General features: G+C 61.1%; 8 protein-coding genes across 22 annotated transcripts in view; 3 read left to right on the top strand and 5 right to left on the bottom strand.

Annotated features, from left to right (window-relative positions):
- The window catches only part of GABPB2 (GA binding protein transcription factor subunit beta 2), a 15443-nt gene extending 9775 nt beyond the window's left edge, over window positions 1-5668 (bottom strand). For both annotated transcript variants that reach the window (XR_012997146.1, XM_076359928.1), the window contains exons 1-6: window positions 5624-5668; window positions 3630-3692; window positions 3225-3364; window positions 1976-2143; window positions 1629-1823; window positions 1091-1241 (exon numbers count right to left, since the gene is read on the bottom strand). Coding sequence is in view for 1 of the 2 variants with exons in the window: in XM_076359928.1 (XP_076216043.1) it covers window positions 1091-1241; window positions 1629-1823; window positions 1976-2143; window positions 3225-3332 (622 nt within the window). In the remaining variant the exon portion in view is untranslated. The remainder of the gene's footprint in view (window positions 1-1090; window positions 1242-1628; window positions 1824-1975; window positions 2144-3224; window positions 3365-3629; window positions 3693-5623) is intronic.
- Window positions 5669-7998: 2330 nt separating this feature from the next.
- MLLT11 (MLLT11 transcription factor 7 cofactor) lies at window positions 7999-10344 on the bottom strand. Of its 3 annotated transcripts, none has more exons than XM_076359938.1 (3): window positions 10082-10344; window positions 9513-9563; window positions 7999-8474 (listed from the first exon to the last, which is right to left on the bottom strand). In XM_076359938.1, exons 1-3 carry the CDS (start codon window positions 10222-10224, stop codon window positions 8198-8200), a joined length of 471 nt encoding a protein of 156 aa, XP_076216053.1. In that variant the 5' UTR covers window positions 10225-10344; the 3' UTR covers window positions 7999-8197. The 3 variants fall into 3 exon arrangements, with proteins under 3 accessions (XP_076216053.1, XP_076216052.1, XP_076216054.1); XM_076359937.1 differs by having other exon boundaries at window positions 9513-9566; window positions 10082-10338; XM_076359939.1 differs by lacking the exon at window positions 9513-9563 and having other exon boundaries at window positions 10082-10338.
- Window positions 10345-13793: 3449 nt separating this feature from the next.
- Window positions 13794-19227, top strand: CDC42SE1 (CDC42 small effector 1). 3 transcript variants are annotated; one of them, XM_076359883.1, is made up of 5 exons: window positions 13794-13905; window positions 17190-17385; window positions 17477-17587; window positions 18008-18082; window positions 18220-19227. In XM_076359883.1, the coding sequence occupies exons 2-4, from the start codon at window positions 17332-17334 to the stop codon at window positions 18077-18079; spliced, it is 237 nt and encodes a 78-aa protein (XP_076215998.1). In that variant the 5' UTR covers window positions 13794-13905; window positions 17190-17331; the 3' UTR covers window positions 18080-18082; window positions 18220-19227. The 3 variants fall into 3 exon arrangements, with proteins under 3 accessions (XP_076215998.1, XP_076215999.1, XP_076216000.1); XM_076359884.1 differs by lacking the exon at window positions 13794-13905 and adding an exon at window positions 14909-15024; XM_076359885.1 differs by lacking the exon at window positions 13794-13905 and adding an exon at window positions 16034-16152.
- Window positions 19228-19271: 44 nt separating this feature from the next.
- Window positions 19272-21346, bottom strand: BNIPL (BCL2 interacting protein like). Its single transcript, XM_076359882.1, has 9 exons — window positions 21216-21346; window positions 20887-20966; window positions 20635-20804; window positions 20421-20555; window positions 20207-20309; window positions 19989-20120; window positions 19804-19890; window positions 19555-19653; window positions 19272-19474 (listed from the first exon to the last, which is right to left on the bottom strand). Exons 2-9 carry the CDS (start codon window positions 20955-20957, stop codon window positions 19432-19434), a joined length of 840 nt encoding a protein of 279 aa, XP_076215997.1. The 5' UTR covers window positions 20958-20966; window positions 21216-21346; the 3' UTR covers window positions 19272-19431.
- Window positions 21347-21596: 250 nt separating this feature from the next.
- PRUNE1 (prune exopolyphosphatase 1) lies at window positions 21597-25931 on the bottom strand. 3 transcript variants are annotated; one of them, XM_076360088.1, is made up of 8 exons: window positions 25858-25931; window positions 23882-23986; window positions 23598-23803; window positions 23186-23370; window positions 22950-23108; window positions 22732-22826; window positions 22490-22648; window positions 21597-22345 (listed from the first exon to the last, which is right to left on the bottom strand). In XM_076360088.1, the coding sequence occupies exons 1-8, from the start codon at window positions 25894-25896 to the stop codon at window positions 22025-22027; spliced, it is 1269 nt and encodes a 422-aa protein (XP_076216203.1). In that variant the 5' UTR covers window positions 25897-25931; the 3' UTR covers window positions 21597-22024. The 3 variants fall into 3 exon arrangements, with proteins under 3 accessions (XP_076216203.1, XP_076216204.1, XP_076216205.1); XM_076360089.1 differs by having other exon boundaries at window positions 25889-25903; XM_076360090.1 differs by lacking the exon at window positions 25858-25931 and adding an exon at window positions 24128-24167.
- Window positions 25932-27007: 1076 nt separating this feature from the next.
- MINDY1 (MINDY lysine 48 deubiquitinase 1) lies at window positions 27008-33390 on the top strand. 4 transcript variants are annotated; one of them, XM_076359933.1, is made up of 12 exons: window positions 27008-27612; window positions 29619-29726; window positions 29958-30058; window positions 30135-30582; window positions 30692-30749; window positions 30849-30913; window positions 31072-31230; window positions 31787-31889; window positions 31985-32127; window positions 32225-32416; window positions 32545-32706; window positions 32884-33390. In XM_076359933.1, exons 4-12 carry the CDS (start codon window positions 30184-30186, stop codon window positions 32962-32964), a joined length of 1362 nt encoding a protein of 453 aa, XP_076216048.1. In that variant the 5' UTR covers window positions 27008-27612; window positions 29619-29726; window positions 29958-30058; window positions 30135-30183; the 3' UTR covers window positions 32965-33390. The 4 variants fall into 4 exon arrangements, with proteins under 4 accessions (XP_076216048.1, XP_076216046.1, XP_076216047.1 ...); XM_076359931.1 differs by having other exon boundaries at window positions 29972-30582; XM_076359932.1 differs by having other exon boundaries at window positions 29958-30582; window positions 32572-32706.
- A 1257-nt stretch (window positions 33391-34647) lies between these two features.
- On the top strand, window positions 34648-41064 carry CERS2 (ceramide synthase 2). 2 transcript variants are annotated; one of them, XM_076360034.1, is made up of 11 exons: window positions 34648-34683; window positions 36783-36956; window positions 37583-37700; window positions 37807-37925; window positions 38110-38167; window positions 38266-38316; window positions 38601-38693; window positions 38908-39036; window positions 39124-39230; window positions 39343-39496; window positions 39841-41064. In XM_076360034.1, the coding sequence occupies exons 2-11, from the start codon at window positions 36784-36786 to the stop codon at window positions 39973-39975; spliced, it is 1137 nt and encodes a 378-aa protein (XP_076216149.1). In that variant the 5' UTR covers window positions 34648-34683; window position 36783; the 3' UTR covers window positions 39976-41064. The 2 variants fall into 2 exon arrangements, with proteins under 2 accessions (XP_076216149.1, XP_076216150.1); XM_076360035.1 differs by lacking the exon at window positions 34648-34683 and adding an exon at window positions 36469-36563.
- Window positions 41065-42292: 1228 nt separating this feature from the next.
- SETDB1 (SET domain bifurcated histone lysine methyltransferase 1) lies at window positions 42293-61326 on the bottom strand. Of its 4 annotated transcripts, XR_012997128.1 has the most exons (23): window positions 61284-61326; window positions 59313-59535; window positions 58801-58973; window positions 58258-58295; window positions 58043-58142; window positions 57447-57614; window positions 56952-57153; window positions 55551-55624; window positions 54984-55174; window positions 53967-54096; window positions 53440-53578; window positions 50731-50889; window positions 49404-50006; window positions 49023-49139; window positions 48542-48711; window positions 47009-47625; window positions 46326-46354; window positions 45906-46038; window positions 44993-45158; window positions 44297-44508; window positions 43726-43814; window positions 42949-43132; window positions 42293-42627 (listed from the first exon to the last, which is right to left on the bottom strand). XR_012997128.1 is itself a non-coding variant. In XM_076359793.1 (22 exons), exons 2-22 carry the CDS (start codon window positions 59522-59524, stop codon window positions 43015-43017), a joined length of 3840 nt encoding a protein of 1279 aa, XP_076215908.1. In that variant the 5' UTR covers window positions 59525-59535; window positions 61284-61326; the 3' UTR covers window positions 42293-43014. The 4 variants fall into 4 exon arrangements, 3 of the variants coding, with proteins under 3 accessions (XP_076215908.1, XP_076215909.1, XP_076215910.1); XM_076359793.1 differs by having other exon boundaries at window positions 42293-43132; XM_076359794.1 differs by lacking the exons at window positions 42293-42627; window positions 42949-43132; window positions 43726-43814; ... (1 more) ...; window positions 44993-45158; window positions 45906-46038 and having other exon boundaries at window positions 46325-46354; window positions 46952-47625.
- Window positions 61327-63398: the final 2072 nt, after the last annotated feature.

The following is a 63398-nucleotide window of genomic DNA, read 5'->3' as shown; positions in this document are numbered from 1 at the left end:
GCATCTCCCGGGGTACAAAAATCCCAAGTTTTATGCCCCTTTGAGTTTCTGGAATATCCTTGACCGAAGACATTGTGCACCAGTCACACTGCAGTTTCCTCACAGGTGGAACAGGAACATTTTCGGTCATTCTTCCCCTTCTAAATTAGGATTTGTCAGTGCCTCAAAGCTGCGAGCAGCCCCAAAAGCTTTGAGAGCAAGTCTGGAGCGTTGCTGAAGTCGCTGTGGCCAGGCACAGGCAGAGAGGTCTGGGTGGGACCGCAGAACATCAGTATCGGGGATTTTAAAAGCACTCTCTAGCTAATAAGCAAACATTCACGCATGTGAACAGTCCCACTAACCAAAGAATTACTCACATGCAGAAGTGTTTGCAGGATGAGGCCAAATAGCTTCACAACACTTGCATTTAGTAGCCTCCTTGAGACTGAAAAGAAACAATGGTTTGGATTTCCCAAATACAGAAAATTCACTTTAAGAGTTATTATGAAAATTGGAATTACACAAAAAGAATTCGCACTCAGCCTTAAGTTAAAAGTGTTTTCCCCACCAAAATAAGGCTCACAGAACAATGAGGAACCTAATTATTTCCATCTAACATGTGGGACAGAAGAAATAAGGACTAAGCTACATACCCAACAGACCTGCTTATTCTGCAGTTTCCTTACTCAACATTTATATATAGCAAAACATTAATTCAACGCTTGAAGCCAGTAAAGAACAAAGCAAACCATTCCCCAACCGCTCTGCAGTGCTCAGGATTTGGCACAGGCAATAATTCTCATTAGTCCTCTGCTGCAATCAGCCAAATCCATTTTCTCAAGCTCTGTTGCTTGTAACAGACCCGGAGCAGACCCACAGCCGAGCTCAGCAGAGCTTTGCCACTTCCAGCAGAACCACCTTTATTTACATCAGCTAGAAATCTGCTCTGTTACCTTCGACGGCAAAAATATTCTGGGGCAGGAAGCAGTAGTTGGGTGTGTTTGGCTGTATTTCATTTTTCCTCTACTAAATGACCATCTGCCCCCTACTGGTAAGCAGTCTTAGGAACTTTTTTCAAGACACTCCCACTCAAGGTCACATAAAACCCTACCTGAGGTTGTTTTGGCATTTGCTGAAGAGACGAGACTAGCGAGATTGAGAACTTCCCCTGGTGCAAGAATAAATGGCGAGGTGAGAGTCACAGTGTTGGTGATGGGATCCGTTCTCTCTGGATGAGTGTTCACCTGGTTCTGCATTGCTTCCTAGGAAAGAGAGTGGGGTCAGGCATACATTCGTCACGCTTTCTGTGGTATTCAGCATCCTTGAAACATTTGAGAGGCAGATTATTTCTCTCTGCAGCACGTCAGGGACACCAGTGCAAAAGCTGTGACAAAACTGCCACCTCAGCTTGGCAACTTACGCTACAACCGCGCAAGATGCATGGCAATAAAACCCCATCACCCACTGAGTCCTAGCAGGCACACACCGGTCGATCTAGAAATAATACAAACCTCATGCACCTCCGTATTTCTAGTTCTCTCTGCGAACAGAAAACGGCCCCAACAGACACGACAGGATCCCTCTCACTCTAGCGCAGATACAGCTGTGGGTCAGAGAATGACCAACAAGCTTCTCCTTCCTCAACCTACCTGTAGCATTACCAGAGTCTCTGGATTGTTCTTGTCCAAAGCAATATCAAAAGCTGATTTATCAAACTTGCTGAAAGCATGGACATCAGCTCCGTATTTGATGAGCAGCTCTACAACGTCCCGGTGGTTGTGCTCTGTCGCCCAGTGCAAAGCGGTCATTTTCAGCATGTCCTTGGCATTTACATCAGCCCCGTTCTGAAAGAAATAAGCGGTACCTGTCTGGACGCTGCCTTCTCTCAATGTCTTAAAGGCGGTGCCTGCGCTAGCATTTAAACAGGGACATCAACACTTAACTCCAAGGACCATTTAGACCAGCCTTAAAGTGATACCTAATCTACTGTACTTACCCTAATTAGCAGTTCTACAATATGAGTGTGTCCGTCAGCCGCAGCCATGTGTAGTGGCGTCCGGTCCACTTTTGTTCGGGCATCTCTGCTAACGCCAGCTCGAAGCAGCACTTCTGCTGTCGAATAGTGGCCGTACTGGGCAGCGAGGTGAAGAGGCGACGTCCCAAGCTGCGTGTTAATTTAGAAGAGCTGCTGTCAGTTCACAGCAAGAGAGGACAGGCACAGTAATCGCCATGTGTATGTCCGGCAGTAATTGGAATGACAAAGCTTCTGGAAGAAATTAATTTAACCTTTTTTTTCCTCCACTCAGAAAAAGGGGGCTGCACAACCAATAATTTTCCTGATAAACATTAAACTTTTTAGGGATCTTTATGTTATCTGATAACTTGAAGATCAAATATGCTTTACTTTCTCCACTGTGCCACTAATTTATCCCCTGAGCACCACTCTGCTTCTTGTCCAAACCACAGTGGAACAGCTCTGCCATTTCCATATCATGACAGATCATTTCACCGCTGTTTAGAAAAGGGCAGTATTACAATATGACTAAGCTCTGCTCCTCTCGATACGGTTAATTCCTCCATCTCACAAAACTATGAATGAACAGACTGGTAAGTCAGGAAATGAAGACAATTGGTGATGGAAAATGGCTACCGATGGCTTGTTCATTATACTCTGGTTCCCTGTTTATCCAACTGTTATTCTTCAGTTTCATTAAAGCTTTTATTTCCTTTCCAACCCAGGATGGGCTGGTTTATTTTCAGGGTTTTGGTTTTTTAAGGGAAAAAAAAAAAAACCACAAAGATGAGTTTCTTGATTGAGAGAGTTTAAACAATTAAATGAAGCATTCTTGAAAGAACTTCCTATCGCTGAGAGATTTAACAGTTCTTCCAATTTGACTTGACTCACCATTTATCTCAGCTGTTGAGAACTGCACTTCTTAAAGCATCGAACCCTATATACGTTGCTGTCCGGGACAGCACGGTACTTATGATTGTGCTCTCGTGCATTAAGCAGAGATCAATCTTTACACAAATATCAATTCCATCTTTGCCTGAGGAAGGTCTTGGTTTTTAAAGTGCTTCATCTGGAATCTGCTGCGCCACAGAAATCCAGAGATGCATTTTCTGCCAATCCACACTCTGGTTTTACTGCTCCAATTTCCGTTTGTATCCTTCAGGTCCAGCCCTAAAGAACACACACGCAACCTGTTTCACACAGAAAACCAACGCCTATTCCTCCGACGTACCCAGTCAGTGGTGAAGGGAGCACCGCTTGCCATCAGCTTTCGCACTTCGTCATCTTCGCCTTTGCGAGCTGCTTCTAGCAACCTCTTCCCTAGGTCCACTAAGGACATCTTTATACATGGGAACAAGTATTTGCCGAAAGCTGCTTTAAAAGGTGGGAGCAAGAAATGGAAAACAAACAAAAAGCAGTGAGGCAGAGACATTTTAAAAGCGCTGTACAACTACGGCCCATCTGGAGACACTGTCTTCCCATACAGAACTAGGCCCAACACGACCAATAAAGAGGCATAAATATTCATCGTATTTTTCAGTCCCGTGCCCTGAAACATCAAGAGAAGGCAGCACACAGGGTCAGCAACCAGGTCAGACACCACAAGCCACCAGAGCTCCTGCAAAATCCTGCTTACCTCAACAGCGCTTTGCACGGACACAAAGACTTGCCCATGTGGATTCAGTTCCAACAGCAGAACCTATAAAAGCAACGGCAAAGCTGTTCGCGCTCCTTGCACAACATCATTTTGATTTTTAAAGCGCTTTAAGAACATGATTTAATCTCCGAGACACTCCCTCTGACCCCAGCACTAGCAGCTAAGCATGGGGGAACTATCCCTGTTCTCTGCTGGTAGAGGATAAAACAAACCTTGGTAGGTTTTATCCTCCAGTGACTTGTTCAAGGTCATAAAAGGAGCAAAACCCAAAAGCTGTGCTCAACGTACCAGACAACAGTGTCTCTATTCCAAGCTACATAAAGCATAGCATAATTATGGCAATAGTGAACTACAGCATTTTTCTCAACGATAGGGTTACACTGGTATGCCAGTCTTATCAAAGACTGACTTTAAAGTCTATCCATTAACCCATGTACAACGTTCAGCAAGCGGCTACAAACGAATGTCTGTGCAAAGAGGCACCGTGCCACCCAGCATAACAGCGATTCCAACAGCACCGAGGCTCTCGACTGATTTTTTCCTTCAATTTCTTCCATTACAGATCTATGAAATAGTTGGAAAGCTCTCTTTCTTTCTTTCTTTCTTATTCTTTCAAGAGAAACATCCCACCCTGTCCTCAGTGACCAATAGAACCAGCTATCAGTAAAGCCAAACAGCAAACCTCACCCCTAAATCTCATCAGGATACACTGCCCACATCACCTCCCTCCGCAAACGCATCTCACTTTATAAGACTATTTTGAACTTGTAGCTTTTTCCAGGCGTGCAGTTATTACGTGCAACACCTGAGGCTTGGAAGTCAAGAGCCCAGAGCAGCTACTCAGAGTTTACCCTGCAATCAGGACCTTTGATGCATTTACGATGCATGTGTTTGACTACCACAACCCCTCTGCCTTTTAGGACTTTCCAGTTTGGGTTTTTTTTTTTTCCCCCTTTTGCATTTCTTGTGGGACAGACAGTATTTTTTAAATGTTCCTTCTCGTCGCCCACGCTGAAAACACTTGCATGTTTTCCGGGCATGAGTAGTTGCACTGAATTCTGCGTTCACAAAGTTAACCATCAGCTTACGTATTTGTGAGACCGGAGTTTACCACTCCGGGTGTGTTTGGAAAAAAAAGGAGAAGCTGGATCATTACTAAAACAGATCAGTTTCTCTTCTCATATTAAACTGAACCTTTGTCACTTATTAATTATTTGGAGGCCTCTCCTTGCACTCCTACTCTCTTCCCAGCTGGATGCTTTCAGGGAGGATTTAAGTCTGAGGCTCCCTCTCTCTTTTTTAAGTTATTTACAGTATTCGCAGCTTGGACTACTGTTGACAAAGTCCTCCACCTCCCCTTCGCTGCATTTCAGAAGAAAAAGGAACGAGCACGCTTCTCAAGAACCCTCCACCTCCCTCTGAACAGCCAGTGTGGGGTTAGCTCTGCAGACCTGCCTCAAGACCCCCCCCAAAACTCCCGAGCCCCCCCTCCTTGGACAGGAGGGCCCTTTCCCTTGCCCCGGTCGAGGACCCCCCCGGCTCTCCCCGAGAGGGGTCCGTCCTCTCAGCACTCCCCCGGGGCAGGGACCCTCCTTCCCGCGCCAGGACACCCCTCAGGGTCCCTCCTGCTCCCCCCCGTGCCGCCCCCATACGGACACCCCGACGGGACCCCCAAAACACCCCCCCGCGGGGGGGGACGGGACACCCCGTTCCCATCCCCTCCAAACCGGCCCCCGCCACTGCTCCCTCACAGGGGTCCCCCCTCCTCAGACCCCCAAGACCGCCCCTCACAGCGGCTCCCTCCAACCCCCTCCCTCACAGGGGGTCCCCCTTCACCCCCCCCAACCCCTTCCCTCACGGGGGGGTCTCCCTTTCACCCCGCCAACCCCCTCCCTCATGAGGGGGGATCCCCCTCGCCTCCCCCCCCTCCTCTCATGGGGTTCCCCCCCCCGCCACCCCTCAGCCCCACTCACGCGGCGGCTCGGGCCCCCCCCCAGGCACGCGGCTGTTCCCGGCGCGCGGCACCGCCCCCCTCGCTCCCCCCTCACCCCCCCCCTCGGGGCTGTTCCCGCCCCTCCCGCCGCGGCCACACAAAATGGCCGACCCGGAAGCGAGGCTGGGAGGTGGCGGCGGAAGGATATCTCGAGCGGCAGCAAAAGAGTCCGTCGCCGTCGGCGGAGGAAGGGCAGATCGGACGTCCCCTCGCTCTGTCGCAGAGGGCACGGGGCGGGCTTAGCGGATTCCTCCTTCTTTTCCCCGGCCGCCTCCCCGTCCAGAGGCCTGGGGGAGGGCGGCGAGAACGGGGGAGCTCTAAAAGGGGAGTATTTTCTCTAGCGGAAGGATAGCAGGAAGAAGCGACCGGTGGCGCTAACCGCGGAAGAGGATGATGCGCCCCTGTAGTTAGTTCCGGCAGAGGCGTTTAGGCGCCAAGTATAAAAGGGCGGCGGCGGTGGCGCCTCCCTGAGGCGGCGGGGCTGGTCCTCACGCCTCGCAGAGCCCTCGGCCCTTCGATAGATCTGTGTCTATAAATAGATTTGTGTATGTAAGTAGTTTGTGTGTCTCTTGTCTCCTCTGAGTGCCTTCCTGTCTAGGATTGTCCCCCCTCGGGGTGCTGAAGCCCCCCTCTCTGTGGTGCGTTACCCCCTCAGGTGCCTCTGACACACTCCAAGTGCTCGTTTTGGAGTAAATGTGAAACCCTGGGGCCTCCTTCTTCTCTGGGTTTCCTCTGGGACGTTTTCCTGTGGGGTTTGGAAAAGCTGAAGTTTAAATAATATCCTTAACGTTCTTAAAATAATCCCTTAGGCTTAGTTTCTCCACACTTAAATCCTCCACGGCCTTTGCAAATACACATGGGTATGTGTTCTCGTGTCAGTTCTCAGCTCACCATAAAAAGATTTAAAACAATTTAATGGCAAATTACGGAAAGAACTTGATGCCGGTCTACATGAATTTTTTTAAGTGTCCACAGGAATGTGAATGTTTTTAAATCATTTTATTTAAAGTTTCATAATAAATACTTCTGCGGGTTTTCCCAGCTGGGAACACAGAAATCAAACAGCTCTGCATAGGAGAGTTTACATTTTTCACCTCTGGTTTAACATGGGTGGTTCAAAGTCAGCAGGCTGGGTCATTTCTGGAGGTTACAGGAGAGCTGTGCTCCATTTTCATAATAGAGTGCAGATTTTTCCAATATTTGCCTATTTTGGGGCACCTTTTAGGTGCTGCCTCAGCCTTCCCCCAGCCACGTACCCCCTCAACTCTTAGGACAGTTTTGGGATGCTCCACATCACAACTTCACCCCAATTAAACCCCCAAAAAGCACATTCAAGAAGACAAACCAGTCGCATTCACTCTCCCAGAAAACAGTCTTGGAAAAAAAAAAACCTGTTTAAAAGCCAAAAATTATTCAGGGTGGGTTCCCCCCCCCCCTCCATTTTGGGATGATGCTCAGAAATAAACCTCAGCCCACGGAGACCACAGGTGAAAACCCCCGAGGAAAATGCAAGGCTTCCACTTGAGTGAATGCAGCATTTTTTCATTGTTATTTTTAAAGGGGTTGATTAATTGGGTGGGGAACCAGAAGCGTTTTCATTTCGGGGTAAGATCAAACTAAATTCTCTGTCTTATCTTTCAGCTCAGCCCCTGTTACCCATCTGGACCCCACGATGCACCTGGCCTCTGTCCCAGTAGGGAGTCACACCTGGGATAAAGTACGCGGGGGATAAAAAAGGGAGAAAAATCAAATTTCAGGCAGTGAACATCCAGCCTTGACCCCACCAAGCAAGGTCAGAGCATTTCCATGTGTATTTACCCTCCTGGCCATCATTTCTCCTGCTTGGGCTCAAGCCACAAGGCTCAAAGAGATTATTTATTTCAAGAAAGAGGTTTTTGCCTGTGTTCCGAGCACATCCCTGCCTCTTTCACCTTGATTATCCCGAAGGGAAGGTTAAGGAGCGAAGCGGCTTTTGGAGAAACTGGGCCAGGGGAGCGCAGAGGGTCTCTGCATCCCTGGGAGAGGAGCGGGGACGATGCTTTCTGCAAAACGAAGAGGATTCCCATCAGTCCTGCGCTGCTCCCTTTGCACAAATGAGCTTCTTAAAAAAGCACATGAGAAATGAGCTCAAACACTCGTCCCAGAGCACGGGGACACCCACGGTCACACAGCCGCAGGGTGCGGGGTGGTGGCAGAAACCTCCCAGCACCTCCCGCACCCGCTGGCATGTGGATGTGGGGCAATGGGGTGGCTGTTTCTGCCCCCTCCCCTTGTATTTGCCCCCTGTGCTGTTACCCCCTCCTTGCACCGTCATGGGGTTTCCAGCGCTACTGCAAGAAAGGAAGAAAAGAGGGAGAAGGTGGAGAGAGGTTGAAGTTTTGTGGGGAGCCCACCACCATCAGGGCTGGGGTGAACTGCTGAGTTAATTAACAATGTCAAAAACTGCCCGGAAGCAAAAAAAAACCAACCTCCAAAACAACAACAAAACCAAATCCTTGCATGCCTAGCAGAGAGGGAGAGGGCAGGGGGGGTGAGGAGGGCAGAAAGGAGGGCTTCAAATTAGATCGAAATCTAACGAGCTAATGCTGGCGATAGGAGCTCTCCAGAAATTAAAGCTGTTGAACTGCAGCAGACCGTCCTCTTCGTCGGAGATGTCCTGGCTGACCTGATCCCGCTCGCTGGCGAGCTTGCCCAGCCCTCCTTTGGGTTTGTAGAGGGCCACGTCGCTGAGCCCCAGCCCCTCCAGCTCCGCCACGTCCAGCCGCGGGATCGGCATCCTCCAGTAGATGAAGGAATCGTACTGGCTGCTGATGGTGTCCAGCATGTTCGGGCTGTGAAGGCGAAGGGGGCAAGGGGAGAGAAGAGGAGGCGAAAAGCTCTACCAAAGGTACAGGAGGACAGCTTCCCCAAAGCGGCCGAAACTCTCAGGTGTTGCCATACTGACCAAATCCCCCCCCGCCAAAAAATCGATGGGGCAGGAGAGTGTGGTGTCATGGAGGTTTGACTCTAGGCTGGGTCTAAATGCAGACTTGAGCCCTGCCACTGGTCTTATCCATGGCCTTGGTCACGGCCCTTCTCTGAGTCGTAATTTGGAGGGGACTCGTTGCCCTGTGCCTCAGTTTCCCCATCTGCACAAAGGGGAGCGTGGGAAGGAAGGCCAGGGTGGGGGCTAGCCCCTTCCCAACCGCATCTCCCAACATCCATCCTGGGCACTGCCGTGCCTGTGGGGTGGCATCAGCAGGGAGCAAAGACGGGCTGTCCCCCACATCCCGCTCTGCCAGGAGGGACAGAAAGCGGGATCCAAATGAACCCTTTTTCCACCAAACCGTGCAAGAGGGTCTTGTCCTTTCCCTGTGCCGAGCTCCCCACAGAGCGGGCAGCGAGGGGGGGTCCCTGTGCATCCCCCCACTGCCCGTAGAGCCCATGCCGTCCCTTCCCTCCCCGGCCCTCGTGGCATCACATCGCCCTGGGGGACCGTGACTGAACCCTCTAGAAAGGGCTGGAAGAAGCATTGCTGAGCGTTGCCATCGCACCCCACCCACCCCGCCAGTGCCGGCTGTGTGTCCGCCATCCCGCCGTGCCGTGCCGCAGAGCCCCTCCCGCAACCCCACCCGGATCCACGGAGAATTGGGAAAGAGCGGGCGGGGACGTGGTTCAGCTTTTTCTCCGGCACAGCATGGCCTGAGCTGAGTCACTGCCGCGCCGACTTGCTTTTCCCTGGCAGAATTATGTCATTCACTTCCGTGCATTTGGCAACGGAGGTGGGAAAAAAGAAATCGACTGGTTGACCCAAAATATCCTCCTTTTCCCGCTGATTCCCCCATTTTAAGCCCTGGGAACCCAAATCCTAAAGGATGATTCAGACATACCTTGAATCACGCCCTCCCTCGCTCCCCGTCCGTGCGATGTGGGGTGACCAGCTGCTAAATTTAAGATTCCCGATGTAACTCAGAGGCTATGAAAGGCTCCTGTGTCACCCCCCTGGGTAAACCGAGCCACAGAGCTTTGAAATAGCCTCCCCCCCGGGGATATATCCCTGGGTATCTTTCTGCGCAACAGTGGCGAATTATTTAACGGTGACGGATGTTGCGGACAATGGCTTTTAAAGCTTCTTCAAAGGGGGGGGGGGGAAGGGAGTTTAGTGACAAGAAATAAAAAATTCAAATATCCAGAAAAGGCAATCGATGCGGGGGAAAAAAAAACCTCCTGCGTTGCGTGTCACCCCCAGGGAAGAGCATCTCCCCTAGGATCAGTGTGGTCCGCTCGTCCCGTGGGGGCAAAAACACCTTTATCCGCTTAATCCCCGCTGGCTGTTGCTTACTTCCCCCCCAAAAAAAAATCCTGGGGTGCCAGTGCCCCCCTCCACCCAAATCTCTTCCCCAAAACAGCATCCTCTTGCCTTTCATCCCTCTCCACCCGCATCCTGCCCATCCCTTACCTGTCGAGGATGGATGGGCTCGATGCCGGCCGGGCTCTTTGTGCTGGGAAGCCGCGGGCGTCGCAGCGTCGCTTTTGTCTGCTGGCGCGTCTGGGTCTGCAATGCAGCCCCTCGAAGCCGCTCGACGAATTCCCCTTCGTCATGGGGGGGGGAGAGACGATGGGCAGATGAGTCAGCGGCTCCCACCCGCGCCGGGGAGGGGGTGGATGGCCGACGCGGACGCGCAGGAGGGGATCCTGCGCGCTGGACCCCTCGAGACGGGAATATATTAAACCTACAGAGGATGGGAGATTTCCCACAACGATTCCCGATTCACTCCTGCAGCCTCCAGCCCAGGATCTGGGGGGATAACGGACCGTTTTCAGCCTCCAAGGAGCTGGCAAAGGTTTCTTTTTACCTGCGTGTGAAGAAATGGGGTGCCACGGCACCCCCGAACCTTGGGCTGTAGGAGGGCACTTTGTGGGTCAAGCACAGGGAAGTTTGGTGCAAAAAAACCCCAATAAGGGTTTTTTTGCGGCGTTGCTGAGTCTGGAGGTGTTTGGTCCTGATGCCGCACGGCAAAAATATCTCGGCTTTGTGTCTGAAGCCTGACGTGGAGCTAGAAATAGGAGGGAGACACCCGAAGCCGGCATCACTGCCAGGGCTAGGAGAAGGGCTGCCTCAAAGCCAGGGGTGGGGGGCACCTCGCACAGCCCCACTGCCCCCCGCTCCCCGCCACGGCACCCCTGGGCCCCGATCCATGGCCACGGCCCCTGCACTGACGCGGTGTCGGAGGGACGGCGACCCTGGGAAGCGGGACAGCAAAGGAAACCCCAATGCAACCCCTCCGACCTGCGAATCTCCCTGCCCAGGCCACCGCTGAGCCCCAAAACACCCTTTTTTGGGGGGGACGACAGGCCGGATTCACGCACCTGAGAGGCTGAGAGCAGCCCTCACCCTCCTCCCCGCTGGGCTTTGCCCGGGATCAACATTCCTTTGGGGCTTTAGGTTTTTTTTTTTCTCCCTTTTCCTCCCTGTTCCCTGTGCGCGGCTCATTTCTGCCGGTGCCAAGCCCTTTCGCCAGCGCTCAGCTTTCAGCTGGGGCTATTTCTGCCGCCTCCTCCTCCTCCTCCTCTCCCCACCGCCGCCGTGAGCCAAGAGGATCCCATGTCCCCTGCTCCTAAATAGAGCCGGTCTCAGCTTGGCCCCGCCAGCACCCGGCGTGGGGAAAATGCCAACCAGGGGCCTGGCGGAGGATGCTGATGCCTCCAGGGGGTTGAGCTGCTGTGTTTTCGGGGTTCCCTGAGGCCATGGGGTGCAGCCTGGCCGGGCGACTCCGTCAGGAGCTGGATGTGACCCATCTGCCTGCCCGAGCCCTTCGCTTCGGGTTGTCACCTACTGAAAGGTGTGGCTCACGTGTGACAACCCAAACCTGCGACGTTCCTCCCCGAGAAGGGACCTGGAGCCAAACCCCACAGGCGAAGATGGGGGACGTGGCGATGCGGGGTCCCTCTGCGCCGCAGGGACCGAAATCTCTTCGCCGCAGTGGCTTTGGACCCGGCGGTGTTGGGAGGGCTGCCCAGACCCAGCAGACACGTTGTCGGGGGGAGGCTGTAGCAGGGGACAATGTCCTCTGGCAGCACAAGAAGCAAAAAAAAAAGGGCTCTTCAGCTGAAACGAGGTCTCAAACACTCGGGGTATTATCAGCTGGGGCCGCCCCGACGGCTCAGGACAGGCGCGGGACAGAGACCCGACTGAGTGGGGACAGTGCCGCCTTGTTCGGGATTTCTGGAGTGGGAGCGATGGGGTTGGTTGGGATTTGGGGGCTGACGCGAGAAGGGACACTCTGGGACTCACCCAGGGGTGTCCCCTGCGTGGGTCCCTCTGGGCGGGCTGGGGACCTGCAGGAGGGGACGCGCTGGAGGTCCCAGTCCAGCTTAGCTGGTGGCCGGAGCTGCGGGATTTTGCCGGCGGCTGTGGCAGTGGCAGGACCATGGCGGGCAGCAGTGGCGGTGGCAGGACCACCACGAGTGGCAGCGGTGGTGGCAGGACCATGGCGGGCGGCAGTGGCGGTGGCAGGACCACCGCGAGTGGCAGCAGTGGTGGCAGGACCATGGCGGGCGGCAGAGGCGGTGGCAGGACCACCGCGAGTGGCAGCAGTGGTGGCAGGACCACGGCGGGCGGCAGTGGCGGTGGCAGGACCACCGCGAGTGGCAGCAGTGGTGGCAGGACCATGGCGGGCGGCAGAGGCGGTGGCAGGACCACCGCGAGTGGCAGCAGTGGTGGCAGGACCACGGCGGGCGGCAGAGGCGGTGGCAGGACCACCGCGAGTGGCAGCGGTGGTGGCAGGACCACGGCGGGCGGCAGTGGCGGTGGCAGGACCACCGCGAGTGGCAGCGGTGGTGGCAGGACCACGGCGGGCGGCAGTGGCGGTGGCAGGACCACCGCGAGTGGCAGCGGTGGTGGCAGGACCACGGTGGGCGGCAGTGGCGGTGGCAGCAGCGCGGCAGGTGTTGTGCAAGCGGAAGGGCCCTGAACTGGAAGTGGTGCAACGCTGCTTGACGCCAGCTGTGGGGTGGTCTGGGGGTTTCCACCCTTTTGGTGCTTTGGTCCCCTGAGGGCTCTGGCACATCCATGGAAAAAGAGGGAATAAGGCTCAGGAGCAAACGGGAGCATAACTGAGCCCTGGTGGGGAACCCCAGTCTTGCTGGGGACCCCCAGCCCTACCAGGACGCCCAGCCTTGCCATGCCCCCCATAGCAACCCCCCCATAGCCCCGCCAGGGACCCCCAGCCATACTGGGATCCACAGAAACCCCAGCCCTGCCAGGGGCCCCTACCAAGCCCCCCCACATTGCTGAGTCCCTGGACCCCCAGCCCTGTTACCCCCAGCCCTATCAGGATCCCAGGCCCCGCTGGGACGCCCAAGCACTGCTTAGCCCCAGGGCCCCCAGTCCTTCTGGGACCCCCCAGCCGTACCGGGACCCCCAGGACCCCCAGCCCTACCGGGACCCCTCCAACCCTGCCCAGACCCCCCAGCCCCACCAGGACTCCCCATCCCTGCCAGGACCCCCCAGCCCTTCTGGGACCCCCAGCCCTTCTGGGACCCCGGGGACCCCCCGCCCTACCAGGACCCCCAGCCGTGCTGGGACCCCCAGCCCTACCGGGACCCCTCAGCCCTACTGGGACCCCAGCCCTTCTGGGACCCCAGGGACCCCCAGCTCTACCGGGACCCCTCAGCCCTACTGGGACCCCCAGCCCTTCTGGGACCCCAGGGACCCCCAGCTCTACCGGGACCCCCAGCCCTTCTGGGACCCCGGGGACCCCCAGCCCTACCAGGACCCCTAGCCCTTCTGGGGCCCCCAGGACCCCCAGCCCTGCCGGGACCCACCAGCCCTACTGGGACCCCCAGCCCTTCTGGGACCCCGGGGACCCCCAGCCCTACCGGGACCCCCCAGCCCTTCTGGGACCCCGGGGACCCCCAGCCCTGCCGGGACCCACCAGCCCTACTGGGACCCCCAGCCCTTCTGGGACCCCGGGGACCCCCAGCCCTACCGGGACCCCAGGACCCCCACCCCCTCCAGGACCCCCAGGGACCCCCGACCTTGCCGGCTCCCCCCCAGCCCGGCCCGACCCGGCCCCCCCCCGCCCGGCCGTGGCCCCTGCAATGCCGGCGGCGTCCAGGGTGGGAGCTGTGCTCCGGGCCGGGCCGGGCCGAGCCGAGCCGAGCCGAGCCGGGCGGCGGGGGAGCGCCGCGTCCCGCACCCGCCGGGCCACGCCTGGCCGCTGCGAGCTGGGCACCGGCACCGGGACCCGCACCGGGACCCCGCACCCGGAGCCGGGGCAGGTAATGGGGCCGCCACCGGGACCGGGACCGCCCCCCCCCCCCCCCGAGGGGTGCGACCCCGCGGAAGGGCCCCCGAAAGCGCCCTGGGAAGGCGGGGAGGCACCGGGCGGGGGGGGGGGCGGCGGGAGGACCCCCCTTGCAGCCCTCTGGTCGGACCGGGGAGTCCTGCCGGGACCCCCAACCCTGTTCGGACCCCCCAGCCCTGTTCGGACCCCCCAGCGCTACTAGGACGCCTGGGATCTCCAGCCCTGCCGGAACCCCCAACCCTACTGGGACCCCCCAGCCCTACCAGGACCCCCGGGGTCCCAAGCCCTGCCGGGATCCCCCAACCCTACCGGGACCCCCCACCAGGACCCCCTGGATCCCTGAGCCCTACCGGGGCCCCCCAGCCCTGCCGGGGCCCCTGGGGTCCCCAGCCCTTCTGGGACCTTCCACCCCTGCAGGGACCCCCCCAGCCTTAGATTGACCCCCGGGACCTCCAGCCCTTCTTGGACCCCCCAGCCCTACCGAGCCCCACGGGTCCCCCACCCTTGCCGGCACCTGGTGCCTCCAGGGTGGCAGCCGTGACCGTCCCACGCAAAGGGGGTTCTCCCCCTACTTTGCCGCCCCATCCCGGGGGTCCCAGGCCTGCAGCCTGGGGAGTCCTGGGCTCTCACCCGGCATGGCCCCGTTCCCCCATGCCACCCTTCCTTCTGAGCTTTGGGGGACCCCAGCGGGCACCCCTGGGATGGGTGACCCCAGAGCTGGGGGGGCCTGGAGCGGCCCCCCGGACGCCCTCGCTCCTCTCCCCAGTCCCCCGCTGGTGACGCAGAGCCGCCGAGCGGTGGTTTCCCAACAGGGAAGTCATTTTGTGTGTGCCGGCGCGGGCCGGGCCATAAGCTGCCCTCCGTGGGGCCACCGCGGGGCCAGGCCCCTCTGCCCAGGCGGGCTGAGACTGGACGTAACTCATTGCAGGGGTGGGCAAGCAGTGAGGGGGGTGCGTGAGATCCCCACGGTGGGGGGGGAACTGGGGCAGCTGCGGCCTCCGGGACCTGCTGCCGACAACCGCCCGGAGCCGGGAGAACGGCCGGATCTGGCCCCAGCCATCGCCCTTTGCTGGGCACGAGGACGTGAGGCCCGGTGGGTGCTGGGGGGTGGTTTTGGGGGGAGAAAGAAGGGGTCCGAGTGGGGGGGGGGGTCGCGGCGGCTTGAACCCCTCGGGGGTCACATGGGGATTTGCTGGAGGCTTGTACGAGGCTGAGCCCACTCCTGGGGCTTCCCGCGGAGGCTCTTCCAGCGCCCCAGGGACCGGTTGCGATGCCGAATTTGGGTGGTAGCCCCCACCAAGGCCTTTCCGCCGCACTGCCGGATCCGGCAGCGAGCTGGGGCATTATGGCGGGGGCCGGCTCCGGCAGCCTCATTTCCTAAGGAAATGGGGCTAGCAAGAAAAGGCAGCCCCCCCGCCCCGCTCCGTCCGTCCACAGCCCGGGGGAGAGGCCGAGTTTGCCTGGGGGGTGCTGGTGCGCGTGTCCAGCGTGGGCATGGCCCCGGTTTACGCCACCCGGGACGTGTCACAACCTGCCCGTTCTCAGCAGCCGTGCTCGCGGGGGGGCTGGGGGCCAGGGCCCAGGTGCCAGGGTGAAGGGCATGGGGGGCTCCGGGCGGGGGGGGGGCTCCCTTGGTCGTGCCTCAAGTTTCCCTGCTGGGACCCAGGGCCAGGCTGGCAGTGGCGGGGGAGCAGGCACAGACGGGCACCCACTCCCCCTTGGTGCCCTGACGCCAAGGGGATGGGCAGTGGGTGCTGTCCGGCTGTGGGGTCATCCCTGGGGGCAGCCGGGTCACCCTGGGGCCAGATCCTGCCCGCTGGCCCTGGCAAGTCTGCGGATGCGGACAGCGCTGAGGCGATGCAATCCCGCGGGGTCGGAGCATCCCTAGGCACCCAAGGAGGGGGTTAGCACCCCATTTTGGGGAGCTGCCGGCCCTGGCACCCAGCAGCCGCGGGCCCTGCTCCTCCCCGCTGCAGGCAGGAAGTGCCGGCCGGCTGCCGCGGACTTTGGACCCATCCGGCGTCGCCGGCGCAGGGGTAGAGGAAGGGACTTTTCCTGTTTGCCGGCGCGGTGGGGTCTGGCACCCATCTGCCGCCACGGCTGAGCTCCGGCAAAACTTGGCCTTGCCTTGGCGCGGCCGCTAGCTGCCCCCCACGCTGGCGTGGGGACTCTCCGGTGGCTGATACAGGGTTGTGCTCAGGCCACAGCCCTTCGTGGGTGGGTGAGTTTTGTGCGTGCCGCCGGGTGCTTTTGCAGCGAAAGAGTTGTCTCTCTTGGGGGGGGGGGGGCAGCACCCATTTTGGGGGTGAACCCCCCTTTCCACACCCCCCTTGGCTATCCCAGCCGGGGCCGTGGGGGTTTGGGGTAGAGTCCCACCGGCCAGGCAGAGCCCCCATTTATTTTTCCCCCATCTGCTTTTCGAGCTGGAGCGGAAGAGCTCAACCTCCGGCCCCTTTTCGGAAAGGCTGGGATATTTATAGCCACCTGGCTCAGGGAGTTGGGATTTGCCATGGCCGCCTCCATCCCCCCCATCCTGCCGCAGCATCCCTCAGCTGCGTCCTGCACCGGGGTGGGGGCCGGGGCCGGATCCTGCCCTGGCCATGGGTACAACTCTTCCGGGTGGCTGTGCGATACCTGGGGGTCCCCTGGGAATCTCTGTGCGATGCCCAGGGTCCCTCGGGGGTCTCTGATGCCCAGGTGTCCCCTGGGGGTCTCTGTGCGATGCCCGGGGTCCCTGGGGGGTCTCTGTTTGATGTCCAGGGTCTCTTGGGTTGTCTGTGTGATGTCCGGGGTCCCTTGGGGGTCTTTGTGTGATGCCCAGGTGTCCCCTGGGGGTCTCTGTGTGATGCCTGGGGTCTCTGATGCCCGGGGTCCCTCGGGGGTCTCTGTGTGATGCCTGGGGTCCCTGGGGGTCTCTGTGCGATGTTCAGGTGTTCCCTGGGGGTCTCAGGCTCCGTTTGGTTGATGGGAAGTGGATTTAGGATTGATTTGGGAGTCAGGACTGCAGGCATCACCCCCCTCCCTTCAAACCCGCAGCTGGCTGCTCCTCTCCGTGCTGTGCCTCAGTTTCCCCAATCTGATGCATCACCCGGGTGGCAGTGGGGGGGTAGCCCCAGGATGGGGAGTGGGGCTGATCCTGCACCCCAACATCCCCAATCCATCTGTCCCCTTCCCGCCATCGTCTGATATGTCCCTGCACCCAGGGACAAACCCTTCCTGACCGTGACGCACCCCTTCCCCGGCTCTGCCTCCCCCCAGGTGCATCCCCACCCAGCTCGGCCACCTCAACCAAGTCCCCCCACCCATCCCCATGGAGTGACCCTGCGTGAGGGTCTCTGCACCGGCGCGGCCCCCCCGGCAGCCAGCCCGGCAGGGAGGGAAGCTGGACGCCACCGCGAATATGAGCGACTTCTGGCACAAGCTGGGCTGCTGCGTCGTAGAGAAGCCACAGCCCGTGAGTAGCTTCAGCCTGGCCGGCTGGGGGAGGGTTTGGGGTCCTGGGGTTGTGCGCTCAGCGGGGCCTGACGGCCTTCATCCGCTTGCAGAAGAAGAGGAGGAGACGGATTGACCGCTCCATGATTGGGGAGCCCATGAACTTCGTCCACCTGACACACATCGGCTCTGGCGACATGGCCGCGGGCGAAGGCCTGCCCATGGTACCCTACCCAAACGCACGGGTGATGGGTGTCACTGTTGGGGTGGTGGGTCTCACAGTTGGGTGGTGGGTGTCACTGTTGGGGTGGTGGGTCTCACGGTTGGGTGGTGGGTGTCAATGTTGGGGTGGTGGGTCTCATGGTTGGGTGGTGGGTGTCAATGTTGGGGTGGTGGGTCTCATGGTTGGGTGATGGGCGTGACTGTTGGGGTGGTAGAGTCTCATGATTGGGTGGTGGATCTCATGGTTGGGTGGCGGGCATCACTGTTGGGGTGGTAGAGTCTCACGGTTGGGTGACCGGTCTCAGGGTGGGGTGAAGCGGCCTTACGTTTGGGTGACGGGTCTTATGCTTGGGCGATGGGGTGGCACAGTTGGGTGATGGGTCTCACAGCAGTGATGTCACATCTCTGCACCCTCCCCACAGACCGGTGCTGTCCAGGAGATGAGGTCCAAGGGCGGTCGGGAGCGACAGTGGAGCAGCTCCCGGGTCTTGTAGCGTGTGAGTACATGGCTGTGGGGGTGGCTGTGGCAGCCCTGAGCACCCGCTGTCCCCCTCCGAGGCACCACTGCTAATTCACACACCCAAACGAGCCACCGCTTGTGCGGTTCCGTAACCCGGCCTCTTGGACTTTGCAGATTCCCGGCTTTTTCAGCCCAAACTTGAACTGCCTGATCCCCCAACTGGAGGAGAAGCCAACCTCGAGCGCTTTAACCCCGCGGTAATTTATGCAGAGTGATCCTCGCCCGGCTCCCGGTGGCTTTTGGTCATCGTCCCCCTGGCAAATCCCTCCTTCCCAGAGGCATCGGGTCGGTGACGCGGAGAGGGAGCAGGGACGGCAGCCCCCACCTCGTGCCCGACCGGGATTTCAGCCAAAAGGACACAGCCACCTTCCCGAAGCACGCCAGGAGCTGCCGGGCACAGCCAAGATGTGCCAAATCCTCCCAGTTTTACCTTTTTCCATGCCGACATCTCCCATGGGCCCCTCTTGGTGCTGGGCTGCGGTGCCTCGGTTTCCCCGGGGGATCGCGGTGAGGCCAGTCCTGGTGCGGAGGCTGATTTGGTGCCCTCCCGGAAAGGCGTAGAAGAGCAAAACCGGGATTAAACCCCGACGCTTCAGTGTCCCACCGGCAGTGGCTCAGCGCCGTCACCATCAACACGCCCGCAGTGCCTCCAGCCAGCACTTCCACCGCCGGCAAACTGCCACCTTCCTTCTTTTTTAGGATATATATTTTTTTTTAAGCTCAAAAAAACAACTAGGCAGCCTCCGCCACCTCGGAGGCAGGACCGTGGTGGGGTCACCTCCGCCCGGGATCGCCACCAGGGTTTCACCAGCACCGGCCGAGGCAGGACGGGGCCTGACCTGAGGAGGGACTCGGGCTCCCGAATTTGGGCGCGGGTGTATATAGTTTAAGTAGCGCCGGGATTAAATATTAAATAGCACGTGCTGGGCATCACGGCTGGGCAGCAGAGGCTTTCCCCTTCGCCATGCTCCACGCCATGCCAGGACGCTCCTGTGCGGAGCTGGGCTTTTCTAGCCCCGTGGCGCGCTCGACGTTGGTAAGCAAGTGCCGATGCTTGATTCGGTTTTCCCTCTCCTGGGAAAAACAACCCACCCTTGAAATAAAACCCTTGTGCTGGCCCGAGGAGCGCGTCCGCAAGCTGCCCGGGGCTCCTCGCCTCCCTCCTCTGCTACCGGGGCTGCCAAATTTGCCAGGAAAAGCAAAGCCCCACACACATGCTGGGCACCGCACTCCCGTCCACATCCTTTATTCACCCGTGGGTGCTCGGGGACCACTTTGGGCCTGCCGAGAGCCCCTGATGCCACCACTTGTCCCTGTGTGTCCCCGTCACCGCGTCACGTCCCGGCTGCCATCCCAGCTTGGCTCCAGCCTGCGGGGAGAGAAAAGCATCCGTGGCCGGCAGCCCATGAACCGCCCCCCCCAACCCCCTGCCCTGCGGAGGGGACTCACCGCCGGACGGGCTCGGGGACGTGCGCCGGCTCCACAGGGACGAGCTGGGAGAGCTCCCGCAGGCTGGCGGCAAACCGGACCTTGCCGCTGAAGGTGGGGCTGGGGGAGATGGGGGGGGACTGAGACCCTCCAGCTCATTACACCCTTGTGCGACGGGGCTGGTTCACCAGGAGCCGGCACGGGAAGCCCCGGGGAGGAGGCGAACGTCCCCGTGCGAGGCCTCGCACGCGTGGGTGCGAGCAACCCTACCTGAGAAAGGGCCGGGAGAGCATCACGAGTGCCTTGATGTACCAGGTGGGGTGGACGATAATCACAGCCTGGAGACTCTTCCGGAGCCTGGGAAGGACCGGGATGCTCCAGGGCTCTCTGCCAGCCTGGCACGCTTGCTGCCACCCCCCCGCCGGCACGCTCACCGGGAGCCCTTGCGTGCTCACCACCGATCCATAGCCCGGTAGCACCGTTTCATCCAGCTGAAGGAGGGGATCTGCCCCCGCGCTGCTGCCCCGCTCAGGCACACCAGGACGTAGCGGTCGGCCACCATCCTCTCCAGGGTGCCCACGATGTACCTGGAGGGACGGCGCGGCCCGTCAGCTTGGGGAAACTGAGGCACAGGGTGCGTGGGAAGGATCCCGGCCCGCCCCGGGGTCCCCACCTGAGCAGGTTCTCCATCACGTAGCCATACCGGGGGATGCTGCTGTCCGGGAGGTGGCAGGCGGCAAAGAGCAGGATGGTGCCGAAGCCCTCGCCGTGGTACCCTGGCCGGAGCGGAGGGTGGCACAGCCAGCACCTATCGTCCCCCTCCCAGACCCAGCGGGCTCAGGGAGGGGACCCAGGAGTCCCACCCCGGGCACCTGGCCCCGCGTTACCCCCGTGGGAGAGGACCCGGCTGTAGGCCTCCACCGCGCTCAGATCCACGCTCTCCTCCGGCCGCTCGTCCTCCGTGTCCGGCACCCGCCGGCTGCCAGCCCCCTCGGCGAAGCCCCAGGTGTGCGGCAGCTCCTCTGCGGGCAGTCGGTTAGTGCGGCACTGGGGGGCAGGAACCTGGGGGTCCCCTGTGCCCCCACCCTGGCCGGGTCTCACCCTCCCACTCGAAGCCGTCGCTGCCCGAGGGCGTCTCCAGCGCGTCCAGGTCGAGGTCGATGCTGGCGTTGGGCGAGCGCTCAGCGCTCTCGGTCTGCTCCAGCGCCGGCAGCCGCCTCCGCATGCGCCGTGGGGCACCCCCAGCCCCCGGGCACTCCTCCGGCAGGGGCCTGGCGGGGACAGGGCGAGGGGGTCAGCAGGACCCCAGGGGGCGGAGTGGGTTTGGGGGTACCGCTCCCATTGCCCCCTTACCCGGGGAAGTCCTCGTCCTGCCACTCCTCATGCAGGTCCAGGCCGTCCCTGGTGGCTGTCACCGCAGCCATCCTCGTCACCTGCAGAGAGAGATGCCAGCCCCAGCTCGGGGACCAGCCCCCGCCCCCGGGCTCTCACATCCCCCAGCAGCTCCACACCAAACTGCCCCCATTTCCCACCTTTCCTGCCCCATTTCCAAACCGAAAGCAGATGCAAACGGGTGCGCCCGGCCACAAGGAGACGGCTCAAACGCTCCCCGGGGACCCCCATCGCAGCCCTGCTCAACCCTCTACGAGACCCCAGAGACTCCCGGCACTGGGGCCGCTCACCTCTCCGGGGAGCCTCTCTCGCCCTGTGGCTCCCCACCGGTGAAGGGCTTTGGTGACGGCACTGGTGGCTCATCCAAACTGGTTTGGCCGCATTCGCAGCCGGCAGAGGCCACAGCTCGTCACGGCACAACCGGTTTCCTCCCAGCGGGGCCGGATTTGGGGGTTCGGCCGCACTGAGTCCCCCCCTCCCCGTCCATGCTATTGGCCCCTGAAACCCTCCTCTGACCCGGGGGGGGGGTATTTGCAGGGGGGCTGCACCCCAGGAAAAGAGGGGGTTCGCCCCCCAGGATGCCTGTGGGGAGGGTGGGGGCCACGCTGGGCACCCCCGGGGTGAGCAGGGCAGCGCAGATCTGTCGCGGAAGAAAAGTCGAGAGCCAAAAGTGGAAGAAAAGAGGGAAATTTAATCCTCGGAGCACGTGGGTGACAGTCGTGGGCCAGCTGCGCATCCGGACCCACCAGCCGGGGTCCCCCGCAGCCCCCCCAAGGGAGGAAGAACGGCAAGAACTCGTCAACCCCCCCAAGTGCCTTCATTAAGTGGGTGCGTGTGCTGCCCCAGTCCCACTGCCCGCGGGGTCCCCGAAAACCCACCCTGGGGGACCAAACCCCAGTGGGGCCGTCGGGGCAGGGGGAGCCTGTCGGGGGGCAAATTGCAACGAGGACCTATCCCCGTCAGGGAGCCGAGCTCTAACGAAGGAAGGCGAGCTCTAACGAAGGCGGCTGCAACCCCCCAGCGCCTGGGCACCCCATCAGGACCTGCCCAGGGACCCCACCTCCTTGTATGGACCCCAAAAGCTGCCGGGCACCCGCTCTTATTTTGGGGAGCCGGGGGGCTGCCCAGCGGCGATGCGGCTGACCCGCTCCAGGACATCCTGGGGGCAGAGGGGGGGGACGGCCTGTGCCAGCGGGCATTCCTCCACCAGGCTGTTCATTGGGGTGGGCGGCAGGACCACCTCCTCCTCCGGCCCCCTGGCAGCGCTGGGCCCCCCCAGGGCTGCCCGCAGGACAGGCAGGACCTTCTTCCGCGATGCCAAAGCATTGCCCTGGGCGTAGGTGCTCACACAAGACCAGGGGCTCGGGAGAGGCTGGAGGTGCAGGGACGGCGCCGTCGCCTCCTCCAGCGCCTGGCACACCTGCAAGGGAGGGAGCGTGGCGGCTTGGGACCCCCCCAGCACCTCCAAAATCAGGGGCTTTCGGGGTGAGCCTGAGCGCCGCAGCTGAGAACTGCCCCAGACCCCCGTGCTGAGGTTTTGGGGTGCCCGGCCCCCTCCACTCACCGCACTCCGGAGGGTCTCGCACCGGCTGTAGACCGCGAGCTGCCGGGAGGGCTCATTGTGCTCATTAAAAGAGATCATCATGGCCACCAGCCCTGCGTAGCCCTGAGCTTGGCAGAAAGCATCCAGGTCCTGCAGCAAGCCGGGCCGGCGCAGGAAGGTCTGGACGGGGAGAGACGCTGGCGTCACCCCACTGTCCCCATAGTGCCACCCCTGCCTCAGTTTCCCCCCCAGCCGAGCCTCACCTCCAGGTCCACGTAGATAGCGCTGACGGCGAGGAGCAGCTCATCGCCAGAGAGGACTTTGAGGTCCTTCCGCAGCATCTGCTCCGTTGTCAGCCCTGGGAGACGAGAGGGGCCGAGCGTGAGCCCCGGGGACGCGTCCTTGTCCCCAAGGAGAGGGGTCTGTCCCAGGACCCGCTCCCAGCCAGACCCCCCGGATGCCACCGCCCCGGCATGCGGACCCGAGACGTCAAACTTGGCTGCTTGCAGGGCTTCAAAGATGGTGTCGCGGGCCGGCAGCTCGGGGAACCTCGCCTCGAGCAGGGAGACACACGCCACGTCCCTGGACGTCACCTTGCCGGCCGCCGGGCTCAGGTTCACGCAGTCCAGGAGGATGGTGCCTGGGGGGGATAACCGGGGGCCATCAGTCGTCACCGTCCCCCTCGGATGGGGCTCAGCGAGGGCCGCCCGTCCTCACCGTGCAACAGCGCGGCCGTGGGTCTGTCCAGCACGCCTGGGGGACCTTGGGCGATCCGCTCTGTCACCAGCGTGGCGCAGGAGCCCACCGGCTCTGCTGTCACCTGACAGCCGGGAGCTCGGTCCCGTTCCAATGGCCGGTGATCGAGGACCTCCACCACGGCCTCTTCCAGGGCTGCATCGGCGCTGGCGGGTGAGACGGGGAGGGTGAGACCCCCGGCACAGCCCTGCGGTGCAGCCGCGATGGGTCACCCCCAGCAGAGCCTGGAAACCCCCTTTGTTCCTCTCCTCCTACCCTAAAGACGCCCCAGAAAGGGAAAGGTTTTACCCACCCTGGGCCAAAATCAAGCAAGGAAAAAGCGAGGCTTCGCGTGGGTGGCCCGGGTTGTCCCCATGTTCCCCCCCCGGCTCACCCAGGCAGGACGTGGTGATCGACCAGCGTCAGGGAGAGCAGCCCGGCGCGGTGCAGCCCCCCCAGGTCGATCTCGTCCCGAAAGATGAGGGAGGCGGTGGGGATGCCCTGCTCCCCCAGCAGGAACGTTGTCTCCGTCCGGAGGGCGAATTCGGCGCGAGGGATGTTCAGCACCGGGATGAAGGCTGCTTTCGGAGCCGGGGAGGTCTGTGTCGGGGGCGGGTGACACCCGGTGAGGCGTCCCCCAAGCTACCGTTTGTCCCCAAGCCAGCGGGCGAGCCTCACCTTCGCCAAGAAATAAGCCAGGGCCAGGGCCGAGACGGTGGAGTCCAGGTCACAGGCCTCGTTGCCCATCACCACGTGGATCTCCTGGTGACGCCGGACATGCTCCTGCCGGGGCGGGAGGCGTCAGGCGCGGCAGCGACGCGTCCCCAATCCTCCAAAGCCCCCCGGGCCGGTCCCTTCTCCTTCGCCGCCCTCGAGGGGACACGCCAGTGTCCCCGGAGCCACTTCATCGTGGGTGGCACCCACCTCCCAGCTGCCGCCAGCAGCGGATGGGCTCCTGGCATCCCCGAAGCGCCGACCGGCCCGGCGCCCTTGGGACGAGACCTGGCCGGGATCCATTTCTGGCACAAAAGCCTCACGTTTTTGGGGCACGTGTGCGAAACCGGGCGCATCGGGGTCCCGGGGAGAACGGGAAAACCCAGCTCGGCCATGAGCGACCGCGGCAGCAGGGACGGGGACCTTCCCACCCCGGGGGACACCGTCGCAGCCCTGGGAGCCTTTAGTATTTTAACCCCAGACCAAAGTGGTTTTTCCAGAGCCGGTGAGTTTGGGGCTGGCTGCCCCCCAAAACGCAACGTTTCACCCCTTTTTTTTTCTCGCCTGCAGCAGCAAGGAAGAAATGTCACCCATGTCACCCCGCAAATCCCCCGTCCCCGGCTGCCGGCGCCCGTCCTGTCACGCTTGAGGGAGCCTCCCTGTCTCCAGGCCCTTTTTCGGTGACAATTATTTCATGCCATAACCCAGATTTGCTCATTTATTCAGTACAAGCCGAGGAAGTAAACAACCGAGAGCCGCCTGCGGCATTAACCCCATAGCAGGTCGGGGGACCTGCACCCACGTGCTGCGAGACCGGGGATGAGGCTGCAGCGGTGGGGTGGGGGGTGCTGGGGAGCCCCCGGCCGTGGAAATGGCTTGGGGTGTCCCCGGTGCGGCTGTGCCACCCCAGCCTGGGCTGTCGCGGGGCCGAGGGGCAGCCCCTCTCTCCAGGGGAGATGGGTGCGCCCTGCTCGGGGGCCTTGATCCTCTGTGCACCCCGCTCCCCCTGCACCCTGCTCCCCGCTGCACCCAGCTCCCCCGAGCACCTCGTTCCCCATGCACCCCGCTCCCCTGGGCACCCCAGTCCCCCTGCACCCCACTCCCCTGAGCACGCAGTCCCTGTGCACCCATCTCCCCCTGCACCCTGCTCCCTTGGGCACCCATCTCCACCTGCACCCCAGTTCCCTGGGCACCCATCTCCCCCTGCACCCCAGTTCCCTGGGCACCCTGCTCCCCCCTGCACCCCAATCTCCCGGGCACCCCGCTCCCCTGAGCACCCCTGCACCCAGTCCCCCTGCACCCTGCTCCCCCCTGCACCCCAATCCCCCATGCACCCTGCTCCCCTCATGCACCCTGCTCCCCTGGGCACCCCTGCACCCAGTCCCCCATGCACCCTGCTCCCCCCTGCACCCCAATCCCCCGGGGACCCCGCTCCCCCCTCCACCCCAATCCCCCGGGCACCCCGCTCCCCCCTGCACCCCCCTGCACCCCAATCCCCCGGGCACCCCGCTCCCCCCCTGCACCCACCCCGCTCCCCCCTCCACCCCAATCCCCCGGGCACCCCGCTCCCCCCTGCACCCCCCTGCACCCCAATCCCCCGGGCACCCCGCTCCCCCCATGCACCCCGCTCCCCCCTCCACCCCAATCCCCCGGGCACCCTGCTCCCCCCTGCACCCCAATCCCCCGGGCACCCCGCTCCCCCCCTGCACCCCCCCCGCTCCCCCCTCCACCCCAATCCCCCGGGCACCCTGCTCCCCCCTGCACCCCAATCCCCCGGGCACCCCGCTCCCCCCCTGCACCCCCCCCGCTCCCCCCTGCACCCCAATCCCCCGGGCACCCCGCTCCCCCCATGCACCCCGCTCCCCCCTGCACCCCCCTCCACCCCAATCCCCCAGGCACCCCGCTCCCCACCCCCCCCCCCCCCCCCCCGACCCCGCTACCTGCAGAGCCGCCCGGTTCCCCTCCACGAACCCTTCCATAACGGCGCCGGTCCGCGCCACGGCCCCGCCCCGCCCCTCCTCAGGCCTCGGGGCGTGGCCTCCCGCGCGGGCTGCCGGGAAGGGGGCGGGGGGGGGGGGCAGCGGAGGGGGGCGTGGCCCCCCTCCGCTGCCCCCCCCCCCGCCCCCTTCCCGGCAGCCCGCGCGGGCGGGGCCGAGGGAGGGGACGGTCCCAACACCCCCCGACACCCCAATACCCCTGACACCCCCAAACCCTCCTGACGCCCCTTAACCCCCCCCCCTCCGATAACCACCCCCACCCCCAGACCCCCCCCCTTGACACCCGGAAACTCTCCTGGCACCCCAAATCCCCCTCGAAACCTCAACACCCCCCCCGCCCCGACACCCCCAAACACTCCCAAGCGACACCCCCAAACCCTCTTGGCACCCCCCCAAACCCCCCTGACACTTTTAACCCCCCCGACACCCTTTAACCCCCAACACCCCCAAACCCCCCAACACCCCCAAATCCCCCTGACACCCCCAAATCCCCCTGACACCCCCAAACCCCCTGACACCCCTTAACCCCCAACACCCCCAAACCCTCCTGACACCTCAAACCCCCTGACACCCCCAAACCCCCCCGACACCCCAACCTCCCCTGGCACCCCAGACCCCCCCCGGCCGGGCCTGGCGCCCCAGGCACCCCCCAGACGGGCCGAGCCCCCCGCCGGCTGTATTACACCCCAGGATGGCGTCGCCCCATCCCGACCGGTAACCGGTGACCGGTGACCAGTGACCGGTGAGCAGGAACCGGTGACCGGTGGCCGGCAGACCACCGGTGGCCATCGCGCGAGCCGTAGGCCCGTCAGCGGGCGAAATCGGGGGGCGCCCACCGCCCCCCTCCTCCTGCCCAGCCCCAGCCCTCCAAATGGGGAAGAAACTGGAAAATCGGCGATTTTCGGTGCCGCCGCCGGCCGGGCCTCGCCCGGGGAAGCCGCCGGCTCGCCCCGACGCCTCGGCGTGGCGGAGGGAACCGGTGGCGGGGCGGCGTTGCAGGCAGCTGCCTTCTCTCTCCACCCCTCCTGCCCGTCCTCCTCCTCTTCCTCGCCCGGCTGTAAATCCGCCTTCCTGGCAGAGAGCCGGAGCGTGGGGCTCGGCGGCGGAGAGCAGGCCTCTGCCCGGCCGGGAGAGAGGGGAAAAGGAGGGGAAGGGGGGGGGGGAGAAGGGAAGGAGGAGGAAAAAGGCGGAAAAAAGGAGGAAGAGGGAGAGAAAGGGAGGAAAGAGGAGGAGGGACGGAGGAAAAAGGCGGAAAAAAGGAGGAAGAGGGAGAGAAAGGGAGGAAAGAGGAGGAGGGACGGAGGAAAAAGGAGGAAAAAAGGAGGAAAAATAGGGAAAAAGGAGGAAAAAGGAGGAATAAAGGAGGAAAAAAGGAAGGAGGAGGATAAAAGGAGGAAAAAAGAAGGAAAAAAGGAGGAAAAACAAGGAAAAAGGAGGAAAAAAGAAGGAAAAAAGGAGGAAAGAGGAGGAAAAAAGGAGGAAAAAGGAAAAAAAGAGGAAAAAGGAGGAAAAAGGAGGAAAAAAGGAGGAAAAAGGAGGAAAAAGCAGGAATAAAGAAGGAAAAAAGGAAGAAGGAGGAAAAAAGAAGGAAAAAGGAGGAAAAAAGGAGGAAAAATAAGGAAAAGGGAGGAAAAAAGGAGGAAAAAGGAGGAAAAGAAGGAGGGAGCAGGGGAACGACGGCAGCGAAACGGCTGCAAAGTAAGAGCGGGGCTGGGGGCACCGGGGGGCGCTCGGGGGGGCGGGGGGGGGGTGTTGGGTGGGTGATGACCCCCCCCCTGCCCCGGTGGTGCCGTGACGGGCGGGGGCCGGGGGGCGACACCGGGGTCGTGGGAGCGACGGCGGCATTTTGGGTTGTTTTGGGGCGCTTTGGGGGCAGCAGGGGTGGGTTGGGGGGGTCCCGGGGTGACCCCCAGCCCCGCCGCGGGCCCGGCTGCCGATGCTCGGCCTGTCCCCTGCTGCCAGGTGGGGAAACTGAGGCAGGGCGGCACCCGGAGCCCTCGCCGGCCCCGTCCTGCCCTGGCGCCCGCCGGCCAGGGCTGGACCAGCCACCCCCAGCCGGTTTTTCCGGCTCGCGGCGCCTCGCCGGACGCCGACCCGGCTTCTGGTGGGGCCGGTGCGGCGGGAGCGGCCGCCGCCGGTTCGGCTCGGCACCGGGCAGGTGGGCAGCGGGCTGGGGAGGCAGCGCCCGCTCCCCCGCAGCCACGCCGCCGGCCTCCAGCTGTTCTTCTGTCTTAAAGAATATTTTATTTTATTTTTATTTTATTTTATTTTATTTTATTTTATTTTGTTTTGTTTTATTTTATTTTATTTTATTTTGTTTTGTTTTATTTTGTTTTATTTTGTTTTGGTTTGTTTTGTTTTGGTTTGGTTTGGTTTGGTTTGGTTTGGTTTATTTATAAAGATATTTCTTTACTTCGTTATTTAGTTATTAAGACTATTTATTTATCTACTTACCTCTCTCTCGAGAATATTTGTTCAGTATTTGCTTGGTTAATAATACTATTTATTTATTTACCTATATAGCTATTTACCTATCGAGAATACTTACCTCCGTGCTATTTGCTGATAAAGACTGTTTACTTATTTATGTATTTATGGGTTTATTTATTAAGAACGTCGCTTTGTTCTCAAGCGACTTACCTACCTGTCTGTCAAGAATATTTGTTTCTTTACTAGTGCTATTTATTTATTTATCTGTATACCTGTTTCTCTCTCGAGAATGTTTCTTCGCCTATTGATTTCTCTACTTACCTCTGCACTGTTAGTTTATTTATTTATTAATGTCTTTCCTCCTCCGCTCCGGCCCTAAAAGAGACGGGAACAGCCCGGAGGGCACCGACCCCCTTGATTTTCTCCTTGGCTTTCGCCACCTCCCCCCAAAAAACCCCTTTTCCCCCCAATTTCCACCCTCCCCGGGCGTTTCCGTCACCATTTATCGCCGTCGTCGCCTGCATCCCTCTCCGAGCAGCCCCGGCTCCCTTGGGGGGGCTGCAAGAGGGTCCGGTGCCCCATTACGGCGCCGAGCGCAGCCGGGGCCGGGCGGGAGGAGGATTAGGGCTAAGGAGATCCCCGGTGAGCCGGCGTGGGTGGCCGTGCCGCGGCGGGGGGACCGGGGAGGGGCAGGGCAGAAAACCGAGTCGGAGCCGGAGCAGCCGCGCTCCTGCCTGCGCGGGGTGTTTAAGGGCCAAATTCGCCGAATCTCTTGAGCATCTCGAAGCCAAATTTCCCAAATCTCTCGACTATTTCAAAGCCAAATTTCCCAAATCTCTCGACTATTTCAAAGCCAAATTTCCCAAATCTCTCGACTATTTCAAAGCCAAATTTCCCAAATCTCTCGACTATTTCAAAGCCAAATTTCCCAAATCTCTCGACTATTTCAAAGCCAAATTTTCCAAATCTCTTGAATATTTCAAAGCCAAATTTCCCAAATCTCTTGAATATTTCAAAGCCAAATTTTCCAAATCTCTCGACTATTTCAAAGCCAAATTTCCCAAATCTCTTGAATATTTCAAAGCCAAATTTCCCAGATCTCTCGACTATTTCAAAGCCAAATTTCCCAAATCTCTTGAATATTTCAAAGCCAAATTCGCCAAATCTCTCGACTATTTCAAAGCCAAATTTCCCAAATCTCTCGACTGTTTCAAAGCCGAATTTCCCAAATCTCTCGACTGTTTCAAAGCCGAATTTCCCAAATCTCTCCGCAGGAGCATCTTGGCCGGGCCGAGTTTGCAGGAAAACCCCGGCGGCAGCGCAGGACTCCGACCTTTCCTCCAAGCCGCTTTGGCTCCATCGAACCCCTCGATTCCTCCCAGGTTGGTTTGGGATTTTCCCTCTTTCCTGGCAAACAGGAGGCAGCTGAAGTCCGCACGCATCCGTGGCATTAATTTATTTTACCGGCGGTTTAGAGGCGGGAGCAGCCAACGTCTTATTTTTCATTATTTAAATGAATGTAAAGGGATGGGGGAGAAAAAATCTAAGCTAAACGAGCCATACCTGGTAAAAAAATTGGACTAATATATATATTTTTTCTTGAAATACCCAAGTTTTGCCTTCTAAGGGAGAGGTTTGGGATGTGGCTGTTCCTGGAGGGACCCGGAGCGTTCCCAGGGGCCTGATCCGGACCCGCTCGAGGCAGGACGCCACGGTGAGGGTCTCCCGCTGCCGCCTGCTCCGATGGAGCAGCCGCCCGAGCGGGAAGGGACGATCCCGGCCCCTTCCAGCGGCGAAGGGACCCGCCAGCTCCCGGAGGAGGCCGTCGGTGGGGAAGAAATGCCGGCTGGCGGCCGGGAGAGCCCGGCACCGGACGGGCGAGCTGCCGTGCCGCGCGGCGGGGAGGTGGACGTGCCTTCCAGCCCCGGCGTGGGGCAGCCGGCCTGCGCCCCACATCTCCCCGCCGATGAACATCCGAGGGAAGATGCTCGGGAGGAGCAGCCCACGGAGGGTGGGGGGCCCCTGCCGGGTGCCCCCGTGCCCGGCCCGGGTGCCGGGGCGGGGGGGTTACCGGCTGAGCCCCCCCGAGCCCGGACCCCGAGTCGGGAAGCGGAGGCGGATTTTTATTGCGTGAAGTGGATCAGCTGGAAAGGCGAGCGGACGCCCGTCATCACGCAGAGCGAGAACGGGCCCTGCCCGCTCCTGGCCATCATGAACATCCTCTTCTTGCAGTGGAAGGCAAGCGGGGGGCGGGGGGGGCGGATTTGGGGGGGCTGGCGATGGGGGACTGGGCTCGTCTCCTCCCGGATCGCGAGGGGAAGGGGACCCAGCCTCTCGGTGCTTCCAGGTGAAGCTGCCCCCGCAGAAGGAGGTGATCACGGCCGAGGAGCTGATGGCGCATTTGGGTGAGCTCCCCGGGGACCCCCTCACCCCTGCCCCACTGCCGGGACGGTGGGGTGCCGTGGTTAACCGGCTCGCCGGGGGCTGATGGCGCTGCCTTGCAGGGGATTGCATCTTGTCCACCCAACCCCGGGAGCCGTCGGAGGGGCTGCAGCTCAACTTCCAGCAGGTGAGGAGCGAGGCCACGTGTCACCCAGCCCAAAAATTGATCCCCCCCCCCCCCCCGTCTCAGGGAGCACTGATAACCTTGGGCTGCAAGACGTGGGGTGCCAGCCCGCTTCCCGAGCAAGCCCCCTTGTTTCTTCCTCTCCCCCCCCCCCCCCCCAGAACATCAACGACACCATGACGGTCCTCCCCAAGCTCTCGACGGGGCTGGACGTCAACGTGCGGTTCACGGGCGTCTCGGACTTCGAGTACACGCCCGAGTGCATCGTCTTCGACCTCCTCAACGTCCCGCTCTACCACGGCTGGCTGGTGGACCCCCAGGTGAGCTGGCCCCACGGCTGTCCTGCCGCCCGGCCAGTGGCTTGCGTGGGTCCAGGGACCCAAGGGAATGATCTGAGGGCTGGTGAGACAGTGGAACAGGTTGCCCAGAGAAGCTGTGGATCCTTTGGGAGTGCTCGAGGTCAGGTTGGACAGGACCTTGAGCAACCTGATCTAGTGGAAGATGACCCACGGGAGGAGGTTGGACTGGATGGTCTTTGAAGGTCCCTTCCAACCCAAACCCTTCTGTGACACTATGGACGGGGCTTTGAGCAACCTGATCTAGCAGAAGATGTCCTTGCCCATGGCAAAGGGGGGGGTCTAGATGATCTTTGAAGGTCCCTTCCAACCCAAACCCTTCCATGACGGGTCCTTCCCCATGGTGGAAGCCACCAGCTCAGCTTCTTGGACCTCCCTGCGACGGAGCGGTGGTCCAGCTGGTTGGGGACGGTTCAAACTGAACCATCCTCGCCCTGCCCTGGGCTGCCGTGGGCGGGAGGGCAGGTCCCTGCAGACCCGGTGCTCGCCCCCCCCCCTCCGTCCCTTCCCCTCCCTGCAGAGCCCGGAGGTGGTGCAAGCCGTGGGCAAGCTGAGCTACAACCAGCTGGTGGAGAAGATCATCACCTGCAAACAGGCCAGCGACTCCAGCCTGGTGAGCGAAGGTAACGGCCCCCCGCCGCCCAGCCGCCCGCTCCCCGGGGTCCCCGGGGGGTGCTCGATGCCCTGGCCCCGCTCCCACCCCGCTCTCTCGCCCCAGGGCTGGTGGCGGAGCAGTTCCTGGAGTCCACGGCCTCCCAGTTGACCTACCACGGGCTGTGCGAGCTCACGGCCGCCGTCAGGGAGGGCGAGCTCAGCGTCTTCTTCCGCAACAACCACTTCAGCACCATGATAAAGCACAAGGTGGGGCTCCGGCCCCTGCCCCGGCTTCCTTCGAGCCGGTGGACACCCCCCCCCAACGCTGAGCCGAGGCCGACTGTCCCCTCTCCCCTCTCCCCAGGGCCACCTCTACCTGCTGGTGACGGACCAGGGCTTCCTGCAGGAGGAGCGGGTGGTCTGGGAGAGCCTCCACAACGTGGACGGGGACAGCTGCTTCTGCGACACCGATTTTCATCTCAGCCATGCTCCGGGCAAGGAGGGGGCCGCCGCGGCCCCCCCGGACCACCGGCTCCAGCAGAGACAAGTGGACCAGGTAGGGGACAACCGGTGGCGGCGGGGGACATCTGAGTCCCGTCCCAGCTCCGGGGGATGCTGCGGGGTTTGGGTCCGCTGTGCTGAGCCCCCCCGCCTCTTTTTCTACCTGCCCCCCCCCCCCCCCAGGATTACATGATCGCCCTGTCCCTGCAGCAGCAGCAGGGACAGGACCCCTCCGCGCTCAGTGACCTGGAGCTCGCTCGCCAGCTGCAGCAGGAAGAGTATCATCATCATCATCATCATCATCAGCAGCAGCAGCAGCAGCGGCAGCAGCAGGTCCCAGTGCAGGTAACCGGGTGCTCCCTCCCGGGACTGCAGCGTGGGGTGCGGGTGGTCCTCACCCCCTCGCTCCCCTGCTCTGCCTCACCGGCCGGTCCCGAGGGGGGTGGCAGTGTCCCCCCCTGGGATGATGGGGGGGGTCTCTGCGGGTCCTCCCGCTCCCCAGCCCCCTCCTTGTGCCTGCAGGGCCGCGCGCAGCCGGGCGGCCGGCCGGCCGGAGAGCGGAGGCAGCGGCAGAAGCCGGACTTGGACTGCACCCTCCTATAGCGCCCCGTGCCCGGCCCCCCGTGGGGGGCACCCGTGGGGGCCCTGCCCCACCGCCCGCCGTGGCCCCCCCGGCTCCCGGCCAGGCCGGGGTGTGTGGCGGGGTCCCTGCACCTGGAGCCCCCCGACTCCCCGCTCTCATCTGTCCTCCGGGGAGATCCCGCGGGGGTCCCTGGGGACAGGAGCGGGGGGGACGGCACACACGAGGGGGTCTCCTTCCTTACCCACCACCGGGACCACCCAAATCTTTCCAGTGGCCTTAACATGGGGGGGGGGTGTGTGTGTGTGTCCCACCCCTCAGTCCCTGCTCCGAGGCGCGGGGGGACACGCGTCTGGGGGACACCCACACACGCACCCCCGGGAGGGAGGGGCACCCCCGTGTCCGAAACGCGGCCTTAGCCCTTGGCAAATAAAGGACTTGTCCCCATGCACACGTGCCCGCCCGTCTGACACCAGTGGGGGCCTCCGCACCCCACGGCCACGGGGGCTCGGGGGGGTGCTGGGGTGAGGGGACCCTCCGCACCCCACGGCCACGGGGGCTCGGGGGGGTGCTGGGGTGAGGGGACCCTCCGCACCCCACGGCCACGCGGGGTTCGGGGGGGTGCTGGGGTGAGGGGACCCTCCGCACCCCACGGCCACGCGGGTTCGGGGGGGTGCTGGGGTGAGGGGACCCTCCGCACCCCACGGCCACGGGGGCTCGGGGGGGTGCTGGGGTGAGGGGACCCTCCGCACCCCACGGCCACGGGGGCTCGGGGGAGTGCTGGGGTGAGGGGACCCTCCGCACCCCACGGCCACGGGGGCTCGGGGGGGTGCTGGGGTGAGGGGACCCTCCGCACCCCACGGCCACGCGGGTTCGGGGGGGTGCTGGGGTGAGGGGACCCTCCGCACCCCACGGCCACGGGGGCTCGGGGGGGACATTGGGGTGAGGGGACCCTCTGCACCCCATGGACACGTGGGTTCGGGGGGGGCGCTGGGGTGAGGGGACCCTCCGCACCCCACGGCCACGCGGGTTCGGGGCCCCCCCGTGGGGTGCAGTGGCGCGGCGCGGCCGGCAGGGGGCTCCCCGCACCGGGACCGCCGCCAGCGGGGGGGGGGGGTCTATAGGGGGTGGGTATAGAGCGCATAGGGGGTGTGCAGGGGTGAGCATAGGGTGTGCGTAGGAGGGTCTATAGGGGGCGTATAGGGCGTGCAAAGGGGGGGTACGGGGGGGCCATGGGGGGTGTGTCGCGGTGTGTGTAGGGGCGAACAGGGGGTGCGCGGGGTCGAGCGTAGGGCACGCGGAGGAGCGTGTATAGGGGGCGTAGGGGGACGAGCGTAGGGCGCGCAGGGGGGTACGTGGGGGGGGGACACACATATAGGGCTGCAGGTATAGGGATGAGCAACGGGCGTACGCCGGGGCGCGTATAGGGGGCACAGCGGGTGTGCAGAGGCGGGCACAGGGCGCGTGCGGGGCGGGGGGGGGGGGGGCACACGGGGGGGCACGGGGTCCGCCCGCCGCTCCTCCTCCCCTCCCCTCCCCTCCCCTCCGCCGCTCCCGGTCCCGGCGATGGATTGCTCGCGCCTGGCGCCCCGCCCCTCGGCGGGCCCCGCTCCCCTCCGGGCCCTCGGCGTTGGCGGTGACGTCACTCCCGCCCGCTGCCTGGCGCGGGGCGCGCGCGGGGGGGGGGGGGGCGAGCGGCAGCGCGAGGCGGCGGCGGCGGCGGCTCCGGGCGGCGGCGGCGCGTGAGTGGGGCCGGGGGGGGGCGCGGGTGGAGGAGGGGGGGAACGGGGCCTCCGGTCTCCGCCGGCCCCGGCCCCGCTGCGGGAGGGTCGGGCCGGGGCGGCGGCTCGGGCCGGGTCTGGGCCGGGCCGCGGGGGGGAACGGGAGCGGCGGCGCGGGCTGGTTCCCGGTTCCCGGTTCCGGGCCTCCCTCCCTTCAGTCCTCCGGGCCTGCCCGTCGTGGTGGGCCCGGGCCTGCTGGGGGACGGGCGGGGCGAGGCCCGGTGGCGGGGGGTGTCCGCCCCGGAGACCGGCGGGGCCCCCCCCGGTGCTTCCCGGCCGCCGCCCGCGGGTGGTGTCGTCGTCCCCCCCCCCCCCCCGTGCCTGGGGTCCCCCCCCCCCCCGGCTCCTCCGGGCGGGGCGGGCCGGGGCCGGGGCCGGGGCCGGAGGGAGGCGGTGTCCCCCCGGCCCGCTGCGAGGCCCCGGGCCCGGCCTCCGTCCCCGCCGGGGCTGGAGTGCGGCCCCCGGGGGGGGCTCCTCCCTCCCCCGGGTCTCTCCAGCCGCCGGTGACCCGGTACCCCCCCACCGGGGGCGGGACACCCCGGGAGCCCCCGGTGCAGGGTCCCGGCCGGGATTCGGTGCCCAGGGATGCTCCCAGCCCCGGTTTTTCCTCCGTAACTTAGAAATTTCAGGGTTTTCTCACGTTCCAGCAGGATCGCTCCTAAAATCACCTCGGGGGGGGGGGGGGGGGGGGGCAGGGGGGTGTCTCGGCTGACGGTGCCGGCCCCCGCCCGGTTCCCGGTTCGGCCTCGTCTCCATCCCCGGGACATCAGCTGGGCCCCGGCGTCCCCGTTTCCCCGGGGGAGAAGATGCCGCCGGCCCTGACCCGGGCCTCACCCTGCGTCTTCCCACGCGCTGGCTGCCTGCCCTGCCTGCCCTGCCCGTTACCTGCCCGCGTCCCGTCTGCGGCACCGCCGGCCCCTCTCCCGGTTAAGTGGGAATCGGGGCGCGCTCCCGCCTTGGCTTGCGAAACCGGCCCCGGGAGGTTCCTCTTCCCCCGGCCCGGAGCGAAGCCGGCTCGTCCCTCGCCTAAATCCCTGCTCCGCGGTGGGGATTTTGCCTCCCGGGGGACAGGACACCCCCCCCCCCCCCTCCGACCCCCATCCCAGCTCCCCACAGAGCCCGGGCTTGGCTCCCCGGGGTGGGGGGGAGAAACCGGCTCGTGTCCGAGGCCCGGGAGGTGCCAGCGTGGAGGGGAAAGAAGAGCCGGGATGCGCTGACCCCACGGCCGGGGTCGGCTTCCCCGCGCCGCGGCGGTGACGGTGACAGCGCTGGGCTTCCTCTCCCTCCCCGTGCCCGGCGGGAGACGCACAGCGCCTTTTTAAGGCACAAAGGTGCTCATTGTGCCGCCAGCAAATCCCTAATCCTGCGCCGTGCGGCTGCCTGGCCGAGGGGCGGCGGTGGGCTCCGTGCCTCGGTTTCCCCCCCCCCTCCGGCGTCGGACTGTGTGCCCGGGATCAACCCTGGGATGCGGACACAGCGCTCGGGAGAGGAATGGTGCAGGGGGGGCTCCCACCCTCCTCTTCATCCCGCCGCCATCCCGGGGTTGTGCCCGTCCCCGGCTGATGCCACGCCACGCGATGCCGTCGGGGAACCAGGGCAGGGAAGTCCCGGAGACCGGGGGCCCGGTTCCTCCCTCCGGCTGGTGCCAAGGATCCGTCCCGCCGGTCAGAAGCGAGAGCCGGCCTCGGTTAATCATCACCCGCTGACCTCTCCGCCGCAGGGAGCGAAGTCCCTCTGCCGGAGCCGAGCGCCCGGCCGCTCCGTGGGGCCGGAGGGGGATTCCACCGGCCCGCGGACCCTCCCCCGCGTGTGGCTTGGCCGGGGGCTCGCCGGGAGCCGAGGTGGGGCTTGGGGCGCCGGGTCCAGCCGGGGCATTGCAGACCGCGCCGGTGGCACCGGCCGGAGGGAGATGTGACCGGCCGGAGGGAGATGTGACCGGCTGCGAGGAGGGTCCGGGGTGCGAGCAGCCGCCTCCGTGCAGGGCCTCCCCGCTCCTCGGGGGTGCGAGGTGCCCCCCTCACCTCCCCCTCCCTTCTCCTCCCCCCCGCCCCCCTCCCCAGCATGTTTCAGACCTTGTACAGCTATTTTTGGTGGGAACGGCTCTGGCTCCCGGCGAACGTCACCTGGGCCGACCTGGAGGACCGGGATGGGCGAGTCTACGCCAAAGCCTCCGATCTCTACATCACCCTGCCCTTGGCCTTCCTCTTCCTCATCGTCCGGCACCTCTTTGAGACGTGAGTCCCTTCCCTGGGGTGGGGGGGACACCCTGATCCCAGCTCTGGCTGCGCCCCGGGGGCTGCGCGTGGGGCTGGGGAGACGCTGTGATGAACCCCCGGACGTGTCACCCTGACCTCAGCCCGGCTGGGGGTGGCTGTAGCACCCCAGGGGTCCTGCCTACTGGGGTGCAGTTAGCCCCCCCCCCCCCCCAGCCCACATTTAGGGCCGGGGACCTGCCCCCGGCGGCCCCGCACAAACCTGGCTTTGTGCATCCTCCGCCGCCCTTATCGCGGCACGGTCGGCCGCAGGCCCTGGCGTTTGAGGAGTGATTTGTTGGGCAAACAATGGCGAGCCGAGGCCGGGAACAGACGGGGCTTTGTTGGGACGGCGGGAGAAGGGGGAGGCACCCTTCGGCGGGGTGGATACGGCCCTGCCACTTCGTGGGGGGCCGTTCCCCCAACCCGGGGGTGACAGAGGGACCTGGGGGATTCCCCTGTGGTAAAACCCACCTTGGAGAAGCAGTAGCGGGATGGGGAAACTGAGGCACCGAGTGGCTGTGGGTCCCTGGGTGGCTTTGATGGGGCCACGTCAGCCGGGTGATGCAGAAATGGGGACGTTTTATGTCCCCCTACTCCTTCCCCAGGTACGTGGCCACCCCCCTGGCCGGGCTACTCAACGTCAAGGAGAAGATCAGGTTAAAAGCCACCCCCAATGCCGTGCTGGAGAAGTTTTACGCTGCCACCACCAAACACCCCAAGCAGGTGAGGGGAAGAGGGGTCCCCAAAAGGGGCTCGACGTGGCTGGGGGAGGGCAAGCGGCAGAGCCGGGGCCCTGCGGCGTGGCGGTGATGTCCCTGTCGTCCCCCAGGCCGACGTGGAGATGCTCTCGAAGAAGAGCGGCTGCACGGTGCGGCAGGTGGAGCGCTGGTTTCGCCGCCGCCGCAACCAAGACCGGCCCAGCCTGCTCAAGAAGTTCAGGGAGGCCAGGTGAGACCCCGCACCCGGCATCACCGTCACCCTGTGGGCCACGTCCCTGCGGTGGATGGGGCTGTGGGGGCACCCGCTTGGCCGGGAGCCGCCCTGGGAGGGCGGAATATGGGGCCGGTGGGTCCGTCTGTCTCCCTCCCTCGCCCCGGTGCCCGTCTGAGGACCATCTGCTTCCTTTTTCCAGTTGGCGATTCACGTTTTACCTTATTGCTTTCATTGCTGGCATGGCTGTCATAGTGGATGTAAGTATTGGCCCCCGCCGCGCGTGCCCGGCCCGGTTGGCCCCCCCCCTGCCCCCTCTAACACCTCTCCGTCTCTCTCTCCTCCCCACATCCCGCAGAAACCCTGGTTCTACGACCTCCGGGAGGTGTGGAAGGGATACCCCATCCAGGTGAGCACCCGACCCCGTCCCATCGCCATCCTGCGGCCCGCCCTGCCCCCAGGAGCTGCCTGGGCGACGAGAGATGGGAACCGGAGCCCCCGGGGGTGTGGGAGGGCGTCTCTGGCACCCGTGTGGGTTTGGCTGATGCACGGAGAAGGGGTTTGCACGCCATGGGGCGCAGAAGGGTCCCCAGGACACCCATGGGTCTGGCTGGTGCCCACGGAAGGGGATCAAACCCCCTTGGAGGGTGCACGTAGAGGATCCCCCCCCCCAACCTGTCTCTTGGCTTTCAGAGCATGCTGCCTTCCCAGTACTGGTACTACACGATCGAGCTCTCCTTCTACTGGTCCCTGCTCTTCAGCATCGCCTCCGACGTCAAGCGCAAGGTGGGCTGCGACGGCGGGGCTCTCTGGGGACAGGGGTGGCCGACACGGGGACGTCTTGGCAGGGTTTTCTTCGCCCTCATGGTGGGCGTTAGGGACCAGCAGGCTGGGAGGATCCGGGGCCACGGAGGGGATCTTGGAGATGAGAGGGGTGGTGGGGCGCTGGGGGTTGGAGCCAGGCTGCCGTAACCCCCGGCTCCCCCTTTCCTGGGCGCAGGACTTCAAAGAGCAAATCATCCACCACGTCGCCACCATCATCCTCATCAGCTTCTCCTGGTTCGCCAACTACATCCGTGCAGGGACGCTCATCATGGCCCTGCACGACTCGTCGGACTACCTGCTGGAGGTACGTCCCCCTCCGCGCCGCCACGGACTTGGCCACGGCCACGGCCCGTGTCCCCTCCCCAACTCACCCCCCCCTCTGCCCCTGCAGTCCGCCAAGATGTTCAACTACGCCGGCTGGAGAAACACCTGCAACAACATCTTCATCGTCTTCGCCGCCGTCTTCATCGTCACCCGCCTGGTCATCCTGCCCTTTTGGTGAGCGCCGGTTGCTGGTTGAATGAGTGGGGAAACTGAGGCACGGGGCAGGGAGACCCGCTGGGGGTGGGATGCCAGTCCCTGCCTGTAAGAGAGCTGCTTCTCCCGGCAGGATCATGCACTGCACGCTGGTTTATCCGCTGGATCTCTACCCTGCCTTCTTCGGCTACTACTTCTTCAACTTCATGATGGTGGTGCTGCAGTCGCTGCACATCTTCTGGGCCTACCTCATCATCCGCATGGCCCAGAAGTTCATAACTGGAAAGGCAAGAGGGGGCCTGGGGTCGGCTCGGGGCTCCCAGCCCCGCAGGGAGACGCTGCTGCGGGGCGAAGGGGCTGTATCCGGACCGGACCCGGCCCATGTGGCTTGGGGTGGATGGAGGGGCGCGCGGGTCTGCCCCCGGGGAACGAGGTGGAGGTGGGGGGTTTGCAGGGGAGACCCCAAACCACGAAGCCGGACTGCACTCGGCTTCCCGAGTCCTGGAGAGCCCTTGGTGGGGAGGGATTGGGGTGGAGAGGAGACCGCGGTGGTTGCGATGGGGGAAACTGAGGCACGGCAGGAAAATGGTGCCGCTGAGCAAGCAAGCCCCCCTTCCCTCTCCCTGCACAGGTGGTGGAGGACGAGAGGAGCGACCGTGAAGAGACAGACAACTCGGAGGAGGAGGAGGAGGCGGCGGCAGCGAAGAACGGGCCCCTCTCCAACGGCCACCCCATCCTCAACAACAACCACCGCAAAACCGACTGAGCGCCCTCGCCCCGTCTCTGCGCTGGCGGGGGCGGCCGGGGGCCCCGCCGGAGGCCAAACCCGTGAGATGTCAAATCCCACCGATGCCACCCTCGCGTAGCGCCAAGGTCCCCGTCCCCTCCATCCTCTCCCCTCCCCGGTCCGGCAGAGCGAACCGGGACCCCGGAGAGCCCCTCTCGGCCCCCTCCGTCGCTTCCTCCGGAGAGGGGCCGCGGCTCTGGGGGCGGCAGCGGTCGCTGCTTCTCCACCTCACGCTCACTGTTGGTGCCCTTTCTTGCCTTTCACCTGCTGCCTTAATCCACCGCGGTGCCCCGGGACAGGCAGAGCGAGGACGGCTCCCGCCGGCATCCCTCCGGGACGGCTCCTTCCCCTCCCCGCAGCCCCCTCGGATCGGCTGTGGCCAGGGAGCTCGGCTCCAGCCCCTCGCCGCGCTCCAGCCCTGCGTTATTCCCCCTTTTCCCGACCAGCCCCTCGCCGGAGGGGAGCGCGTCCTGCGGCTGCCTCTTCAAACGCTGGGAAAAAGCCCCTTCCCCGAGCCGTGCCCGGCTTTGCCGCCGGTGGAAGAGCCGTCGCGGTCCCTGCTCCGCCGCCCTCGCCCTCGGAGGGCTGGGAGGGAGGAGCAGAGGGAGTCCTGGGTGTTTTAGTGGCTGAATGATGAGATGACACTATGGAAGTACTCGGGGGAAGGAAGCTGCGGGGTTTAGTCACTACTAGCGTCTCACGGAGGAGTTTAATCCCCTCATTTCTCTTCTGTAAATGGGTTTCGAGTCTCTCCCTCCCCGTGGCCTCTCCCGGTCCCTTCCCCAGCTGTAACAGGACAAATTTGCAACTGATTTTTTTTTTTTTTGGGGGGGGGGGTGTTTTTTTTTGGTTTCTATTTATTTGGAAGACAGAAGGAGCCGGGCTTGGCTCTGGCTTGGCTCTGTCTCCCGCATCCACCCGGGATGCGGCGAGACCTCCCAGCGCAGAGGGGTGGGGGAAAAGGACCATTAACCAACGTCAGACCAAAACGTGTTTTGTTGTTTTTTGTTTTTTAAAAAAATAAAAGGTTAAATATATTAAAAGTTAAAAACTAATAAACTTCGGTATAAAAAAAAAAAACCTAAAGGGTTTGGGCATCTTCTGTGGCTGGCACAGCAGCCCTGGCCGCGGTGGGGGTTTGGGGGGGGGGGTGAGCGCTTCGGCACAGCCCCCCCCTTCGGCTTTCATTTAGGCAGCGCTAAAAGCGGGCAGGTTTTGAGGATGTTGATATTTTCTATTTCTCCCCACCCCACCCCGAAAGCTCTCCGCGTCTTCAAAACCAGCCCGAGGAGCCCTGGCCCCGCTGCCAGAGGAGCGGCCGCCCTGCTGGGATGACAAAGCTGCTATTCAGGTGGACGCTGAGGATGGGAACGAGCGCGCGGAGGCCCTAGAAAGGTTTTTGTGTTCTGTGGTTTGGGTTTTTTTTTTTTAAAAAAAAAAGGTTTTTTAGCATGGAAAAAAACCTGCCTCCCTCGTGCGAGCGCAGCGTTGCGTGGGCTGGGCGCTGGTGTCAGTTTGGGGTGGGGGGGGCTGGAACCCGCTTTTTGCTGCTCCAGCTCTCCCCCAGACCGGGGTTTTGCTCTTCAGCCGGTGGGCGAGGCGAGACTTGATTCCAATTTGTCAAAAATCTGCCTCTTTTAGCCCGGGTTCGCGGTGGTTTTACCGAACCCTTTGGATGTGCAGGCACAAGCCCTGCCCACACGAAGAAGCCAAAACCCGGCACTTGAAATTCTGCGCCGCTGCCAGGGGCTGGAAGTTTTACTGGTGGAGCCGCCGTTGGGCTCCTGCCGCGTCCAGCAGCCGGACCGGGCTGGCAGGCGGCTGCTCCGCCCTCCCCGGCTGCCTGCACCAGCTCTGCCCTTCCCCGCGCCCGGCCGCAGGTGCCCAAATCAAGTTCGGGTTGCTTGAGTCAAGTTCAAGGCCAGCTCAGCCGCAACTTCAGTGCAGTATTTTAAGCCAAACTCCGTATTTTGAGCCTACGGTCAGATCCGGGGGGGGGGGGGAAGGGGAAGGCAACCGGCATCAAATCTGCTGCCTGGCAAGAGCAGTTCAAACAGCTTCCCTTTAGCTTTACCAAGTGGGGGTTTAACGAGTGTTTGTTCTGCTAGAAGGAAGGAAAGGTGAAAATGCCTGTGGGAGCTTGTTGCCTTCCCCGTGCAACATCTCGGCCTGTCCGGACCAGTCCGCCCCTGGCGAGCCCCGTGGAAACAAGGATGAAGGAAGCGGTTTAAATCCTGCTCTTTCAGGGTTTGGGGTTTGGTGGGTTTTTTTTTCCTGTGTCTAAAGTTCAGGGCAATTTTTTTTTTAATAGAAAAACATACTTTATTGCTTTTTAACAATGAAAAGATTCTTTACAACATATCACAGTTGAAGACAGATGCTTCCCCCCCCCCCCACTTAAATTCACGTCACCGCTATAAATCCAGATTGGTCCACTCTTACCAGGCTTATCTCCACCATCCTCGCTCCCTCCCAGTCCCGTCCCAAGGCTGCAGGGACATCGACGGCTCAGTCCCAACCGTCAAGCACTTCCCTGGAGTCTCGGTGAAGTGTTTCCCGCTGGAAAAGCGGCAGCACCACCAGCGTGAGCTGTAGCTGCCCAGGAATTTCTGTCTTAAATTTGGTGGAGAGCTGGAAGAGAGCAGGAACAGCCGCTTGTCAAGCGCTCAGGCAGGTAACGGCGTGGCTAAGGGCCTTTCCTGCGGCGCCGAGGGAGGGACCATCCTCTCAACGGGGCGACTGTAGCCCCTGGGACGTGGTAGAAGCAAAGCTCACGGCAACAGGTTCGGGCATCGCCCCCCCCCCGCAGCCGTCACACGGGTGCCAGGTTACGTTTCTGGTCCGTGTCCATCTGCCGCTGTAATTTTCAAGTGAACGGGAGAACTCGAAGCCACGGTGCTCGGCTTCGTAACGGTTACTACTAAACAGCCACCTCTTGAGAAGAAACTTTACCCTCACAAAGGGAAAGTCAGCACCAGGCCTGTGGTTAAGAGGGATCCGGTGGGAGCACGGGTGGGCTCACAGCAGCCGCCCTCGGCACTCGATAGCCCCGCAGCAGCACAGCAGCTCTTTGCCTTCCACGCTGCCCACCTCGTAGTTGTAATCCCATGTCAGCTCTGTGCCGGCTCGTATCCTCCTGGGGAGTAAAAGAAAAGCAGCACGGGCTGGGAGAAGAGGCCATTCCAAAAAGGAGGATAAGCTGGACCTCCTGCTAGCAGAGAGCAACGCTTACGTATGACCTCTCCGGACAGGGCGGTGCAGCCCAGCTTCCCCTGGGGTGAGGGTGAAGCAGCCCACGCAGCTGCCTTTGGCTCCACAGCGAGCAAAGGGACAAAATTCCCCAATGAATCACTCCCGTGGGGCTTCGCAGAGGAGACGCCGCACTCGCGGTGCCCAAGAGGCACGTGGCAGCGATTCACCACCGCCCAGCGCCGCCTGCAAGGTCTGTGACTCAAGCTGGGCAGCCGGCGGCCCCGTGCTTAACTCTCCCCTTCGGAAAGGTCAAAAACTGATGCAAATCGCACCAGAATCTCCAGCACAGAAGAGAGTTCCTCACCCAACTCATCCCCAAGCTTCTCCCCGCTCAGGCTGGTGCGAAACCGGGGACAGCAGTAACCAGGAGTAGGAAACACCCAGCCCGGCCTGGTCGCGCAGCCCCGGCAGCCAAGGAGCTGGGTCCAACCACGTCCCGTGAACCGGCAGCCCTTCCCCAAGCGCGCCGTGACTCACTTGCTCGCGAAGAAGGCGACCCAGGGGAAGCGGAGGTCGTGCGTGTCCACAAAGACGTTCTGCACGAAGAGGTTAGGACTGCAGCTATGCTGTACGGGGAGCGGAGACAAACAGAGTGAGCAAGTTCCTGCGTCGGGAGGGAATACAAAGCAGCCAGCAGTAAACACGAGCCTTTATAAACAAGCAGCATTCCCGATTTGTCCGCTGCATCCAGCGTAAGGCTGCCGAAACAGGACACGTTCCCTCCCCTGCCTGCACAACCAGGGGTGAGTCATAAGATCCACCCTCGCAAAGGTAACGGTCGCTGGAAGGACTGACTTAGCCATCCTGCTCACCACGCGTCAGGGGGCCGGAGCAGCTGCCCTGTTTCACTCGGGGGGGGGGGGGGGGGGGGGGCTGGATCATCCTCCTAGTCCTGCTCTTTTCCCACTTTTTTTTTTTTACTGTATTTATCTAGTCTTGGGGAGACGCAGGTCCACTGAAAGGACAGGTCACCCCAAATACGTCCCTTTCCCTTCTCGGCTGCCAAGGGACATTCCCCTTTCGTCCCCTGCCGAGGGCAGCGACTCACATTGAGGTACCGGCCCAGGTTCCCTTCCAGCTTGGCGTCGATGATATAACAGGACTCCTCTCCGTCGTAGAACTGGCGGGTGGTTCTGCGGACGGGCGCGCTCTCGCCCTTGTCGGCCGCCGCCATGTTGGTTGACTTGATGGCGATCCCGTGAGTTGATTTCAGGGCAAAGCCTCGGGTGGATTTCACCGCCACCTGCCTCTTAACAGGACCTGCCGCAAGAGAAGAGCAAACACCGCCGCGTTCCCTCTCCGTCTTCCAGAAGAGGAACCCCAGTAGTGCTGCTGGCCCAAGACGCTTTCCTCTTTCACACAGGGGTAATAAACCCCTTAGGGATGCAGCTCGGATCTAAAATCCCACCCTGGGATGGCTCCTGGGAATCTCCCAGCTCCCTGCTCGACCCAGCGGAGCCTGGAGATCCACCACAGTAAGTCCCACAGTTGCTTTTTCTGAGATATCCACAAATATCCAGTACTTGAGCACTGGGTTTTGCAGTTATGACTCGAATCAACGCACGGGGAAGCTTCAGACCTCGGTCGCTGGACACAGCTCAGAGGTGTCTGGAGCAGGACGCACCATGCTCGCAGCTGCTATGTCCTCATCGGCCCTTCCTGGTGGTTTCTGGCCAAAACTTCTTGCTGTACCTCTGTACTTTCCGCACTCAGCCCTTGTTCCTCCCCCGGCAGCTGTCCTCACCTGACCCGGACGAGGGGTTTTTCTTGTCGTCCCCTTCTTCCTCCTCAGAGCCCGAGGAAATGGTCTGGATGTCGTCGCTGTCGTTGGTGGTGCCCTGGGCCTGCCCCGCCACCGCCTGCCCGTTCTCCCCCTCGCTGTCCGTGCTGCTCGACAGGGTCAGCACGTCCTGCAGAGAGGCGTTAACAGCTCCTGAGTGCAGCTCGGGTCAGGGGAGAGCATCGCCCCATCGCTTTCCAAGCGACGTTCAGGGCTCCCTTTTTTCCCCCCCCGTAGTATTTTGCTCTCTTTTAGCAGAGGGACCCCTGTGCTCTAATAAACCCTTTTTAAGTGGATCACACAGGCGGACACCGCGATCGGAGCCGCCACGGGACAGAAACCCCATCTCACAGGCCAATGTTTGAAACAGCAGCGGCGTCTGAGGGGGCTGGCGAGTCCTGCAGCACCCAGACTGCCAGGGACTCACGAGCCTGCACCATTAGGCGCTCCGGGTTTTTTGCAAGGAAGGGAGAAGACCCCAAAAACCAAAGACCGTCCCCCCAGGATGGCTTCCTAGACCCGGCTCTGCCGAGCAATGCGTCCCTGGTGTGCTGCGTATGCGAACCAAGTGCTACATCCCATTACAACACATGGCCCAAACACCACGCTGTCCTCTTCTTTTTTTTTTTTTTTTCTTCTTCTTTTGGGCTTTCAGACCCGCGGAAGATCCCCACTGTCTGAAGAAAATCAACCCCCCTCCAGGAAACCACAACTACGAACCACAAGCCCTGCTCTGGTGCTCAACTGGGAGTGAAAGTGGCGCAGAAACGACCCAAAGTAAGGCCCAAGGCCTTCACCAAACCAGTTTGGAGCTGTGAGGCAGAGCCAGGTCCGCCCCTTCCAGCCCATGTCTGAAGCCCGAAGGATCGCCGCTTACGTCTGTGGTGGGCTGCGGGGCGAGAGAATGCCGTCTGCTCTGCAGCAGGGCGGTCTTGCTCGTCGGCCTCCGGATCCCTTCCAGCTTGGGAGGGCTCGGGTTGTAGCCATACATCCTCCCCAAATCGCTCAGCCTGTGGGGTGAGGACAGGAGCGGGTCACACTTGCACCTCCAGGGAGATTGTCCGCGGGCCAGGCAGAGACGGAGCAGCTGAGGAAAGCTGAGAGCTGGACAAGACTGCCATCTCCAAGCGATTAATTTGCCAGTGCACGTTGGGGCACAGCCCAAACCCTCCCAGCCTCTCAGCTCACTCTGGCAGTGGCACTAATAGCGTTAAGGGGCAGCCCTAGAGTTGCAGCAATTCATTCAGAGCGATATTTGGAAATAAAAAGCAGGAAAATACAATTTAAGGAGCCTTACCCAGGAATTTTGGTTGGATCTTCGGGTTCCTGCAGAGAGAAGTACAGAAGATTAAAACCTCTCCTTTTCGGAGCACTCCTCAGCCCTTCCGCGGAAACGCTCCCCGAACACCAGCCCGGGTGTGAGAAGCCGGCTGTCCCCACCGCTCGGTGTGACACCCGGTCCAGGGGGTGCTCCAGAAGGGCCAAGTTACGACCACAGGTCTCCCACCCTCCACAGCCCAGACAGCGGGTCTCCGAGGCCCCTCTCCAGAGCAGGGGGGGTGGACAGAGACCACCTCCGTCTCCCTGTCGTCCCCAGCCCTGGCTGAACGCTCTCCACACCACCTCAGGTACCCGTGCAGGAGGTGGCTCCCTCCCTCAGAGCCGCACAAGCGGGTAGCGCCCAGGGCAGGAGGGACGTTCAGGTCGTCTCACGCTGAGCGACGACTTCGTAGCCTCTTGTGCCACGGCTTCCCCCAGGAAGGAGAAAGGCGCCTCCCTACCCCACCACAGTGGGCCAAGTAAGCGGGGCAAGGGGACGGACACCAAGCGGCACCGCAGCCCACCTAGTCGCGTTGCAGGGGTAGGGAAGCCATTCGAGCAAGAGCACAGCTGAGGCACGTCTCTGCCTCTCAGTTTCCTCACCCATGCTCCCAAGGCAGGGGGCAAAACTCATCTCCCGGTCCCTCAGCCCTCCCTTACGTCTTTCTTCGATGCCTTCGACTCTCCGTCCACGTCGCCCAGGGCGGAAGCGGAGGCTTTCTCTCGCTCACCAGGGAGCTCCGTTTTGCTGGCCTTGGCTTCGCCGCCTTCGCTCATCTTGAAGGAGGAGGCGCTGTCGTTGTCCTGGAAGCCGTCAGACATGCTGTTGGAGCTCAGCCACGAGGCCACTTTGTTCTTGGAGGTCTCCTCCGACACCGGCAGCTTACAGGAGGCAGCCACCGCCATCTCATCGTGGCTGATTTGCCGGGTGAGCCCCGAGTCCTTGGAGGCTGTCTCCGACAGCCCGTTCTCCTTCTGGCCCCGGGTCTGCCGTCGCGTGGCATAGCTGCGCCATACCGAGCTGGTGCTGAAGTCCTCGTCCTTGCAGAAGTTGTCATCAGAGCTGTCCTCGTTGGACTCCTCCTGCTCCTCAGTGCCTGTGTTTTCCTCCTCTTCGTCCTTGAGGTCCACCCCGCTGCTGTCAGAAGAGCATTTTGCGTCGCTCTCGTAGCCCTCCTTGAAGTTCTCCACGCTCTCAATGTGATCCAGGTTTGCAAAATATTCGTCACCCATCTCTAACCCCTCTTTGTCGGCAAAGTCATCCGTGAGGATTTTCCCTGGGGGTGGGAAATAGAAAACTAAGCATGAGTTTTCCAGGGATGATATTCCTACCCCATAAATTTTATCCTGCCCTCCCAAAGGCTGACTGAGGAGCAAACAGGACTGACACCACCTTATTCCAAAGCCAGGCTGGGAAAGGACAACATATGACCCCGATACTCGAGGTAACGAAAATCCGAAGCACACGGCTGATCTAACGTGGGCCCTTGCTAACATCCAGGCTTCCAACATGGAAACCTCCGAACAGCAGTTCCAACAGGGTGACTGTCTCTTGCTCTGGAGGGCTGGAGGTGAGGGCGTAGCACAGAGGCAATATTAAGGGCAAGAAACCAGAGCTCAGGCAATGCCCGTGGTTAGTTTCGTTTCAGAGTTCACGCAACCGTGCTGCGCAACTTCTGCATTTTACTGGTTTGTGCCGCTGTCCCGGCGACTGGTTCCATGTAAACAGGAAGCAGGTATGTGTTGATTCACCCTCCGCGCGCAGAAACGGCTCTGGGGACCCGAGCACTTCTCTTGACACCGGCGCCGCGGCCACGCTGGTTTCTGCAGCATCTTGTTTCGGAGTTGGGCAAGGGAGGGGCATCGATCAGGAAATCGAAGCGCTGCAGGTTCATCACCTACGTTTTCGCTTTCCTGCGCCCTTAACAAGCACAGGAAGAGCTTCGCAGCCGTTCTGCTGGCTTTTGCATTTTGCGATAAACAAAGCCTAGATCTCGGGCCTGACACAAGCCTGACGCAACCAGATCTTTTCAAATACTTATTCCCCTCCTCCTTAACCAAAACAAAGCAGGCTCATGTCTGAATACATGTGACCGCTGGGAAGAGCGCTGGCTCAACAAAGGCTTTTCATTCACAGCACCTGTTTCAAAACTAAGAGGCTTTACCTGCTTGTTCAGCAGGGTGAGATCCTACCTGCGTAGATGCAGACGAAAGAGCCTTTAGCAATATCATCAAGGCAGCGAATGCCCCAGCCTTTGTTCTGCGTCTTGAATAACTGCAGTCGGACTTGGAGCCCGTGCTGGACCAAGCGATTGGTGCACATGTTAATGTTGCACTTGCACCTCTTGTTACACTCGTAAACTCTGGAAGAAAGGAGAACAGAGACACCTTCCCTGATAAAGCAATATCCCAAGACTTGGTGTTGTACCAATAATGATGCAAAGGGACTTGCGGCAGCGGCTTAAAGCTCAGCAGAGCAGGGAGAGTCTAGTTGCCAGGTACTACGGTAACGCCCAGAGATCCCGGGCCACACATTAGCAGACGAATCGAGAACAGAGGCAGGTTTTCAGCAGGTGCACTTAGCTCCGGGAAATACTGCCCCTCTGATAGCATCGGAGGCCTTGTTTCTGGGGCTGGTATTTGTGAGGGCAGGAGAAGACGCAGCTCTACTCACCCTGTCGGGAGGCATTCTTCCAGCCTTTTGTGCTGGTATCCTGAATTGGGGTTGATCTGCCCACCCGGGGTGCAGCCAGTGGCTTGGACTGTCAGCTGGTGACAGGCACATTTCGATCTAGAGAGACGCACAGAAAAACCCACCCACGCCCCAGAAGTTAGTTTTACACACCGGTTTTGCGGAAAGGAAAAGAAATCGCATCCTCCTGCACGCGTACGTGCAGAGGTGGGCACACGGGGCTTGACTTGGGAGTCAAACCTGCAACCGACCAGAGCCGCGTGGGCTTAAAGTCCAGAGCAGGTTCCACCTTGGGCTGTTATCAGGGCAGGCAGGTGCCGTCCCCCACCCTCCAGGCCCAGCGACGCACGAGGAGTCACCTACTTGTCTCTGCAGCCGTCTTTGCAGTCGCAGCCCACGAGGAACTCCCAGCTGGTGTTGATGTAAACCCCTTTGCCGGGGATGCGTTCTTTGCTGTAGGCCACCTGCGGAGGCGGGGTGTTATCGATCTCGTTGACACAGGACAGCGGCACGTCCTCCCTGCCCTTGGTAATGTCTGCGATGTAGTAGTAGGGCTTGTAGGGCTGGAACTTGCGATCTACCAGCACATACGGGTCCAGGCAGAACATCTCCAGGAAAAGGAAGTCGCAGTCTGTCTCAAAAAGGTAGCGTTCGATCTCCTGCATGGTTCGCAGGCACAGCCCACACGGCGTCTTGTAGAGGACGTGGAAGCCCATCTTGCGGTTGACCCGTCGGCGGGCTGTCATCCGTCGGAAGTCGTAGAGCAGCGGGATGAGCAGGGGGTTCTTGCTGCGGTACTGGTCGCTGCAGATGGGACGGACGCGGGACAGGCAGGTGTAGCTGCAGACGTGCGGCAGGTAGAAGAGTTTCTCCAGCGGGGCCCGGTAAGAGGGCTCGTTGGGCACACGGTCCATCATGCCATGGAAGGCCTGTGCTGTGCCACTGCCTGCCTGGCCGCTGGAGAGCCTGTTAGGGGAAAAGGGATACACTGGGCAACCGCGGCTTAAGGAAGAGCGGTGCTTTCTCCTCAAACTGCAAAGGGATTTTAGGCACTTAATTCCTATCAAAGCAGCTGCTAGTTACGCGCTGGGACACCCCGTTGGCTTTGCCGCTTAGTCCGATTAGACACAAGCCCCAGCGTCCCCCGGGAGCAAGGCTGGGCAGGCCCCAAAGGGAGTGTTACCAGCAGCAGAGAACACACACAAAAAAACCCAAAACCCAAATCAGAACTAGGGAAGCAGAAACAAGCACAAGCTGGCTGTGGTCTCAGAACTGGGATCAACGGCTTCTGTGCAGTGGATTGATTGCCACAAAGCCACCACCGTGGAAAAGCCACCTGCAGATTTATATTAATAGCAGCTCCCCCCTGGCCCCAGAAAGCTTGTCGAAACGAGTCCTCTAAGAACAAGCAGGGTCAGAGGCTGGGTAAGTTCTGGTCAGAACTGATAAGGGACCCTCCAAGCTCAAGCCAACAACAAAACGTAACCAACAGTTGCCTGGGAGGGAGAACAAGGTAAGAGGAAGACAAATGCTCAGGACCGGACAAGCCGGCAAATAATGGCGTCAGCCCGTAACAAAATAAACCTGCACGAAACCAAACAAGCCCCGAACCTGTACCAGCATCCCCAACTCTCACAGGGACGCAGGGATATTGCTGCGTTTGTAGTAAGCGCGAACAAGCTTTGCTTACCGAAGCTGCTGGGACGCACCGGTCCTTCCCGCCGGAGGCGTATCACTTAGGACGGGCGAAGAAGGCGACGACTGCCCAGAGCCCACGGAGCCAGGACGGAAGGAAGTGCTTTTCTTGGCCACTTGCTTTCTCGACTGGGCCAGCTGACTGTCGGAGCATCTGCACGAGGGAAGAAGGGAGGCGATTTGCAAGACGCACACGCTCACACAACTGGCAGGATTTAGACAGACAGGGGCAGTCAAAACAACACTCCGCCGTGGAAGTCAGCAACAGTGCCCCATCCAAGAGAAACCGAGCGGATTTTTTCCTAACGAGCGTGAAAATCAGCCCGTTTCTGACTATTTGTGCTACAGCAATCCCGCAACAACCCCGACCAAATGCCAGAGCTCAGCTACATTTAAAAGTGACTTCTGACATACTGCTATTTATTTGGAAGTGAGGCATGAGGGTGAGAGGGAGTGTAACGAGGATGTCCAAGGCCTTCATTTCAGGAAGCTGGACAAACCAGTAGATGAAGAAACCCCTGCAATAGCAGAAACAAGAGTTTACAGAGGCTCGTCAGTGCCAGAGTACTGAGCAGTGGGAGGAACAAGAAGTACAGAGGACTCTTTTGTCCGTACCAAGTAACGAGATAAAATTGTACAAGGGAATGTAACAACATCGCTGATGAAAGGGCTGCGAGGGGCCCCCAAACACCTCTGCAGCCCGACGGACAACATCGGGAAGGTGGGAGGCACCTGGAAGACACCAGCCCTCACACTCTGAGAAAACAACAGCGGAGATTTTCAATCCGTTTGCACCGATTAAACAGAAAAACACCCCAAACCAGCCACTAGTTTTCCCACAAGTGGAAGAACACAGTTACGTTATCAGGGCAGAAAGGGAGGAGACAGCGAGAGCAGGAGGGAGTGACCGTTTCTGCAAACATCTGCCTTAAAAGCAAGGTGTTAACGCGCATTTCAAAATTCAAGAGCAAGAGAAAAAAAGCTTCCGTCAACGGGCTTTAAACAGTCAGAAAAGGCTGACAGCAGCTCCCTGGCACCACAGAAGAAAGTGAGACTAGAGAGGGAGGAGAACCAGGCCTTCCTCAGAGTAAACGAAACACCAGAGTGAAGAAACCATTCTCCCAGTTTTAATAATCTAAAACCAATGTGTTTTGAACCCAACAGTATCCCTCCGGGCAGCGGGGACATGGATGTAAGAATGCTGCCTTCAAATGTTAAAAAACAGTTGTCTTTAAGCAGTTCACTATTTAACGGCAGGGCAGGGAAACGTCTGTAGTGTCTGCTTGTATTAGACCTGAAAACAAGATCCTAAAGTCAAAGCCTCTGTGGGGAGAGGGAAAACAAAGAAGTGTTCCTTGTAACCACTGCAAGGCCTGTTAAATGGAAAAGGAGAGATTCGGAGGCCAACGAGACGGCAGGCTGGCTGATCGCCGCAGTCCAACTTCACCATCTTCATGCCGTGCCATCGCACGTCCTTCCTACACCCTCGACAGCTCAGGGTGCCCCAGTGTTAGGGCAACAGCCCAGCTCTTCCTCCGTTCGCGGGCGGGGCCCTAGACCGACGGTGGAGGAGCCAGCGTCGGCGTTTCTCACGCTGGGGCAGACCTCCTTCAGCACCGGCCTCTCTCCTTGGTTATGAAAGAGACGAGGAACAAGGCTATTATGGCTTCGATTCTCAAGTCTTGGTCGGAATGGCACAGGAGGAGCATTTCCAAGTTAGCCCCCACATCCAGGGGCGGAATGGGTCACATTGCACCGGTGCTTGGAGAGGAACCCCCTCCTGAGACGGGAGGCTGGGGGCAGGTGGGGTTTCTTAGATGCTGCTACACCTAGAGAGCATCCGGTGAATAAAGATTCACTTGCTGCACAGGTTCCTTGCAGCTGGGACATCTCCTTTCTCCCTTTTGCCCGTGCAGCAAGGCACAGTCACAGCAGAAGACGTGGTGGCAGGGGGCCAGGCGTCCATAAATTCGGATAGGAAATCCACAGTGGTGACAAAAATGAACCGGGACAGCATCTCTCTCCCCTAGAAAGTTATTAAAGTCCCAGAGCACGTGCTCAGGTACCCTGGTGTTCTCCGGCACGCTCCCTTCATCACAAGGCCGCGTTCCTCCTTCATCCAGGCCTCCTTCGGCACTAGCCTGCACCTCCGAGAACGTCCCGCTTGGGCCCCTGGCAGCAGGAGGCACGTGTGCGACTTGGCCGTGGCCGAGCTTTATCAGGTCTGGTCCGTGACCACCGAGACCAACCACTGATCCCAAGTTCTCAGTGCCTCGTAAGTCATTGAGGTCTGTGAGCAGGTCAGTCCGAGTGGAGGAATACAAGGCAGCCGGGGGCCAGTGCCTGGATCGTGACACGAGGGAGCAATTCAGATTTTCGGAAGAGAAGGAGCAAACGTTCTAACTTGGAAATACATCAAGTGCGAAGCTTTAGCCCTGAGTAAGAACATGGCATTTGGCTCAGGGGGTGCTGGGCCGTCAGCTCTCCCGCCCCCAATTACTCATCCAGCAGCCTTTATCTACAGCTTCCCCCAGAAGCATGACTAAAACCGCTTTGTGCAACCAGGAAACAAGCCTAGTCATGGAGGAAACCCGCACCTGAGGATTCCTCTACACAGAAAGGGCGGTGCCTGAAAGAGCTGAGCACTGGAGACGAAACGCGAAGGAGGTAGTGGTGGAAGCAGAGAACTGACTCAAGTACTTACTCCATCTCAGCAGGCTGCGGAGAAACGGACCGTGCAGCCAGCGAGGCTGCCTGCATTTGCTCTAAAGGTTTGTACTGGGTACCAGCTCCCGTTAAATCTTGCGTGTATTGCACTACAGGCCCTTTGCTCCTGACAGCACCTAGTGGGGAAGGGGAAAAAGCAAAGCATCAACAAGAAAAGTCTCTACCATCAACCAAAGTTTGTTGCGCTAGCCACAAAATATTGATTTAGCTCCCGAAGGCAACCAAAACAGAGGCATTTGCAATTAACACCAGGTCGTTGGCTGAGCTCTGAGTCACAGCCAGTCACCCCAAACAGATTCTGGCCACTTCACACATCTGCAGTCTGGTTTTGCGGCATCTTTATGGCAGGAGAAAAAGCCCACTGTAAATCTTAAATCTCCAGGAGTTCTGCTAAAAAAAAAAAAAAAACCCCACCAAAACCGAACAAAACCCAAAACAGCCCACCCGCCCCCGCCAACCCACAACGCGTTCAGGATACCAATTAAAGAAAAAGATACCACATACCGACATTGGGACGAGTCCTTGCTTGTCCGCTTTGCTTCTTTTCTTGGGTGGAGGCTGTGGAAGTTTTCATGCTGAACATGGGCTCGAGGCGTGTGGAACCCCGGTAAATCCACTCACAACGTTTGTCATCCTGCAGCAAGGAGAAGGCAACACTCGCAGCACCTACAGCAAGAGCTTCCAGAGGTACAACACAGGCCTGGGAGACAGCAGCATGCTTTTACAGTGAGGAGAATCGAATGGAAAGGAGGCAAAGCATTGACCTGAAGGCTCCTGAAAGACCATGCAGCCAAGAGAGGACAAAGGCAGTAATTCATCGTGTCCGGGGGAACGCTGACTACAAACCAGATCTCGAGAGAGGCCCGATACCGAGACCCCAAGCTTCAAATTCAGTTCTCTTCTTAGCCCAACAACTGACTAACGAGGCACTGTTGGAGAAACCAGACTCCCTCGGGAGACGAGCTAACTCCTCAGCACAAACCCCACCTGGCTCTAGGACAGGGAGGTTAAACGTGCAAGCGCACATCATCCTCCCCAGCCCCAGTGGCTCTGCAGCTATCCAGACAGGAAGGGAGCCAAGCGGGCACAGACAGTACGTCTGCTCCCTTTCTGCAATCTGCAGAATTTGAGCAAGCAGAATATCGCAGCTTCGGCTCAGTTTCTCCCCCGCTTCTCAAACCAGCACTTGTATTTGGACAGAAGACACGGCTAGGTGGTTACGCCGAGAAAGGGACCAGGGTAGAATACCTGCAGATGATGGATTTTGTTTCTTATTCATCTACCACTTCAAAAAGTTTCACACGCGAAATGCTTTAAAAGGCTTTTGAAGCTTTTGTCATGCAAATGAGTCTCACCGTCCCGTCAACGCACAGCAGACGCTGGCGGTCTACCTCCTAAGCAAAACACCCGCTCGCTCCAGGACCCTGTCTGACATTAGCAAGGAAACTGGACTTGATCAGCCCCCAGACTCAAATTTAAGCCCAGCTTCCCCCTCTAATGGGAGAAGGGAAATTGCCCTACCAGGAAGAGGATTTTGACCAGACTGCCATCCACTTCTTCCACTCTGGATTTCCACCAGGTCCCTTCCCACTCCGTTTTGATCAGCTGGCCGTTCTTCAGCAGCACCATGGGACGGTTGGGGTAGGCCGTGATGTACTCCTCGATGAAATCGCGACAGGAAACATCCTCTATGTCTTCCCAGGTCTTTTTCACTGTTCAGAAAGGGACGGGCGGGAGAAAAGGAAGAGGAGGAAAGGCTCTTACAAAGAGAATCTTTAATTCTTTTTTAAAGAGATCCCAGATGGATTTTTACATAGGAACAATCAAGCAGCAATCCCGAGTGGACGGATTTTTGGTGGTAGGGCAGCCAGCCGTGTTAACGCACCCAGAGCGCAAGGAGTCACAGCAGACTCGCTCTGCCGGTAATAAACCACTATTTCCTCCAGCTTCACGTGCAAGCGCCTACAGGCACAGCACCGGAGGGGATGCAGCCTGTCCCCTGTCTTTTGAGCCCAGGCTCTTTCATATACCCAAAGGCTCTCCGTACAATTTCAGCGTTAGGACGCAGGAGGGGCAGAGATCACTCACGTGGCCTGCAGATTGGGTACAGCTCCCACTCCATGACATAGGAAGCGTAGCCATCGTCAAAGAAGATCAGGAACCTGGAGAACAGCGAAGAGAACAAGCGTTGGAACTTGGAATTAGGAACGCAGCTGAATAAAACGCAGCTCCGCATCACATAATGAAAAGTGGAGCACCCCTCCTGTTTCTCCTGCCAGTCCCAAAGGCCCTCAAATCAGATACGGTGGGCGAGGCCAGAACGAAGCGATCATTTCTGCCAGGAGATGATAAGCTTTGCAGTCCTGCCGCTTCCCTTGGTTGTTTCAGAACAGCTCTCCCCCGGCCCTGAGCTATCCCTGTTCTCCCAAAGCCAAAGGAGAGGCTGCCCAAAGGCTTCCCAGCAGCATAGGACAGCCAGGCCCTCTTCCCTCAGCTCCGGATTCCCTCTGTGCCTCGGCCACGGGAGGTAAAGGAAGAGAAAAGACAGTTTAATTGCTCCTAATCTCCGCAAGAAGAGATATTTTTGGAGCCTTTGGGACAGAGCAGCAGCAGTAGAGGCCGCACGCCGTGACTCGAACGGCACCACAGGGAGAGAGCTGGGGGACACGTCCAGGGCTCCACCTGCAGACAGGAGACGAGCATGAAAGAGTCCCCAGCGCCTGCGGGGGGAGCGGGAGCTGGGAGGGGGATACCCACAAGGCTGGGTACGGCCCCCGCTTGGCGCTGCGTGCCTCTGAATAACAACTTCAGGATACGGAGCCCTACGAAGGCTGCGTGACGAGAGATCAGCGTTACAGCCAGCCTAGCCAGGAGGAGGGAGTTCGCAATACGATCAATAAACGCGGTTCATTTTCGGTTATCAAACGCGTATCAGGTAGAACTCGACACAATTAGGCATTTACGGCAGATCCACATCTGAAACCAACAGGGCGACTATATCCTTTGTGAATCTTCCCAGAAGGACCACAAGCCTAAACCACAACATCGAAGCAGCCCTGCCTCTTATTTATACGCGACCGAAAAGGCTGCTTTAGAGCTGCTGTTCCTTCTCCTTAAGTGCTTTGACAACACTGCTGGCGCTAAACGCTTCTAGGGCTCTATTTCCTAACGTTATGTTTTATGCCTTGAGCAGCGCAGACTTACATTTGTGTGATAATTTGAATGAATTACCAGATATAATTTCTGACTCAGGGACATGACTAATAGAATGGGAGCTCCACCCAGAGCTTTCAGAGATAAGAAAGACTGAAGGAACAACATTCAGAGCTACGTCCCCAGAAAGGGCAGAAAAGAATTTAGCTCCCACGATAGCAAATATACAAATACACCCTTTTTTCTTTTCTTTTTTTTTCCCCCAAAAACAAAACAAACAAACAAAAACAAAACAGAGAGAGAGAGAGGTACGTGACCGTGGAGGAGAATTAATACCTGTCTTTATTCTTTACGTTTGGGGTTTCAGCCACGATGCCAGCATACAGCCAAACCTGGTTCCCATCTTTGTATTTTGCCACGACCCTGCTGCCAACGTAGTGCTTCTCAGGTGAGGGGTGATAGTCGTAAGCGATGTGATTGCCAGAAAGCAAACTCTTCCCTTTGTTATCAAATTTCACTTTGTACTTCTTTCCAGCACCTGAAAGACATTTCAACGTGGCAAGATAAATAAAAGCCAAGTGAATTCCTACAAGAAGCCCAACACCATGTACCGTTCTGATCCAAGTTCAGAACTTACTCGAAAGCCCTTCAGAAATTAATTTGTAAGGTAAAATATCATCGTGGAGATGTGTTGCTTTCACAACTCGCTCCAGGTTGGCACGAGGTGCTCTGACACGGGAGGGGACCTGCTCCAAGCCTGATCAGCGTTACCCACCCAAAGCCTGGTGAAAGCCACGAGCACCGACTCGCAGCAGCAAGCACAGGACGTACCGACCGTCTGGATTGCAATTAGAGTTCCTTTGTGCCACGTTTTGGTTCTCTTCTTGCCCAGGATCCTCATGCCAACGTTCAGATCGCCGTCATTGCTGAGATCACTCCCAGCCACTGCAGGGCCAACGGGCTGGAGAGTGCCAGGGGTTTCCTGAGGGGTCTGTGCATCTACTCAAGGAACAACAGCAGAAGGTAAGTTAGAAATTGCCCAAGGACTCCCTCTCTTACGTACGCAGTTGGAAGAACGTCTGTTGGACCCGAGACAGGAGGCGTTCTTGCCTTCCTTTACCTCAGTCGGCCTAAGTGCCTCAGTTTTACTGGATGGAGTCCTCAGCGAGTGAGGTTTAAGCACCGTTAAAAAGCTTTCATGTTATGGAAACCGCGCCACTTGTATTTGCTTTCGGAAAGGGCTTCAAGAAAAATAGGAATTTGGAATCAATATATCCTAATGGGTCTCTCCAGTGGGGAAACAGAATAGTTATTTCCTTTTTCAGAACGAAAAACCGAGAGGTGTAAGAAGCAGAGAGGACCAGGGCGAGGGCACACACGGGTGCCAGCCCACGTCTGTCGGCCCCAGGAACCTCTCACACGCTGACCTTTTTGTGCATCCTGGGCGTTTGTCTTCTTGTTCACGGCATCCATGAATTTCTGAACATCTTGGGCGGACTTTCTCATTGCAGCCATGGCTTCCCGCAGCTGGAGGGAAGGAAAGAGAGAGAAAATATGAAGCAGCTTTTCTTTTTTGCAGCAAATACAATGCTGTCCTACGTGTTCCAGCAAAACCCCGCTTCAGAAGTAGACTACAACTCACCAGAGTCTGATCCTTCGCAATTCTGGGACTACTATCATCTGCGTTTAAAGAGAAAAGAAGTGGTTTAAAACATCTTGGGGGAGGAAAAAATCCATCCTAGTTAAGTCGCCGAAAGAAGAGGGAACAGAGAGAAGCATCCCTTCAAAAGCCTCCTCTGTCCCTGTCAAGAAATCCACTCAAGCAAGGCTTGAAGAAAGCCACCCTTTCTAGACGCGCGACGTGCTGCACAGGCAGCTTCCCTGCAGGGGCGGCATCTGATGGGGACAACAATCAGGCAGGTGGGAAAAGGGAAAAGGTCCCAGTTTGGGACTCCAGGAGCCACGGAATAGTTACGGGCCCCGGCAGACCATGCCAGCGTTGATGTTCCCCACGTGAGCTAACGGGGTTGCCTACCCGACCCTCCCCTGCTTACGGACCCGCGTGGCTTACGGCCAGCTCCACGACATCCTTATTCTGATCCCCCTTGTTCCCATCCTCCTTTCAGGACACGCTCACATCTCCATCCCTCCCCTCGGTACCACGCGGCGCAACGAGATACTGAACTGTGCTTCCAGCCCGAATCGATGCTCATGACATCATCGTCATCCTCATCTGGGATCTCAATCACTTCCGTGGCCTTGGCAGCCGAGTCCTCGTCCTCAGAACTGCTCTCACGATACTGGAGGCCCAGCTTGGAGTACAGATCCTTCACCAATATCTCGCATTTATCAATGGCTCTGGGGAAAAAGAGACGGTAACAGACAAGGTGAGCCCCGCCGTACGTCCCGCAATACTGCGGAAAGAAATAGGAACCGACCGCTGGGGAGCTGCTAATTAAATACAGCCATGACGAGGTGAGGGAAGAGGATTCACACGAAGGATTTAAAGCCACGGGGGAGTAGTTTTAATTGTCCCTCAACAACCACACGCGAGCGAACCGACGCAGAATCGCAGCGTCAGTCTACAGCGAAGGGAAACGGGCAGCGCTCAAGACATCGGACTCAGCCACCCCGTCTCCCCCTCCTCTGCTCCGAGGCCCAACTCTGACACGTGGCTGCGATTCCAAGCGCGCCCACCTCGAAGCGTCATCAAAGAGCCGGTCAACGCGAGCCACCTCTTCTTCCTTCTGTTTCACGCACTTCTCCAGCTCCTCCAGTTGCTGCTTCCTCTGCTTCACGCACTCAAACTTCTCCAGCTCTTTGTCGATGATATCCTGGAGCTCCTCCGTGGAGATTCCCAGCTCCTCCATCACTTCTTGCTGCAGCTCTTTGATCTCCTGGGAATCCATTTCTGCTGCACCTGACACCGCAAAGGGGTGAGAAAAGGCCGATGAAACCCTACCACTGCAGCACATCCTCTGAGGCACAGCGCTCGCGTGAGCGTAAGCTCCGTTTTTTGAAAGCTAGTCAGGAAGAAAACGTTACATATGTTAAGATAACATCACAGGGAGCCAAAAACAGCCGAAGTGCAAGAAAACTGTGGAGCCAGGGGCTCCCCGGATAACCAGGGATTCCTGACGCCTCCTCCCATCTCTGCACAAACTCTCCAAACCCGCTGACCGCCGGAGCCTTACGCTTCGCCACCTCAGAGCCCTCTCCTCCGCAAAACCCGCGGGGCAGTTCCCAACCCTCTGCCCAGCCTGGGAGGAGAACCACGCAGATGCCTCTCCCAATCCGTCCCGCAGCTCCGCCTCCACGCAGCAGCCCCCAAGAAGCCCCTATCCTCCCCTGCCTGCCGTGTTCAAGGAACTTTATAACGTCCAGCCCCAAGGATGGCCCCAGCGGTTTCCTCTGCCCGGGCCTGCGGCCCCCGCGTCTCCCTTTGAGCTGGGCCTGGCGATAACCCCACCAGTCTCCATCATTTTCAGGTCTGTGCCCCCCCCCCCCGCCCCTGTCAGCGGCACTCGCAGACACCTTCCTCCTTCCCGCAGTGCTCCCCGCTCTCACCTCTCCCCTGTCTGTATCTAAGCACACCGTCGTCTCCAGCCCCCCTCGCCTCCCGCTCCTCCATCAACCCAGCCCCCCGCCCTCCTCCTCTCTCCCGTCGCCCGGCTCCAGCCCCCTCCAGCCCCCTCTGCCCCCACTTCTCTCCCAGCTGCACCCAGGCCACCCCCAACCACGGCTCCGCACGCTTCCCTCCAGCCCTACAAAGGCGGCCCACGCCCCCCCCCCGCCTCTCCCAGCTGCACTCCCACCCCACTGACCACGCGCCTCCCAAACGCACCCCCCCCCCATCACCCAAACGGCCCCCGTCTCCCAACGCGTCCCACCTCCCCTCCCACACCTAGGCCTCTGTCCAACAGCCCCCACCGCACCCCCGACCCCAAACCCCGTCCCTCCGCCCACAGCACCCCAGCCCCGTGCCGCCACAGCCCCCCTGCGACCCCAAGCCCCCGTCAACCCCCCAGCCTCCGCTCCCCCACTCCTAACGCCCTTACGCTCTCCCTTACGCCCTTATACCCGCAAGGTTCCGTCGGCCCCGCGGCCTATACGAGTCCCTGCCCACGCCCCCCCCCCCCACCCCGCACCCCAAAAGAAACCCCCGCCCCTCCCGCGTGGGGAGCTCCTCACGCCCCCCTCTCACCCCAAGCCCTCACCCCGATTCCCCCCGCCCCACGGCCCCCTCCTCGCCCCAGTGTCCCCCCCCCCAGTCCCCCCGCACCTCCCCGCCCCACGGCCCCCTCCTCACCCCAGTGTCCCCCCCAGTCCCCCCGCACCTCCCTGCCCCATGGCCCCCTCCTCGCCCCAGTGTCCCCCCCCCGCCCCACGGCCCCCTCCTCGCCCCAGTGTCGCCCCCCCGCACCTCCCTGCCCCATGGCCCCCTCCTCGCCCCAGTGTCCCCCCCCCCCCCCCCGCCCCACGGCCCCCTCCTCGCCCCAGTGCCCCCCCCCCCAGTCCCCCCACACCTCCCCACCCCACGGCCCCCCGCCCCTCCCTGCCCGACTCCCCCCGCCTCACGGCCCCCTCCTGCCCCGAGTATCCCCACACAGTCCCCCAACGCCTCCGCCCCCCAGCCCCACGGCCCCCCCCCGGGCAGACCGCACTCACCGAGGCCCCGGGGCCCGCCGCGACCCCGGTCGTCGGGGAGAAGGAGGAGAAAGGGGTGATGGGGGGGGCGGGGGGGGGGTCCGAACCGGAAGCTGCGCGACGTCACTTCCGTTAACAGCGGCCTCCGAGGAGCCCGATTCTCCCCCGCCGGTCGGCACGGCGGCAGAGGCGCGGTACTGCGCATGCGCGAGGGACGGGCCTCCGCGGGGGGGGCACTGGCCAAGGCGCATGCGCGGAGGGGAGGAGCCAGGGGCCCTTAAAGGGGCAGCGCCCCGGGAAAGGCGCGGTGCTGCCACCTATAGGAAGGTGATGGGAAGGGCCGGGGGGGGCCCGAAGGGGCCGGTAGGCCCGGGGGGTGCTGGGGGCCCAGAGGTGGTGGGGGGCCCGGGGAGGATGGTGGGCCCTGGGGGTACTGGTGGCTGTGAGGGGATGGGGGGCGCTGGGGGGGCGACGGGTGGTGGTCCTGGGGGGGCTCTTGGGGGGCGACGGGTGGCTCTGAGGTGATGGGGGACCCTGGGGGGCGACGGGTGGCTCTGAGGGTGCCGGGGGGGCCCTTGGGGGGCGATGGGTGGCTCTGAGGGTGCCGGGGGGGCCCTTGGTGGGCAATGGGTGGCTCTGAGGGTCCTGGGGGGCCTTGGGGGGCGACGGGTGGCTCTGAGGGTGCTGGGGGGGCCCTTGGGGGGCGACGGGTGGCTCTGAGGTGATGCAGGACCCTGGGGGGGCGACGGGTGGTGGTCCTGGGGGGCCTTGGGGGGCAACAGGTGGCTCTGAGGTGATGGGGGACCCTGGGGGGGCGACGGGTGGTGGTCCTGGGGGGCCTTGGGGGGCGACGGGTGGCTCTGAGGTGATGGGGGACCCTGTGGGGCGATGGGTGGTGGTCCTGGGGGGGCCTTGGGGGGCGACGGGTGGCTCTGAGGTGATGGGGGACCCTGTGGGGCGACGGGTGGCTCTGAGGGTGCCGGGGGGGCCCTTGGGGGGCAACGGGTGGCTCTGAGGTGATGCGGGACCCTGGGGGGGCGACGGGTGGTGGTCCTGGGGGGGCCTTGGGGGGCGACGGGTGGCTCTGAGGTGATGCGGGACCCTGGGGGGGCGACGGGTGGTGGTCCTGGGGGGGCCTTGGGGGGCGACGGGTGGCTCTGAGGTGATGCGGGACCCTGGGGGGGCGACGGGTGGTGGTCCTGGGGGGGCCTTGGGGGGCGACGGGTGGCTCTGAGGTGATGCGGGACCCTGGGGGGGCGACGGGTGGTGGTCCTGGGGGGCCTTGGGGGGCGACGGGTGGCTCTGAGGTGATGGGGGACCCTGGGGGGGCGACGGGTGGTGGTCCTGGGGGGCCTTGGGGGGTGACGGGTGGCTCTGAGGTGATGGGGGACCCTGGGGGGCGACGGGTGGTGGTCCTGGGGGGCCTTGGGGGGCGACGGGTGGCTCTGAGTGTGCCGGGGGGGGCCCTTGGGGGGTGACGGGTGGCTCTGAGGGTGCTGGGACCTCCACGGTGCTGGAGGGCCCTGGGGCGCTGGGTGGCCCCGGAGGGGGCCGGGGTCCCTGCGATGCTGGGGGTTGTTGGAGGGCCTGGGGGTGCCCTGGAGCGCCCCGTGGTGAGGGAGGGCTGTGGGGTGTGCCGGGGGACCGGGGTCCCCGGGGCTGTCAGGGGTCCCCGGGGCGGTCAGGGGTCCCCGGGGCCAGCTGGCCCCGGCTCAGCTGATCTGCTCCTCTTCCCAGGTGGAGGTCGGGATGGCGCTGTAAGGGTCCACCATGAGCTTGGCGCGCCGCACCATCGTGGCCGGGAGGAAGAGGCCCACGAGCACCACGAAGGCCCTGGCGAAGCCCTTGTCCGCGTCGACTGCCGGCGGCGCCGTGGCCTTCTCCGCGCGGGTGGCCCTCAGGTGCGCGGCCCCGAGCGCCCGGCTGCCAGCGGCATCGCTGCGGGGCAGAGACGGGCGGGATTCACAGGGGCTGAGCGGGTCGCGGTGCAGGGGAGGTACCGGGGGGGGGGGGGGGGGTGTGTGTCAAAAGGAGCCAAAACGGGGAAATCGTGGCCTTGAGACCCCTCTGCTCCTTGTCGCGGCTGTCGGTTGCGGCTTGGGGGACGCCCGCTGTCTTCCCATCCTTGTCCCAGGC

The sequence above is a fragment of the Aptenodytes patagonicus genome, chromosome 26, assembly GCF_965638725.1.
Source record: "Aptenodytes patagonicus chromosome 26, bAptPat1.pri.cur, whole genome shotgun sequence".
Classification (NCBI taxonomy): Eukaryota; Metazoa; Chordata; class Aves; order Sphenisciformes; family Spheniscidae; genus Aptenodytes; species Aptenodytes patagonicus.
Note: the sequence above shows the minus strand (reverse complement) of the source record. Positions and strands in the feature narration are given on the sequence as shown.

What these genes read in the sequence shown, in the direction of transcription:
- MINDY1 (XM_076359931.1), top strand. Translation starts at nt 30,088, where the DNA reads ATGGAGCAGCCGCCCGAGCGGGAAGGGACGATCCCGGCCCCTTCCAGC. An exon ending in TCCTCTTCTTGCAGTGGAAG is followed by an intron (nt 30,583 to 30,691) that starts GCAAGCGGGGGG and finishes CGGTGCTTCCAG; the next exon opens with GTGAAGCTGCCCCCGCAGAA. An exon ending in TGCAGCTCAACTTCCAGCAG is followed by an intron (nt 30,914 to 31,071) that starts GTGAGGAGCGAG and finishes CCCCCCCCCCAG; the next exon opens with AACATCAACGACACCATGAC.
- SETDB1 (XM_076359793.1), bottom strand. Translation starts at nt 59,524, where the DNA reads ATGGATTCCCAGGAGATCAAAGAGCTGCAGCAAGAAGTGATGGAGGAG. An exon ending in CGCCCAGGATGCACAAAAAG is followed by an intron (nt 57,615 to 58,042) that starts GTCAGCGTGTGA and finishes TTCCTTGAGTAG; the next exon opens with ATGCACAGACCCCTCAGGAA. An exon ending in CCCCGCAGCCCACCACAGAC is followed by an intron (nt 45,159 to 45,905) that starts GTAAGCGGCGAT and finishes GCCTCTCTGCAG; the next exon opens with GACGTGCTGACCCTGTCGAG.
- BNIPL (XM_076359882.1), bottom strand. Translation starts at nt 20,957, where the DNA reads ATGGCTGCGGTGACAGCCACCAGGGACGGCCTGGACCTGCATGAGGAG. An exon ending in CGACGGCTTCGAGTGGGAGG is followed by an intron (nt 20,556 to 20,634) that starts GTGAGACCCGGC and finishes GACTGCCCGCAG; the next exon opens with AGGAGCTGCCGCACACCTGG. An exon ending in CTCTCCCGGCCCTTTCTCAG is followed by an intron (nt 19,654 to 19,803) that starts GTAGGGTTGCTC and finishes CATCTCCCCCAG; the next exon opens with CCCCACCTTCAGCGGCAAGG.
- CERS2 (XM_076360034.1), top strand. Translation starts at nt 36,784, where the DNA reads ATGTTTCAGACCTTGTACAGCTATTTTTGGTGGGAACGGCTCTGGCTC. An exon ending in AAGAAGTTCAGGGAGGCCAG is followed by an intron (nt 37,926 to 38,109) that starts GTGAGACCCCGC and finishes TCCTTTTTCCAG; the next exon opens with TTGGCGATTCACGTTTTACC. An exon ending in CGTCGGACTACCTGCTGGAG is followed by an intron (nt 39,037 to 39,123) that starts GTACGTCCCCCT and finishes CTGCCCCTGCAG; the next exon opens with TCCGCCAAGATGTTCAACTA.
- PRUNE1 (XM_076360088.1), bottom strand. Translation starts at nt 25,896, where the DNA reads ATGGAAGGGTTCGTGGAGGGGAACCGGGCGGCTCTGCAG. An exon ending in GATCACCACGTCCTGCCTGG is followed by an intron (nt 23,371 to 23,597) that starts GTGAGCCGGGGG and finishes CTCACCCGCCAG; the next exon opens with CGCCGATGCAGCCCTGGAAG. An exon ending in CACGGCCGCGCTGTTGCACG is followed by an intron (nt 23,109 to 23,185) that starts GTGAGGACGGGC and finishes TATCCCCCCCAG; the next exon opens with GCACCATCCTCCTGGACTGC.
- CDC42SE1 (XM_076359883.1), top strand. Translation starts at nt 17,332, where the DNA reads ATGAGCGACTTCTGGCACAAGCTGGGCTGCTGCGTCGTAGAGAAGCCA. An exon ending in TCGTAGAGAAGCCACAGCCC is followed by an intron (nt 17,386 to 17,476) that starts GTGAGTAGCTTC and finishes ATCCGCTTGCAG; the next exon opens with AAGAAGAGGAGGAGACGGAT. An exon ending in CGGGCGAAGGCCTGCCCATG is followed by an intron (nt 17,588 to 18,007) that starts GTACCCTACCCA and finishes CCCTCCCCACAG; the next exon opens with ACCGGTGCTGTCCAGGAGAT.
- MLLT11 (XM_076359937.1), bottom strand. Translation starts at nt 10,224, where the DNA reads ATGACGAAGGGGAATTCGTCGAGCGGCTTCGAGGGGCTGCATTGCAGA. An exon ending in AGCCCATCCATCCTCGACAG is followed by an intron (nt 9,567 to 10,081) that starts GTAAGGGATGGG and finishes TCTTAAATTTAG; the next exon opens with CAGCTGGTCACCCCACATCG. An exon ending in GAGGGAGGGCGTGATTCAAG is followed by an intron (nt 8,475 to 9,512) that starts GTATGTCTGAAT and finishes TCGCCTTCACAG; the next exon opens with CCCGAACATGCTGGACACCA.